Here is a 72,089-nt window from a genome sequence, read left to right as displayed (position 1 = left end):
TCTCTCGATCTCGATAGCAGGGAAACCTGTGGGAAGCTGAAGCCAAACCGGCAACATAGACTGTAAGAAAGTAGTCAAAGATTCACTGCCTTCCGCTTTCTCAGGAAGCCCAACAATCCTAATGTTTTTACGGCGACCCCGGTTTTCCAGATCATCCACTTTAGCCTGCAGTTGCTCCACGGTAGCACGCAAATTAGCCATCTGATTGCTATGTGCACTCCCCGCGTCCTCCACTACAGAGATCCGCTGCTCGGCTGCAGTTACACGGGTCTCGGTGTCAGCGACTCGTACAGTGAGTGCAGCGAATGCATTCTCGAGGACTGCAACAGAGGAAGCAATTTTTCCTAACTGTCCCTCAATACCGTCCAGCCGCATGCCCACAGCCCTAATTTCACTCAAAATAAGTGAAGTGTCCGATTGTAGGCCAGCACTAGCCTCTTCCCCTTCTCCATCACGTGCGGACGTGTTTTTCTTCTTCTCCTTACTTTTCTGTGACCTTGTAGATGAGAAAATAGGAAAATCCTTATCCCCACCACCTTCCATCTCCTTCCACGCTATCGAAATAGCACAAATTATGCAGGGCTTAATTAAAAAAATACGGAGTTCTAAAGCGGAGCAAAACTCTTAAGCTGCCATCTTGCTCAGGGTCACATGACCACCCCCGATAAAACTTTTTTTAATAAATTGACAGCCCTTTAAATGTATATATATATATAAATACACATACACAGTGGGGCAAAAAAAGTATTTAGTCAGCCACTAATTGTGCAAGTTCTCCCAATTAAAAAGATTAGAGAGGCCTGTAATTTTGATCATAGGTACACTTCAACTATTAGAGACAAAATGAGAAAAAAAATCCTGAGAATCACATTTTCTGATTTTTAAAGAATTTATTCGCAAATTATGGTGGAAAATAAGTATTTGGTCACCTAAAAAAAAAGCCAGATTTCAGGCTCTCACTGACCTGTAACTTCTTTAAGAGGCTCTTCTGTCCTCCACTTGTTACCTGTATTAATGGCACCTGTTTGAACTTGTTATCAGTATAAAAGACACTTGTCCAAAACCTCAAACAGTCAGACTCCAAACTCCACTATGGCCAAGACCAAAGAGCTGTCAAAGGACACCAGAAACAAATTTGTAGACCTTCACCAGGCTGGGAAGTCTGAATCTGCAATAGGTAAGAAGCTTGGTGTGAAGAAATCAACTATGGGAGCAATTATTATAAAATGGAAGACATAGAAGACCACTGATAATCTCCCTCAATCTGGGGCTCCACGCATGATCTCACACCGTGGGTTCAAAATAATCACAAAAACGGTGAGCAAAATTCCCAGAACCACACGGGGGGACCTAGTGAATGACCTGCAGAGAGCTGGGACCAAAGTAACAAAGGCTACCATCAGTAACACACTACGCTGCCAGGTCCTCAAATCCTGCAGTGCCAGTCGTGTCCCCCTGCTTAAGCCAGTACATGTCCGGGCCCGTCTGAAGTTTGCTAGAAAGACATTTGGATGATCCAGAAGAGGATTAGGAGAATGTCATACGGTCAGATGAAACCAAAATACTTTTGTTAAAAACTTAACTTGTCGTGTTTGGAGGAGAAAGAATGCTGAGTTGCATCCAAAGAACACTATACCTACTGTAAAGCATGGGGGTGGAAACATCATGATTTGATGATGTTTTTCTGCAAAGCGACCAGGACGATTGATCCGAAAACCTCCTTCCATCAGCAAGGGCATTGAAGATGAAACGTGGCTGGGTCTTTCAGCATGACAATGATCCCAAACACACTGCCTGGGCAATGAAGAAGTGGCTTCATAAGAAGCATTTCAATGTCCTGGAGTGGCCAAGCCAGTCTCCAGCTCTCAACCCCATAGAAATCTTTGGAGGGAGTTGAAAATCCGTGTTGCCCAGCGACAGCCCCAAAACATCACTGCTCACAGAAAACGTTTGATCTCTGTCATTGCAAACAAAGGGTATATAACAAAGTATTGAGATGAACTTTTGTTATTTTGTTATTTCCATCATATTTGCTAATAAATTCTTTAAATCTATTCTAAAAATCAGACAATTTGATTTTCTGGATTTTCTTTTCTCATTTTGTCTCTAATAGTTGTAGTGTACCTATAATGAAAAGTCTCTCTCATCTTTTTTAGTGGAAGAACTTGCACAATTGGTGGCTGACTAAAAACTTTTTTGCCCCACTGTATTTAAGGGTCACATTGTATGTAAGGGTTGTATAGGCATTTGGTGCATGTTGACTCTTGAAATTACTTTTTGTGTTTCATGTTACAGTTCTCCCTAATACAGTACAATGGAAGCATAGGCGATTTAGAAGCATAGGCTGGTCTTCCAACCCTCACAACAAGTTATGAGGGTTATGAGGGTTATGAGGGTTATGAGGGTTGGGAGACCAGCCTATGCTTCTAAATCGGCAACTACAGGACTGGACTGACCAGGGCTGACATAAATTATGTGGCTGTAAAAGTAGAAAAGTGAAGCAGGACAAATCCAGAAGGTTTAGCATCCAGGGCCAACATCAAATGACCCAGAAGAGGAAAGATCAATTTCCTTCCCAATTATCCCTGTGGACAGGCTAAGGACATTTTGGAAACCAAGAGGCTTAAGATGGTGGACTAGTTCAAGAAGGCTGTAGAAGGAGGAGACATGACTCTCATTAATCAGCATATGCAGCACACCTTTCTCTCAGGCATGAAGAAAGTTTTGCTGAACTAAAAGATAGATGGCCTGCACACTTTTGTGAAGCTCAGCTAAGTAAAAGAAAAAGTCTTAGTTTAATATGGATTGTTTATTTGTCTGTCCTTTTGTTCCCAATGCAACTTTACAGCGAATTTTACAGGAAAAAAAATTTAAATCTGCCATTTTCTTTCTATGCTGCTCTTGACAAATATACATCTCAATTTCTGAAACTGTACAAAAAGAGGAAAATAGGATATTCTGGTGAGAAGATGGAAGACTTTTTGATGGCATATGAAGAACATGTAAATACATTTTAAGTGCATTGCATTACATAATAGTAAATGTGAACACTCAACCCTGAGATCTTTGTGCAATGTATTTGTGTTTCTGCAAAAGGACAAGAATGACACCAATGTATCCAGAACAGGAGCCCTGGCAGGCCTTTCACTTTACTTAAAGAAGGACTCCTCACAGATCTTCAACATTTGCAAGGTATTGTTATTGTCTTTTCACTTCTGCCCTTCCTAATGCAACCCTCCCCATTTATCTGGGCTTGGGGCCGGCACTAAGAGTGGCTGGGGATGGTTCCCTGACCTGGGATCGAACCCGGGCCGCAGTGGTGAGTGTGGCGCATCCTAACCACTAGACTACCAGGGACCATCTGCAAGTACAATTACCTTATTAAATATTGTGAGGTAAACATTGCTATAAACAGTGGTAAAAACATTCAGACTACAATTGCACCCCATTATACAGAAAAACAAAGAGCAAGAATACATCCCATAATTCTCTTTATATTCATTTAAAATGTTAAAAATACTAAATTAGAGAATGCCAGTCATGACAATATGATTCAGAAATGTATCTCTAAAAAGTAACTTTTTTAAAATTATTCTATTTAAAACCATGGATGGTATAATATAAAAATATTAGTTTTACATACAGTAGAACCTCGGGTTACGAGTACCTTTAAATACGAGCAAATTGGAATCCGAGAATAAATTTTTAATACATTTTGTATTGGGTGTTGCATCGACCTGCGAGCAAAACTTTTTTGCTATATGGGCATTTTTCACAAGTACGAACGAGACTCTCGAGCGATGCGCAGAAAACAGAGTCACGCGTTGCTTTGGTCTCCGAGCAGCACACGTAGAAGCACTTTAAGATGTTGTAAGTTAAATAATTTAAGTGAAACTTTTACCACATTTTCATCCCAAGGAAACTTGCAATTACATCCATGTTTTATTTCAGGTTGAACGTAAGTAAACAGTAGAAAACTGTTTTTGGAGCTTATGACATTGAAATGTCTTGTATTCCAAAATAAAATTTTTAGATTTCAACCAAATAAACTGTTGGAGTTGTTTCAGGTTGTTGGTGTTTTATATTGTGTTACTAGCACTTATATGGTTTAAAGCAAACCATTTTCTCAAATGAATTGAGCTGAAACACCAAAGGAATAAGTTGTTGCAACTAGAATGTATTAATTGTTCGAAGTAGAAAGTAATGAGTACATTTAACTTAAGTGGTAACATTGTTATGAAAAAAATTAATTCAAGTTACTCTTACTTAATAAAAACAATACTTTAATACATCTTAATTTACTTAACATAAAACCTGTAAGATATCCTTGATCACTAATCCTAGATCAAGTTGACCCGGAACACTCAGTTCTTGTCTATATCCTCTCTTTATACGCTTACGCTGTGAGAAAAGCCAAACTGTTGCCTTTTGTTATGGCTAATCCACGTTTTGTTGCTTCTGCTAAACGAATAACATGACCAGATGTGGAGTTATTATCGTTAACTGTTTTTATGTTCTCACAGTATGTTAATATGTATCTTGTTGCCATTAGTAGTTATGATTAATTTTGTTGTATGCTTCTAGAATAACCTTTTTGTATGTTTCTGTTGACCATACCCTGAACTATCCTTTTTGTGGCATGTGTTACTTTGCTCGTACACACACAGTGGTTCCTGTATTTCTGTTTTAGGGTTATCTTTTGCAGGCTCAACATGACCTTGTGGAGTCGTCTCTCCTAACTTTCTCTTCTGTTCACACACACACACACACACACACACACACACACACACACACACACACACCTGGCAGCCCACCCCCTTTCTCTCCTTCACTTTGGAAGTATATCTTCATGTGTGAGACAATAAACTTTGGAACTTCTCTCTGAAAGCTGACTCGTGTGTTTCATTGAGACTTCCCCGTATACGTAGGAGAGCAGAGATCGAGACGGAAATGCTGAATTAAGGGGTATCCTGTCCAGGGGACAGAAGGCAATCCTGCCCAAGCAGCAGAGGATAAAACATTCCTTACAGTTCTTGGGGGATATCAGTGTTCGGGTAAGTGCTGATTTGGTATCTTGTCATACTGTTCAACGTGTAGGCACTTACCTCGTATGCTGATATCCGTGTTGTGCTGATTTGGTATGTTGTCATACCGTTCAATGTGTAGGCACGCACCTTGTATTCGTAAGCGAACTTGTTGTCGACGTTGTACCGTTGTGTAGCGCGCGCTGAACCGTCTCTGCAGTCACAGTAACTTGAGACATCGAAACTTTTATTAAACCGCCTTATCTATCTCGATCTCTGGCCTCCAACCTTTGTATCTAACATTGTTAGACAGTTGTACCTACATTAAATCATGGGTAATTCTGGAACGAAATATCCTAAACCAGATCCTGAGGAAGCCCCTCGGGACTGGATGAATCATTGTGGTCTCACGTTTTATAGTACCCCCTGGCTAGACAATGTAGCAGGGTGGACTGAACCACAACCTCAATTTCTGACTTATCCTCGTGGTGGTACCTTTAAGTCTGAATACCTGAAATCTGCACATTCCCAAATTTATGAAGGTTTTGCGATCCTCACTGGGGTTATTCTTACATGGGTGATAGTTATCAAAAATGGGTCAAAATGAAACCAATCTGGGATAAATATCACTCTATACCGAACTCAAAAAGAGAACCTAAGTCTCTGCCCAAAAAAAAAAAATCGAAGCCAAGCCAAAACTATCTTTATGCGCCAAATGCTCCACCCCCACCCTATCAGGATAGCGGGTTTGTGTCTCCTTCGGTCCCAGAGATCGATCCTCCTCCCTGGCACAAAACCCACACTAATGCGGTATGCGTAGGGTCGGCCCGTGACCTCAAATTACATCCGCCATCGATCGGGGAACTTAGAGACATTATCAGGGTTCTTCCGTCCCCATCTAAACCTCTGCATTTCATTGACATGCTAATGAGCTCTACCCGCCATAATCAGTTGACAGGCACAGACTATAGGTTTATCCTTCATGCAGTACTAGGGGACAGTTACGACGAAGAAACGCTTATTGACACGGTGCCCAGTTTACACCCTAGGAATAATGAGATTAAAATGGAAACAAAAACGGAGGTGGAAGACGAGGGGAAGGGTCGAAAACCACCTTCTATTATTATCATATAAACCACTTCAAATTCTTTGACCCGATTTAAGGACACTTGGACTTTATTAGGAGGGATGGAGTTAGAAGACGCAGAACCTCTGTCCCTCTCGACTTTTATGCATAACTGTTGTCCAGAGGTACAGAAAGTACTGAATTATCAGCTCACTGATCGTAGTAACCTGTCCTTCCGACACAAATGTTTTTTTGCAACATCGTTTTGTTTTCATGCCTGATTGTCTGTTTAATCTTTTGGGCCGAGATCTCATGAGTAGGCTGCACATTTCTCTCGCCTTCTCCGGCTCTAAACTCACGGTTTCAGTTCCTGACTGTGCTTCTCTGTCATATCTTTCTAACATGAACATTAATGACTGTTTTCTCTCTACCACACAGAAATTACCACTCCCTTCCTCACTGAAAGAATTGCCATCTCTCCTCTGGGCGGAGCATAAGGAAGATGTGGGCTTGGTTCATTTCCTCCTTATGAAGCTTAACTAAAACATTTGCATCCTGTATTTTTCAAACAGTATCCTCTCTCTGAAACATAGTTGCAGGGAATAGACAGAATCTTGACCTCTCTGTTACAAAAGGGTGTTATCAAGCCGTGTGTGAGTTCCTACAACACACCCGTTAATCCGGTTCCTAAGCCGGACGGCACTTGGTGCTTCACTCAGGATTTGGGAAAAATAAATGATGTTGTGGTTCCTGTTGCACCTATTGTGCCTGATGTGGCCTCTATTATCACTTCAATTTTATGCAATCATACACACTTCTCGGTGATTGACTTGTGTTCTGCCTGTGTTGTATCCTCAAGCTATTGATTTAGACAAAGGAACGCCATTTACTGCGAAGGTAACACAGGACTTATGTAAATACCTATCCTTGTCATGGCGTTTCCATATTCCCTATCACCCTCAGTCCTCCGGTATCGTAGAGAGAAATAACCAGACGATTAAGGACAAACTGACTACGGCCATGTCAGCTACAGGTAACAAAAAATTGGGTAGACTTATTACCCGCAGTCCTTGCCGAAATGAGAATGACTCCACGAAAAGATGTCCACCTATCACCACACGAAATTATTTTTGGGCGACCATTTCCAACGCCCTGGAAAAAGGTAAACCAGCAATAGGTACAGCTGATCTGGATGTGCACATCGCCGAGTATTCTGCTGCCCTGATTGACACATTGTCAAAACATTATGAACAGATTTCTAAATCTATACCTGTCATTTCTGTGACACCATCCCATCCCTTCCGGGTGGAAGATGCTGTTCTGATTAAATCTCTAAAACCTAGGCGATTGGGTAAATGCAAATATGAGGGGCCAGCAGAAATAGTCGCGATCACACGCACAGGTGTATTAACTGACCTTTTTCCACAAAGGATTCATGCTACCAGAATTAAGAAATGTCCCACTGGAAGTCATCCCTCTTAATTGTGTAAAAGCGGCAGAGGATAAAACATTCCTTACAAAACCACAAATAGCTGTATATTACTTAATACATTCAATGTTATTTAACCTATTGCAATTAATACTTCTAACTTCAATTAATTAAGTTATAAGAAAGTATATATACCAAGTTACTTGTAATCAAATATAGTGATTGTTTATATGTAAATTATTAAGTTATTTAACTGAAATTATTTCAAGCAATACACTTGCTCAAATAGTTTGAGTTGAACTTACTTATCAGGTTTAAGAGTGCATATACAGGCGATAATCAGTTCCCAAACATATCAACATTCACTGTTTTTAGTTCAATAACAGAACAAATAGCATTCGTACAGTTCAGAGTCTGATTTGAGGTTTTATTTTAGCAATATGTTTGATTGAGTTCTTGCATGTAGATGATACTTTTAATACATTGAGTACTAACTTCATGCAGAATTAATTATAAATGGTACATTTGAAAAATTAGTACCACCTTCATGCAGGATCTCAGCATGAATAGTGAATTTTATAAAAGCTTTTTTGACAAAATAAATGTTATTAAACTGTATTAGTCTTTTCTAAATTATTTAATTGATGACATTAATATTAATCAGCTTTATTAAACTTTAATTTCATTTATTTATATTGCACCTTTTATACACAAACATGCAGCTAAAAATGAAATTAATATGAACCCCATGTATGTTAAACAGTAAACAACTAATAAAAACATAAAGCATTGAGTTGACAGACCACATTCTTTCTTTAGACTGTTTATTATTATTATGAAAATAATTAAAACTGAAAAATGTACATTATCTTAGAGATTTTTCTAAAGTTTCACTGCATCATCTGTGCAGTACAGAAATAGATCCATGATAGTGATAGAAGTGTTCGAGCTCCTGACACTGTAAAATACTCTTCTCCCTGTTTTTCTTCTCATTACAAACACAATATCAGACTTGCTGATCTGAAACAGAGTTTTAACCTTGTGTAAGTGTAACAACTGCTCTCTAACTTCTACAGCTTCACCACTACATCACTCAAATACTACTGCCGTGTGCAATCTTCTAATAAACCCTAATAGTGAAATGGTGTTGTATTAATGAATAGTTCATTTGAATATTCCTTTCAGATAAAAGTCATAAATAAATAGATTGAAGTGGAGCTGTTCGTGTGTTATTGGTCTATTAAACTGAGTTGGAGAAGTTCTGTTAGATACGAGACTCTCCATTAACAATTTTTGCTACCTGAATTAAATACTGGTATAATATGGAACTAAATGCTCAGTTTAATTTGAATTCATTTCCTTTTACATGAAATAAACTGTAAAACTTAATACGGTCACCATCTACCATCAGTCTAGTGTAATCTCTCACCAAAGATACCTGAGATCCGGTCTCTATTTTTATAAAATTCATTAAAAAATAAATGAAAATAATCAGGCTGTAATACTGCACTGTATTTAAATGCCTCTTTTTTTCTTCGCTTTGATGTATTTGGTGTTATAGGTTTTGTTTCAGTAAATTCAGACTTTTTGTTTGTATTTAATTTTAGTATCTGTTTAATTCCTAATTTCTAATATACAGTAAAAGCCAAACTGCTGTGTGTCTTGTCCTCACTATTAATGAGCTCATTAGAGCTCCACTACTTCTTATTGCATGCTGTGACAGTGAGCTCTAATACACATCACACTGCCACCTACTGGTCATTTATGATTCTGCAACATTCATGGAGTGACTCCGGTAAACTTCCGGTTCTCAATTCAGACACAGTTTACTGTCAAATACCGCGTACTAACTGCTTTCTCTATTGAGCTCTATGTAATAAGTGTAGTTTAAACACTCATCGATTAAATATAATTATCAACAGAATGTGAATCAATGACAGTTTGGACTTTAAAAACATATATGTATTATGTAACAGAGATATCTACTGCAGTTAGCATGCTAAGCTAGCCCGGTCCGTCCTCAGAGAGCGTGGAGTCCCGCTGACCTTCACTCTCTTTATACACGGTTTACAGCCGTTTTTATCTTATTTATGACTGAAATATCGCTCTTCTCTCAGGAACAACAGAAAAAAAGTTGTGAAGACATGATATTTTATCCGCTCTTTCCCTCCGTAATGTGCGCATGCGCATAGTGAGTGCGCGTGAGAGAGAGAGAGAGAGAGAGAGAGAGAGAGAGAGCGGCCGGAGGGCGGAGCATCTCGGTGTGACGTCACAGTAGGGCAACACCTACGTAAGTCCGAACGTGTCTCTGTTTCTCTCATTTCCAAGGTTTGTGTGTGTGAGTAAAGATACGTAAACATGGGGCTCTTCAGAAGGTTTAGAGAGATTTTTCAAAGCAGAAGAATGAAGAAAACAAAGCAGATTGCTGAAAAGAAGGAGAAGCTGGAACACATGGAGAAAGTAGTAAAAGACTTGGATGCATTTTCTAAACTGATGATAGAGAAGATAACAGAAGAGAGAGAAGAGAAAGCCATTCTGCTACAGATGGTGCAAAAGCTGGAGGCTACTTTGGCTATTGAGCAAAAGCAGCGGGAACAGGACATAACTGAGAAAAGCCAGAGCTGGGCGAGAGAACAAAAACAACTGGAGGAACATGTTGCTCAGCTTGAGTTTATTTTGGATCAGACCACCATGAAGCTCCAGTCATCCCTGAAAATCCATGAGGAACTGGAGAAAACTGTAGAATGTGAGAGAGAGAGCTGGACGAGAGAACAAAAACAACTGAAGGAACATGTTGCTCAGCTCGAAGTCACTTTGGAACAGACCACCATGAAGCTCCAGTCTTCCCTGAAAATCCATGAGGAACTGGAAAAAACTGTAGAATGTGAGAGAGAGAGCTGGACGAGAGAACAAAAGAAAGTGGAGGAACATGTTGCTCGGCTTGAGTTTATTTTGGATCAGAACAGCACGAAGCTCCAGTCTTCCCTGAAAATCCATGAGGAACTGGAGAAAACTGAAAAATGTGAGAGAGAGAGATGGGCAAAAGAACAAAAGAACATGGAGGAACATGCTGCTCAGCTCGAGGTCACTTTGGAACAGACCACCATGGAGCTCCAGTCTTCCCTGAAAATCCATGAGGAACTGGAGAAAACTGTAGAATGTGAGAGAGAGAGCTGGACGAGAGAACAAAAACAACTGAAGGAACATGTTGCTCAGCTCAAGGTCACTTTGGAACAGACCACCATGGAGCTCCAGTCTTCCCTGAAAATCCATGAGGAACTGGAGAAAACTGTAGAATGTGAGAGAGAGAGCTGGACGAGAGAACAAAAGAAAGTGGAGGAACATGTTGCTCGGCTTGAGTTTATTTTGGATCAGACCACCATGAAGCTCCAGTCTTCCCTGAAAATCCATGAGGAACTGGAGAAAACTGACAAATGTGAGAGAGAGAGATGGGCAAAAGAACAAAAGAAAATGGAGGAACATGTTGCTCAGCTCGAGGTCACTTTGGAACAGACCATCATGGAGCTCCAGTCTTCCCTGAAAATCCATGAGGAACTGGAAAAAACTGTAGAATGTGAGAGAGAGAGCTGGACGAGAGAACAAAAACAACTGAAGGAACATGTTGCTCAGCTCAAGGTCACTTTGGAACAGACCACCATGGAGCTCCAGGATACCCAGAATCACTGTGAGAAAGTAATAAATAGTGCAGAGCATGAGAGAGATCACTTGATGAGAGACAGAGAGCGACTGGAGGAACGTGTTGCTCAGTTGGAGGCCGCTTTGGATTTTAAAGAAAAACAAGAGGACGAAAGAGAGAAAACTAAACTTGACATAGAGGAGAGGAACAACTTACAGCTTCAGACCAACAGGGGGCGCCAGGATACCCAGAATCTCTGTGAGAAAGAAAAAGACTTCAGAGAATAAAACAGATCGTTATATGAGAGTCCGAGAGCGATGGGAGGAAAGTGTTGCTCAGCTAAGACAAGAAAACATTCAAAAGAAAACGAGAAATAGAAGAAGAAGACAAGAGAAACAGAGAGTCTGAACATGCCTCTTTCCTCTTTCTGTTTCTCTTAAGGCTATTTATGATAGTCATAGTCAATAGTATAAAGCTGAGTGTAAAGCTATTGTATCTTGTAGATAGTCTCGTCTTTTGATTATTTTTTATTTCTGTCTTGTAAAATATACTGATTTTAATTTTTTACTACAGCGAGACACAATAAACGCTATTAACATCATTTCAAATGAGCTTCTGCAGATGAGAGAAGTGATGCAAGAAATTGCATAATTATTAAAAGATGTAGTTGATTTATGATTTTTGTCTTCCTTACAAATGCTGTATGACCTCCTCATGGATTCTTCCACCTCTTGTGGGGCAGAGGGCTGTGGCTCGGGGTCATAATGCTGAGGGGGAGGGAGGTCAGGAGGGAGAGGGAAACTGGTCCTCAGTGCCACATTGTGCAAAACACCACACACCCTGATAATCTTGCACACTTTTTCCGACTCATTACTTTAGTTTTCATCCATTAATTTGGTGAAATATGTTTTTTATTTTCACTGTGCGCCGATTTCAGCCGAACAACCAATTTCCTTTTACTACGTGTCTTTTTCAATCCGCTGGTGTATAAATTCCTGACTCTCACTCTTTACGAAGATAAGAATCAGCAGGCAGAAGGCAGTAAGAAGTTTGGGGTTAATGTGGATGAGACAGAGGGAGTCAATGATGTAAACATGACTGAGAACAGACACATTCCTGATCATCATCATCTTTTCTCTGCTTGTGTTCTATATGTGGATGTTCAGCCTGGACACATTCATTAGGTAACAACATGTTTAATTCGTTTTGTATTAATATATATATATATATATATATATATATATATATATATATATATATATATATATATATATATATATTTATTTATATTTGGCTGTCAAAATTAAAATTATTGTAAACGGCACTAGATGTCATTAACATGCTATCAATTCAGCGCACATTTCTGTTTTTATCATTTTTAAAACGGTGATCACGTTTTTGGTGATTTTGTGAGCGATCTTTGTGTTTATAATGTTGGAGAATATAATAAAGGTTTGTATCGAGAATCGACGGTGGTTTGTATTGTATACTGGTGAATCTCTGCTGTTAGTTGGTGCACATATGCCTTTTGTTGTTAAATGTTATGCGATGAACGGGAGGCGAAAGCCGAAGTGAAAGCAAAACAGTTTATTGCAACACAGGGCAAAGCCAAACACAAACACTCGCCTTGGAAGTGAATATTGCGGTGGTGCGCTCTGGAAGCGCGGTCCACTAAGTCTGAAACTGAAAAGAGGCAGTCTGTATATATAATCCACGGGTGCGCTTGGTAGACGCGGGTGCTGAACAGCACACGGGAGAATGTGGGAGGAGCAGCAAAAGCATAGAATTAACAACGGCAGGATCGGGGGGAATCCGGGATGCGCTTTGGGAAGAAAAGCGCAGCCGGTGAGAGAGTGTGGAGTCCGAGTGGGAAGGCACGTACCGGGATACGCATGACCGATAACAACGACTGCCGTGAACCAACATATACCAACAATAACGGACGGTGAGAGTGTGTGTGTGTGTGTGTGTGTGTGGAGGGGGGGTAGAGGCGATAAGCGGAGGGGGATGGAAAACTAGTTTTTTACTATCACTCCTGTACACTACGTATCCCTAAACTTTAAAAATTTTAACTTTTTCTACTTTGCTTATCTTCATTTTCATCACAGTCTTCGCTTTCTGGCTTCGCCATCTAGCAGCTGCGTCTCGACCTTGTGCCTCAATTTTCTGCTTGCGTAACAAAGCAAAAAATTCGACAGAGTGACGCTCGTACCTCGGAAAACATTAATGCACTCGTAGGTCAAGGTACCACTGTAGTTGTGAAAGGAAGGAGGAAGACAGTGAACAATAACTTACTTGGTCGGCTACTGTTTAGATACAAGCCATTGTAGCGCGTTGAGTCTGGGTGAAGAGGAGCTCGGTAACTCCAGTTGCAACAGAAATCATATAAGCACAGACAGGTTTCCAAAACTGGTGCTGTTTTATTTTTCTTGGCAACAGCGTTATGGGTTAGTCAAAAAAAAAACGGAATACCAGAAGAATGCAGTGACATGCTATTCCCAAAATACCGCTATGCTCCTAATAGAAGCGCAACATATTGCATTTAGTGTCTTTCGTTAAAGCCTGGGTAAAGACGTGTGGCTTATTTATGTTAAAAATAAAAATCTTTGTCAAATTCAGTGGGTGCAGTTTGTATATGGGTGCGCTTTATAGTCCGGAAATTATGGTATAATTATAATAAATGAAAATCTATGTATTTTAAAGAAAATAAAATCCATAAAGCTAGGAAACTCGACCGTTTCAGGGGTCATACAGTTCACTTCATCCTGGCAGAGGGTCTTCATTTTCCACCTCGAACACGGCGTCCAAATCCAAAAAGAAAAATTCCAAACAAATAATATCAAATATATAATATAAAATATTTCTTATAATAAAAATTTTAAGTAACATTTCAGAGTTGAATCCCAGTGGAAACGTGACTGATCTGAAGCTGCTGCTTTTTAGCTGATACACACTGTGTGGTCAAAAGTATATATATATATTTTCTTTTCAGCCAGATGTGGTTCAGTGTTCGGGACTCAGACACTTTCTCAGTGTTCAAGTCGAGGTTGAAATCGTATTTATTCAGTCAAACCGTTTATCAGTAGATATTTCTAAGGTAAAGGAGCAGATCTGGAGGGATCATGGTTATCGAGTGTTTGGTGATCTGGGATATTTGTATACTGTTTTCCCCTCACTTTTACACGTTCACTCAGGTTTGTTGACGGTGGTGTGGTGGGTCGTCTTTTATACCAGAGATCCCTCATGTCTGTGTTACCTTCTGGTTGTCCCTTTTAGCTATGCTGCCATAGCGAGTCTTGCCGGAGTCCCAACTGCACAGTGACATTAACTTTCATACAACAATAAGGACACATAATAATCCATATCCTTCTGTTCCTGTCACCCCACTTCTCTCTCTCTCTCTCTCTCTCTCTCTCTCTCTCTCTCTCTCTCTCTCTCTCTCTCTCTCTCTCTCTCTCTCTCTCTCTCTCTTTCTCTTGGTAGAGATAAACATGCTCCTGAGGTTCCAGTGACCACTGTTCCTGCCCCTCTTCCCTCCATGGATCTTCTTACTTCGTCCAGGCCTGCCTCTGGATAGTGTTCACTTCATTTGGAGGTCACTATGCTCTATATCTGGAATAAATAGACATAGGTGCAACCCAGACGAGGACGGGTTCCCTCTTGCATCTGGTTTCCTCTCAAGGTTTCTAGCTTTGCCATCTCTAGGAGTTTTTCCTTACCACAGTCGCCACCAGCTTGTTCATCAGGGACAAACATACTTATTAAGAACATATTAAATTTTTATCACCACATAATCTGTAAAAAGCTGCTTTGAGACAATGTTCATTGTTAAAAGCGCAATACAAATAAAAATTTATTGAATCGAACTAAATTGAATTAAATTTAATTCAATTGAATGATGGTAAGTGGGGGGAGTGCAGGGGATTTTTTTCTAAGATCTGCCACATTGTGGAACCTGTTGCTGACAAGGTTGATGTCCAGTGTGCATAAACATAAACATTTTCATGATTTTTCTTTAACAAAAATAAAAATACAAGTAAATGCTGCTAGTAGGAAATGAAAATCAGAGGCTCAAGAACTGGGGGTCGAACCTAAGACCTTCTGCATGTAAAACAGACGTTATGACCACTACACTTCGGAACCTGTTACTCGGAAGGCTGATGTCCAATCTGCAAAAATAGGAAAATCTGAACAATGTGAATTAAACTTAGAAAACTCACTGACTCAAATGTCGCCAGGTTTTGCCCAATAATAATTTTAGCCATTCAAATTAGTTTATTTTTCTAACATCGCTCTGTGTTTCACTACGGGAATCGCCTTTGGGCGTGACCAACTATGGAAGCTTCTATGACACCACATCTGTCTTGACAGGTCAACCTGTCTGTCCCACCCTTACAATGTCATTCATGCTTTCTTCCCATTAGGGACTACATTAAGCAATCTCAGCATATCCAGTTTTTAATGAGTTTAGGGAGGTTGCATCTCACCCGTGTCCTTCATTATATGGAGGAACCATCTTGAGCAGGGATCCTCACCTGATGTTCATCGCGTGCATGGGCCCCATAACTGCAATGGATGAAAAGCATTCCAAAATTAGAATCAGAGACTCAAGAGCATGGCTCCACTGGGGCTCGAACCCAGGACCTTCTGCGTGTAAAGCAGACGTGATGACCGCTATACTATGGAACCTGCTGCTGCAAAGGTTACATAAATAGAAACATATCTCTCAAAATCTATCTGAAAAAATATTAATTAAACTTGGAAAACTCACTGACTCAAATGTCACAATCATCACTGTTTTCAGTGTGTTAAGCTTCAGGTTTTTATGACTGCACTATGTCTCTCAGGCCTTTCTTCACTGAAGCAGCGTCATTAGCTGAAAACTGATTTTTAAGATTTTTTGAGTAGCTCCTCTTAGCCACTCTATGAGGATCAATGGTGAGGATTAATCTTCCTCATATTAATGAATGAATCATATACTACAGTATTTTTACTGAATCGATATTTCTGCTCATTTATGCTGTAGTTGACTGTCATCACATCTGCTTAACATGCAGAAGGTCCTTGGGTTAACCCCCAGTGGGAACAAACTAATACATACTCAGAGAAGAGATCCCCCTCTCTCTCTCTCTCTCTTTTACACACACACACACACACACACACACACACACACACACACACACACACACACAAATCTTTGTTCAAACCCCTGTACACAAAGCCATAGTTTTATTGTAGTTTATTGTAAGGTTTGAGTCATGATTGTTCAGATGGCACAGTGTAACAGCAATGACACAAACTTTACTTCACTACAAGAGCAAAAAAAGAAAAGAAATAAAAATAGTTTTGATTCTCTTATTCTTGTTTACGTCTTAAATGAAATAATATGGGGGTAATATGGGGTTTATGGGTTTTTTTTCCCCGAGGAGGGAAAAAAAACCCCATAAACCTCATCAAGACTTTATTGAGCGCCATAACCACCACGTGACCACTAGGCTGCGTGGCCTGGTGATGACGCTACATTCTCCGTATAAGTCCCGCCCCTTCTCTCAGATGATTGGCTAACACGATAAGAAAACCCTTCGTTGATTGGTTACATAAATAATGGGCGTGGTCAACAAACAGCACTGCATTTCGTCACTCTGGAGGTTTTTTTCTGTGTAACATAGCAACTATAGTAAACAAACCAGCGACTAATAAGTTTCTCTCTCTTCACGCCTTGCAGCTCGTTGAAAGGTACATGTCTCTCTCTCAGATAGATAGATAGATAGATAGATAGATAGATAGATAGATAGATAGATAGATAGATAGATAGATAGATAGATAGATAGATAGATAGATAGATGATAGATAGATAGATAGATAGATAGATAGATAGATAGATAGATAGATAGATAGATAGATAGATAGATAGATAGATAGATAGATAGATAGATAGATAGATAGATAGATAGATAGATAGATAGATGATGTTTAGTGTTAGATTTCAGTAACTATAATGAAAACTTCTCGTGTTTTTGTATTTTTGCAGTAATAAACCCACAAATGGCCACAGTTAATCAAGGTGGTGATGGACCATGGAATACTACAGTAGAAAGGTGTGTGTGTGTGTGTGTGTGTGTGTTTTGAGTACATGTGTTTTATCTTAGCAAAAAAAGTTCTCATCGTCTGTCTGTCTGTTCTCTCTCTCTCTCTCTCTCTCTCTCTCTCTCTCTCTCTCTCTCTCTCTCTCTCTCTCGCTCTTTCTCTCTCTCAGGATAGTCATAAGGACACACATGGAAATGGGAGATGCTCCTCCTAGAATCAATGCAACTGATGTTACTGCCAACAGGCTCAATAATGTAATCAGATTTCAGCTCAATCCAGACGTATGTAAGTATCTCCTCAAAGTGGATGCTGTTACAGAACTACTGTGAATGAGTGTGTGAACAAATGTAATTTAATCATGTCTCATTTCATCATGTTGGAATTTATGTTTTATTCTTTTATGTTAGATGCATTTTTTTCTTCTTTCTCAGATGATGTTATAGCCAACAGGCAGAATCCCAACATCACACCCAGATGCATGTAAGTATCTCCTCAAAGCAGATGCTGTTACAGAACCACCGTAAACGAGTGTGTAAACGAGTGTGTTAGATATTATTCAGCTAATGAAAATGTGATCGTGTATCATTTCATCATGTGTGAATTTGTATGTTTGATTTTTTTATGTGAAATGCTGCTTTTGTCTAGTTTTATATTGTAAGGAACAGAAACACAGAGTTCTGCAGTTACAGAGAAATAATCAGTTACAGAGTGATGCCATGTGGCCTCAATGTGGATTCTTTCATCCCGTTGTACTTCACCTTCATGGTACCGTAAACATCCTGGTACTTCTCCCACTCCTAAATCACAGCCATGGAACAGAAGAGCTTTAAACTTTACATCCATTTAATACAAAATAATCTCAGCATCTACAACTACAAATTAAATTTGAGATAGAATAAAAGTCCTTACGGCATGTGGAGGAACTCATCATGTACTGCTTAATGATTAATAAATTTCCCTCTTACTGCCATTAACCTGTTGCACTTCCTGTTAGTCTGAAGAAGTTCTGCCTCTTTCAGCTCAGCTGAGGCCTACACTTAGTCCATGTCTGATACCAGTTTGTAGATCTCACCGGTACTCTGGACACCACGTCCTTCCTCTTCTTCTCCTCTGCCTGGCTCAAAGAATTCTGAAAGTGCACCGACCAAATGCTGTCAGAATTTTTGTCTTTTACACACACATTCACATATTCCTTAAGACTGAGCAAAATCCAGAGAGACAAAAACATACTAAAGAAGAAGAACAAATACATCAGTTCTGCACAGAGCCTGAGAATTTGATTAAAGTGTTAACTGATCCATTTATTACACTTTTGTAAAGGTTTATTTCTCATATTACAAAATCATTGAATGCTACAATGTTCTTAAAAGATCTCATGACATCCTAACATTCGAGGGAAACCTCTGTTGAGAACATTGGAGGAGCATTGCTATAGTTTCTCAAACACATTTAGCAATTTATTGATTATTTTAAAAGCAAAAGGAAACCTGCAATAAAGATTTACAATCCTATAATAATCTATACGTCTATACATTATTTATTAATATATTTTATACTACAGCAAATGTATTGTGGGATTGTATATATTTTATTTTTACATTTAGGTAATATTGTTTAACGAGTTATTCCCTAATCTTATCTAAATCTAATTAATTTTAACAATGTACCATTAATACATTTTTTTATGTATGTGGATGACTGGGGATGGGCGGATTGTTCCAAAAGTATCGAATATTTTAGATGCTGGCATTGTATAAAAAGGATTGATTCTCTAATAGAAGTATCGATTCCATCTGTTTGTTTCAAACAAGTGAGTTAAGAATATTTTATTTTTGATATGCCATATAGTATATAAATATTTATAATGCTTAAATAGAGATGTAGTCAATGTCAATAGGAACTATATCTTCTTCCGCTGTACCACCCCTTATAATGACAGCATTCAGTCATTTGGTCTAGGCCAGGGGTGTCAAACTCAAATTCACAGTGGGCCATAATTAAAAACTGGGACGAAGTTGTAGGGCCAAACTCAATATTTATTGAAAAATGACTGCAATTGTGCATGTTTTCCGTCTCTCCATATGTGTAATGTTGGACCTTTTTATATTTCAAACTTTAGTTTTGCATAAACATTGAATCTGGAACAACCAAAGTTTAATATTATAAACACATAAGAAATTAAATTTGAAATAAAACACACATCAGTGCTATTCGTTTCTTATTATCTCTCTCTCGCTCTCTCTCTCTCTCTCTCTCTCTCTCTCTCTCTCTCTCTCTTTATAGCCTTTCAAATTCCTTTTTAATGAAAAAGTTTTTTTTACAGGGCAACAACACAACCTAAAATAATAATTTCCTTCAATTAAAAAAAAAAATCAATCTTTTAACCATTAACAGTTCATGCCTTGGAGTAGAAAAAATCCATAAAGACTTCATTCATTCAAGCTCAATTTGCTACACTCTGACTTACTCTGATTGGATGAAGTCAGATACCTGCATCTCTTCTTAGATGCAATGTGCATCATGTCTGGGTTTAGGCTCTGAGTTGAGGAAATCCTCAGGATTGAGTGAAGATGTTCATCAGTGAGACTCCTGAGTGGTGTTTTGTTCACAGTTACACACACAGATATGTGCTGGTGAACACAGAGAGCATTTGAGCAGCTTGGGCACAGAGTTGGAGCAATGTGTCGGGAAGGAAACATGAAAACTGTGCAGCACACACAGAGTCGTACTTTGACTTGAGCGTGTCTTTACACTGGAGTTTAATCAGCTTCATTTGGAGATTGGCTGGTGCGCTTTCCACGTCAACCCCAAACGGATTTCTGAGCAGATCAAATCTGCATTTCTGGGATTCAAAGTCGGCAAATCTCCGGGTAAATTCAGTGCTGAGTACGCAGAGTTTTTCAGCGCGGAGTTTTTTAGCGGTCTACGCACTAACAAAGCATTCTGGGATTTGTAGTATTAGCGGTATATGCGCTATATATTGGCGGGCAACTCTAATACACATTTGATATGATCTCGCGGGCCTGAGTTTGACACCCCTGGTCTAGGCAGACACAGTGCAGGTTTAAAAAGGGATTCGAGTGCATTGCTAAGATCATGACTGAAAGAAAAATAATAATAATCTAAAGTTATTACACACCAGTTAACAATTATGAAGCTTCATGTGACATGTCAAGAATAATACACCACTGTGGCAATACCACAAATATAACAAAGCATCTAAAAGTAAAACACCCTATAGAGCATGTCTGAGTACAGCTGAGGAGAGCAGAGGAGGAACACAGACACGACCCCCATCTTCTGGATTGATTCAGTTCTTGAGCAGAATCTTTTCAGAGAGTTTTACTTTATACCATACAGATTGTTTCAGATATGAAGATATTTCAACTGGACATTTTTCTTAAGTTATTTAAAAAAAACATTTTATACATATTAAGTATCGTATCGGTGATACTGGTCTTGAAAGTACTCTGTATCGGATTGAAAAGAAAATAATTGGTATCGCTCATCACTATCGACGACACCAGTTGAAATACTTGACTCTGTGTGGTGTGATGTGAAATCAGACACGGGACTGCAGACTGAAGCTCACTGGAAGTATTTAATGTTTCTTCTGATGAACACACAACAAATCAGCAGCCCCTGTGGTGATATTTCACTTATTGTTCTCTAAATATTAATGTGTGGTAGACTTATCACTATGTGCCATCACATTCATAAAAATATGAAAAATATGTGTAAAATATTCACACAGATAGATAAAGAAACCTCACACAAAAACTTCAGTGAGAAAAAATAAAAAATATATATATTTCGGCTCCTCCCTTTAGGGGGCGCCACAGCAGATCATCCTCCTCCACACTACCCTGTCCTCTATTTCTGCTTCTTTCAATCTATATATATATATATATATATATATATATATATATATATATATATATATATATATATACAACACCTTGTATCTGTGTTGTGCTGATTTGGTATCTTGCCGTACCGTTGAAAGTGTAGGCACGCACCTCGTGTTGTAAGCGAAGGTGCGTGCCTACACTTTCAACAGTTTACCTATCTTGATCTCTGGCCTCCAACCTTCTAACTGTCTAACCTTGTCAGACAGTTGTACCTATATTGGATCGTAGGTAATTCTCGGACAAAATATCCTAAACCAGATCCTGAGGAAGCCCCTTGGGACTTGATGAATCGTTGTGGTCTCACCTTTTATAGACAATTTAGCAGGGTGGACTGAATAACAACCTCAATTTATGACTTATCCCCGTGGTGGTACCTTTAAGTCTGAATACCTGAAGTCTGCACATTCCCAAATTTATGAAGGTTTGGGCGATCCTAACTGGGGTTATTCTTACATGGGTGATAGTTATCAAAAATGGGTAGAAATGAAACCAATCTGGGATAAATATCACTCTATACCAAACTCAAAAAGAGAACTTAAGTCTCTGCCCAGAATCGAAGCCAAGCCAAAACCATCTTTATCGCCAAATGTTCCACCCCCACCCTATCGGGATGGAGCGTCAGTGTCTCCTTCGGTCCCAAAGATCGATCCTCCTCCATGGCCCAAAACTCACACTAATGCGGTATGCGTATGGTCAAAGTCGGCCCGCGGCCCCAAAATTACATCCGCCCTCAATTGGGGACCCTAAAGACATTATCAGGGTTCTTCCATCCCCATCTAAACCTCTGCATTTCGTTGACATGCTAATGAGCTCTACCCGCCGTAATCAGTTTACAGGCGCAGACTATAGGTTTATCCTTCATGCAGTACTAGGAGACAGTTACGATGAAGAAACACTTCGACGAGGTGGAAGGGTCGAAACAAGTAGGAGCAAAACCACTTCTATTATTATCACTGGGCTGAGCAAGATGCTCTTTCAGAGTTAAAAAAGGAGTTGACCAAATTCCTACTCCAGCAGCAGCAGGCCAATAGAGATTTCTCTCAAGTAACTGACTCTAAACATGAGAAGGGTGAAACTTCTTCCAAATTTTTAACCCGATTTAAGGAGACTTGGACTTTATTGGGAGGGATGGAGTTAGAAGACGCAGACAGTAACCCTCTGTTCCTCACGACTTTTATGCATAACTGTCGTCCAGAGGTACAGAAAGTCCTGAAGTATCAGCTCACCAATCGTAGTAACCTGTCCTTCCAACACACACATTTTTCTGCATCATCGTTTTGTTTTTTTTGCCTGATTGTCCATTTAATATCTTGGGCCGAGATCTCATGAGTAGGCTGCACATTTCTCTCACCTTTTCCGGCTCTAAACTCACGGTTTTAGTTCCTGATTCTGCTCCTCTGTCATTTATTTCTAACATGAGCATTAACGACTGTTTTCTCTGTAACACACAGAAATTACCACTCCCTTCTTAACTGGAAGAATTGCCATCTCTCCTCTGGGCAGAGCATAAGGACGATGTGGGCTTGGTTTATTGTCCTCCTTATGAAGCTAAACTAAAACTTTTGCATCCTGTATTTTTTAAACAATATCCTCTCTCTGAAACAAAGTTGCAGGGAATAGACTAGATCTTGACCTCTCTGTGACAACAGGGTGTGATCAAGCCGTGTGCGAGTTCCTACAACACACCCGTTAACCCGGTTCCTAAACATCTGTCATATAGAGATCATCAAAATTCTAATCACAGTCAATCACAATCTATCTATCTATCTATTATTGAATATTTTCCATGAAGTGAATACAGGGAGAAGAAGAAACAAAAAGAACATCAAATCAACATTAAATATAACTAAAGCAAATAAAGATTAATAATATTTATACAGAACTAAGCAAAAAAGCATGCCTGTCCCTGCCACTAGAGGGCAGTGTGAGTCAAGTCAAGTGGCTTTTATTGTCATTTTTTACTATACACAGTGGTACACAGTACACAGTAAAAACGAAACAAAGTTCCTCCGAAACCCTGGTGCTACACTAAACAACAAAACAACATAAAGTGCATCGAGTGCAGCCTGGTGCAAACAGTGCAAACAAAAGAACAGTACAGACAGACAGAGTGCAGACAGACAACACAAGACAAGACAAAAGAAAAAACCAAGTATAGCGCCGACTAGTAAACCTACTGTATACTTAAATATACAGTACTGTGTGAGGAGAAATGTAAAAACTATACCCAGGAGAAAGTACAGACAGAACAGAGCAATGTAGTGCAAAAAAACAGCAGCAAGGAGGTGCAAAGACAGCATGTAAACATTTACTGAATACAAGGTACAATAATAATAAATATATAAATGGTGGTGGAGTGGATCGAGATGAGTGATGATTGTGTTTAGTCCAGGTTGTACAGTTCAGTAACAGTAACACACAGTGAGTGTGTGTGTGTGTGTGTGTGTGTGTGTGTGTGTGTGTGTGTGTGTGTAAGTGAGTGTGTGTGAGTTCTGTTCAGTTCTTTGTGTTTAGAAGCCTGATGGCTTGTGGAAAGAAACTGTTACACAGTCTTGTTGTGACGGCCCGAATGCTTCGAAGCCGTTTTCCTGATGGTAGGAGGGTGAAGTATGTGTGTGAGGGGTGTGTGTGATCATCCACAATGCTGTGTGCTTTGGATGCAGCGTGTGGTGTAAATGTCCATGATAGAGGGAGAGAGACTCCGATGATCTTCTCAGCTGTCCTCACTATCCTCTGTAGGGTCTTGCGATCCGAGACGGTGCAATTCCCAAGCCAGGCAGTGATGCAGCTGCTCAGGATACTCTCAATGGCCCCTCTGTAGAACATGGACAGGATGGGGGGAGGGAGATGGGCTTTCCTCAGCCTTCTCAGGAAGTAGAGACGCTGCTGGGCTTTCTTGGTGATGGAGCTGGTGTTAAGTGACCAGGTGAGGTTGTCCGCCAGATGAACACCAAGGAATCTGGTGCTCTTGACGATCTCCACATAGGATCCATCGATAATCAGTGGAGATTGGTCACTCTGTGCTCGTCTGAAGTCCACAACCATCTCTTTCGTTTTGTCCACGTTCAGAGACAGGTTGTTTGCTCCACACCAGGCAGTTAACCGTTGCACCTCTTCTCTATATGCTGACTCATCATTCCTGCTGATTAGACCCACCACGGTCGTGTCATTAGCAAACTTGATGATATGATTCGAGCTGTGCGTTGGTGCACAGTCGTGAGTCAGCAGAGTGAACAGCAGTGGACTGAGCACACAGCCTGAGGGGCTCCAGTGCTCAGTGTGGTGGTGCTGGAGATGCTGTTCCCGATCCGGACTGCCTGAGGTCTCCCAGTCAGGAAATCCAGGATACAGTTGCAGAGAGAGGTGTTCAGGCCCAGAAGGTTCACACAGCCCTGAGGGGCTCCAGTGCTCAGTGTGGTGGTGCTGGAGATGCTGTTCCCGATCCGGACTGCCTGAGGTCTCCCAGTCAGGAAATCCAGGATACAGTTGCAGAGAGAGGTGTTCAGGCCCAGAAGGTTCAGCTTCTCGATCAGGTGCTGAGGAATGATTGTGTTGAATGCTGAGCTGAAATCAATGAACAGCATTCGTACATACGAGTCCTTGTTATCCAGGTGGGTGAGGGCCAGGTGGAGGGTTGTGGAGATGGCATCGTCCGTGGAACGGTTTGGACGATACGCAAACTGCATGGAGTCCAGGGAGGGTGGAAGCTGTGTCTTGATGTGCCTCATGACGAGCCTCTCGAAGCACTTCATGACGATGGGAGTGAGCGCGACGGGACGATAGTCATTGAGGCAGGAGACAGTTGATTTCTTTGGCACAGGAACGATGGTCGTTGTCTTGAGGCACGTGGGAACAACGTTACTGCTCAGGGAGATGTTGAAGATGTCAGTGAAGACATCTGCTAGTTGTTCTGCACATTCCCTGAGCACTCTGCCAGGAATGTTGTCAGGTCCAGCAGACTTCCGTGGGTTAACTCTGCATAGAGTTTTCCTCACTTCAGCTGTGGTTAGACAGAGCACCTGGTCAGTGGGAGGAGGGATGGTCTTCCTCGCCACCACATTGTTCTGTACCTCAAACCAGGCGTAGAAGTCGTTCAGCGCATCTGGGAGGGAGGCGTCACGGTCACAAGCAGGTGATGTGGTCTTGTAATTCGGGATCACCTGGATACCCTGCCACATGTGCCGGGTGTCTCCACTGTCCTGGAAGTGGGCGTGGATTTTCTTCGCGTGCGCGCGCTTTGCCTCTCTGATAGCACGAGACAGTTTGGCCCTTGCTGTTTTTAAGGCCGCCTTGTCCCCTGTTCTGAAGGCAGAGTCTCTTTGTTTTAACAGCGCACGCACGTTTGCAGTCATCCACGGTTTCTGGTTGGAGCGTGTAGTGATGGTCTTGGAGATGGTCACATCATCAACGCACTTGCTGATGTAGCAGGTCACTGATGACGTGTACTCCTCCAAGTTGATGGAATCGCCGTTGGTTGCAGCCTCTCTAAACATGTCCCAGTCAGTGCACTCAAAACAGTCCAGAAGAGCAGAAGTGGCTCCTTCAGGCCAGGTTTTCACCTGTTTCAGAACTGGTTTAGAGCGTCTGATGAGCGGTCTGTATGCTGGAATAAGCATAACAGAGCAGTGGTCTGAGTATCCGAGATAGGGGCGGGGCTCCGCACGATACGCGCCGGGGATGTTTGTGTAAACAAGATCCAGCGTGTTTGCTCCTCTCGTTGCAAAGTCCACATGCTGATGGAGTTTAGGAAGCACAGTCTTGAGATTCGCATGGTTGAAATCTCCGGCGATAATAAACAATCCGTCGGGGTGAGCATTCTGCAGGTCGCTAATAGCGCCGTAGAGTTCACACAGTGCCTCCTTAGCATTAGCACTGGGAGGAATGTACACTCCGACAATGTAAACAGTGGTGAATTCCCGTGGTAAATAAAAAGGTCTGCATCTAACAGTCACAAACTCCACTAGCGATGAGCAGTAGCATGAAACGAGCACAGAGTTCTTACACCATTCCGTGTTGATATAAACACACACGCCACCACCGCGAGTCTTACCGCACAGAGCTGCATTTCTGTCGGCTCGAAACACGGTTAGCCCGTCTAGCTGGATGGCGGCGTCTGGAACTCTGTCGCTGAGCCACGTCTCCGTGAAAACAAAGACGCAACAGTCTTTAAACTCTCGCTGTGTGGTTTGCTGGAGTCGGATGTAGTCCAGTTTATTATCCAGGGAGCAGACGTTGGAAAGAAAAATGGACGGGATAGCCGGCCGGCTAGGGTTAGCATTTAGCCTAGCACGGACACCCGCCCGCTTGCCGCTTCCGCTTCCTCGGACAGCGCTGAGGTCTCTCTCCGCCACCGGCATCAGGTAACACTGAGGGCTGGGGGCCTGGTCTTTGTGGCCGAGGTCGCAGCAATCCGAGGTCGCGAAGGTTGTTAATAAGATCATCATGCAGATTGTTGGTTGCATGATGCCTGTACTGTAACAGTGTCTGGTGGTCGTACACATGAACACAGCTGACTCTGGTGTCCATGTATTGTGGAAGGTCTATCTGATTGATTAAGGATCAATCAGAGACTGATTAAGGATGTGACCTGTGTGTTACAATTCATCTGTTTCTATAACCAACCACAGTTATGATGATGATACTTATAATTATTATAATTCTTATTATTTTTATTATTATAATTTTGGGGGGCTGATGTAGTGGTTCGCATCATGGTCGCATCATGGTCTTTGATGCATGTCTTTTTGGGTTCAAATCTACCCTCTACCTCTCCTTTATTAGTGTAATTACTGATAGAAAAAGTGAAAAAAATTTTAAAACAACTTTCATGCAAAAGATCTTGTGGCTAAACCATGTCACAAGAGCACCTCAGCAAACTCGCTGTCATAAATATCAACCATGCAATTGCTGGTCAGATTTGCAACAATGATGTAATTGATGACTTTGCATCAAACAAAGCAAGAAAGGTCTGTTTTTAGGGAAATTCTTTTGTAGTGAAAATAACTTTCTTTCGGCTTCTCTCATTAGGGGTCGCCACAGCGGATCATCCGTATTCGTGATCCGCATGTTCGATTTGGCACGTTTTTACGCTGGATGCCCTTCCTAACGCAACCCTCCCTATTTATCCGGGCTTGGGACCGGCACTAAGAATGAACTGGCTTGTGCAACCCTAATGGCTGGGGATGGTTCCCTGACTGGGAAGACCACTAGACCACCAGGGAACCCACTTTGTAGTGAAAAATTTATTTAATTACTTTTTTGTGTGAATTGCAAATTTATTATTGTTTATTTTTACATTTTATTTATTTGTGTATTTAATTTTTTTTATGTATTTACTGTAAAGTCTTAATAAAGATAAAGTAAATGCAGATTGTTATTAGTTATTTATCTTTTTAGGTGGCAGCAGGATGGGGGCAGGTCATGACGTGGTTCACCCATTCAAGCTAAAAGCACCTCTGCTGCCAATTACCATTTTTATCTCTATTTTTGTCTGCCCCTCTCGAGTGATGGCATGGGAGTAAACATGAATAACCTTCTACCTTTCCCCAAATCATCCCCTCATTCCATCATGTGTAAGTAGCACACACTTGCAGTAGGATAGATTCTGTATATCAGAAATTTAAAATGATCATGATACAAAGTCTACTGATAATTTAACAATCAATGGCTGTTTCTTCCAATGTTATAAATCACTATATACTGCTCCTTTATCTGCTGACACTTCAACATTAGAGGACTTTTTTTAAATGTATGTATTCCTACAATAAGTGTAGGTACGGCATTACAATTGGATGAGTCTATATCTGATACAGAAATAGCCTTAGCAAGTATGCCCTCTGGTAAATCACCTGGACCAGGAAATGAAAATCTTAGCAAAAACTCTGGCCTGCTGTCCGGAGAAAGTTCTGCCTTGTGTTATTTCACCTAACCAAACAGGCTTCATCAAGAACAGATACTCTTCTTGTAATATTGGGCACATGTTAAATGTTATATACATATAACCCATCTCTATCTGACACTTCTTTGGAGGTGGTGGAGCAGAAGGTGGAGGAGCAGCTGGAGGAGGAGCAGAAGGTGGAGAAGCAGATGGAGGAGGAGCCAATGATGGTGGATCAAAAAGAACAGGCTGAATTCCTTTGGACTTTTGGAGACTTTAGAGAATGTGAGAAAATGTATAACTGAGTGTAGATAATCAGGTAGATTATTATTTATGAGTATGACTTTGTTGAAGGTGTTTGTCTCACCATAAATCTGATTATCATGAATCACACAGCACAACTTTCTCAAAAGTCCAATGCTGAATGTTCATTTTGTACACCTGTGTTTTTTTTCTGTTTTTTTAAGCCAAAGAAATGTAAATGAAGTCATAATTACGCTGGATTTTGTTGTTCTGTAGACAGTCACACTGCTCCTGAGAAATCTGGACTGTACTGTGGATGACGGACCTGTACGAAGCGTTCCTGAGATTTGGGACTGTCCTCACTGCACAGGTCATTTATAACTACTGATCCTTACATTTTATTTATTTCCCAGTAACTTAGGGTTTCCTCCCCGTACTCAGCTGGAGTATTTTCTGAATGTGGAGAGCTCTGATATTGCAAACCCCTAACCGATTGATGTGCATTCTTTGCTTTGTGTTTCTGCTCGCTGTCCCGTACAGGTCATGATGGAAAATGGACGCTCAAAAGTCATCGGGTATGTGACGTTTTCATCTGCTGATGAGGCTGGAGTAGCTATCTTGGAGATGAACGGCAGGGTGCTGGGCAGTAGGACTGTGTACTTAAGTCCCTCTCAGACCACCCAGGGACAAAGTCACGGCATGAAGGTAGAAACCATCTCGCCTTCAAAACCCTGCCCAGACCCAAGACCCAACGCCAACAAGAACATTCATCCACAGAGTGATTTGTTCTTGCCTTATAGAAACATCACCAGCGCAAAGGTTACTTACAATCACTAATCCCTATAGTTTATTTCTTTCTCAATAAAGTGTTTACTTAGGATTAGATCCTCTATTATACCAGAACCAGTGTACACTTGCAGCAAGTTTCTGCTCTCAGAAAATGACCTTTCAAATAAAAGTGCTTCATTGTTCATTCACCAGTGAGAGCAGAACGTTGATAATAAAAGAACACAGATGTTCTGTTTATATTATGGGATACAGACAGTGCTTGTTATTTCTCATGGTTTTCTACATGAAAGTGATGTAATGCTCATGTTTTTGCTTTCTGTATCTCCTCACTCACTCCTACAGGTGGTACTGCACAATGGACGGTCCAAAGGCTTTGGATTTGTCCGATATTCCTCTCTGAATGAAGACACTAATTAAATTAACTCATGAAGTCATACTGTCCTCATAATGTCCTACAAAACTTTACTAAACACACACTGTGTACCGGTCAAACACACACATTATGTAAAGTAACACATCGCTGTTTTTCTCTTTCAGGTCATCATGCTGTCGGTCTGTTCCACTGGATTAATTATTTTATTTTCATAATTTTACTTTTAATTAAATCTTTAATTTTTTTGATAAAAAATTGTCTTTTAGTACTGTAAATAAATATGTAAATAACTAACAGTAGGAGGTGCTTCATTATTGATCATTCTAAAAATTCCTCTTAATACATGAGAACTTTCATTAGAAATGAAAGAGAAAGAGAGATAAAAGCGATGGCATTGGGTAGAAAGCTGGAGTTTCACTAATTGTTCTGAAAATAGTAGAAAAAAGAACAGAATAAAATAACAGATGCAACCCGGTGGAATTAGAAAGAACACACACCGGCAACAGAATATGAATTTTCTCATCTTTGGGTTTTATTCTGATGACTGTTTTTGTAAGAATTGACAGAAAAATATTAGTTATGTAAGGATGGCCAGATCTGTTCATGGCACCAGACCCCGAGAACTGCCATGCAACTTCATGAGGCCAGACCCCGAGAACTACCATGCAACAAAACAATAAACCTTCTAATCTGATGAGAGGATCTCTTTAATCTGAGGGGAGAAAGCCATTTGTTCAGCTGCCCAGTCACCCATCCTTGAGCCCCCTCTTTCGCTCTTGGGGAGATGGCCGGATCATGGAAAGGTGACTGAGAGGGTCCCGGAATTTAAGCTACTTTACTTACATAATGCAGTAATTACATTTTAGAAATGTATACATTTTACCTTCACATGTTTAGTATCATTTTAAAGGTATCAGTGTGATTGGAAATATGATCTCATCAACATAGATCTATCCATCTATCAATCTCTACCCATCTGCCTGCTTGTGGCAAAAGTACACACATCCTTCCCTTAAGTATAAGTACAGATATTCAGGTTTTAAAAGACTCTGGTAAAAGTTGAAGTTCTGACTATACTTTTTTACTCAAGTTAAAGTGAAGAAGTTTGCGCTTTGACATGTACTTAATTAGTAGTAAAGGCTACTTTTTTACTTGTTTTAGTGTCACACTGGTAACTGGACCTCACATATTATTATTAGGGCTGTCAATCGATTCAAATATTTAATCACGCTGTTCTAAATGTGAAGAGAGATGACAGAGACGGCAGAAAGCGCCCTCTATATGTTTTCTTTACTTTACAAAAGCACAGCATTTTGTTGTTATGATTGGGTACAAAAAAAAAGATATTCAAATGATGTGTTTCTCTGATCTGTACGATGTTGAGTTAAAATTTTTTTCAGCCGACGTCTGTCATTTTATGTATGGATTCGGACACCTAGCCCTAGACCAACAAGCCGTGCTGTAAAGTAACCAAAAACTTTAAGGTCTCCAGTCAAAGCCGCCCTCTGTACTGCAGGAAACAAAAAGGCTCATTAGAGATTTGAACTTCATTTTTGTAATAAAATGTCACTGTACACTGTTACATGGTGCTACCTGAAATGTAAGATCGGAGAAGAGCTAGACTATTCAGTCCAACACTTGCCATTGATTTACCACTGGATTGACACTACACCCTGCACAAGGTGAAGGGAAGGTGAGATCCAAACAGCCAGAGGTCCAAGATTCTTTTTGTTTCTTGGTAATTAATTTACAGACTGTTCAGCATAAAACCAGAGTAATTTCAATGTGTTTAGGCAATTTTGGGCTCAGTAGCTTCAGGAGAAGAAATCGCCCTTGAAGGATTTCAATCTCTTCGGTGGTGTGAGGAAACGTACAGCAAGCGAGAACCAAGTTATCAGCCATACAGCGTTATTACAGCTTGTGTTTGCTCACAAAAGTTTATTCAGTGTAAATCTAAGACTCATCCCAGAGTTGAACTCTGGACCTTTCGCACCCAAAGAACCATACCCCTAGACTAACGAGCCAGGTGATGGGAGTTAAGCTCATGGCAAAGGCCAGGGTAACCTCATAAAATGCAAGGTCTCGTAGAGAATTTGGTTGTTTCTGGACCACTAATGTAACAAAGAACCTAACAAGAACCAAGTAGCCACATTTCAAATTGATTTGCCACTGGAATGATACTATAGCCTGCACATGTAGGTGAAGGGAAGGCGAGATCCAAACAGCCAGAGGCCCAAGATTTGTTTTGTTTCCTTTTAATCTATTTACAGACTGTTAAGCATAAAACCAGAGTAGTAGCTTTGGGAGAAGAAGCAACTTTTTCGGGATTTCAACCTCAGAAAGGTTCATTATTGATTTGAACTTGATTTAAACTTTTGTAATAAAATGTAACTGTACATTGCAAATACATGTCTCCTGTTCTCCATGCTAACATTTTATAACAGTTACTGTTGCTTTTGCTTTTAGAGTGCAGAGCAATGTCAGGGAGAATTGGTCCTATTTCAAACCATTAGTTATGTAGTGAATTGTTTTCAAGGTTCTCATTGAAGAAAGTGCAATGCCATTGTGCTACCTAAAATGTAAGATAGAACTGAAAGGGAGATTTCAATAACAAAAACAGAGTAATTTAAAGTGTCCAGCCAATATTGCCCTCTATTACTATAAGAGATGAAAGAGCTCTGCAGGAGAAGAGCTAGACTATTTAGTCTAACACTTGGCATTAATTTACCACTGAAATGACACTACACCCTGCACATGTAGGTGAAGGGAAGGCGAGCTCCAAACAGCCAGAGGTTGAAGATTCCTTTTGTTTCTTTGTAATCTATTTACAGACTGTTCACCATAAAACCAGAGTAATTGAAAGGTCGACAGGCAAGTGTGCCGCTACCTTTAGAGGAATTTCCGAAGCTGTTTTTGTTGCTGTCTTTTTTGCAAAGGTTGTCTGTGTTTCCATGATGGATCATCGCAGCTGTGGAAAAACGACAGTGGCAAAAAAATTTGCATCCTGTTTTTATATGTGCATGACTGTTGACAGTCAGAGGGCAATGCAATGGACTGCCAATTCTGCACAGCCTGTTGTGTGTTTTTGTATCACTTTGTTCTCGAGCAAAAGTCTTTTGTTAAATGTGTTTCGTGCATGCCGCTGACATTATGGCCGGCTGCGACAGCATCTCCTCCACAATCTGGCAGTCCTATCTCCCAGCTTAGCTACTAGTAGCGTGGCCGAGCGATCTAAGGTGCCGGATTAAGGCTCCAGTGTCTTCCGAGGCAGGGGTTCAAATCGCATTTGCTTTTGGTCAAATACAGTAGATTTCCTTCCGTAAATACTGCAGCTGGTCCAAAGCCTAGACCCGTCGAGAACAGCACACAGTTTTTCTTTCAGTTTTTCAAGTTTAGCCTTTTTTAGTCAAAAAATAATGATTTCTGTTTATTTATCCAAACAACCAAAACACACATATTAAGCTTTTTTTCAGAAAACAATAAAGGACTGGATTATGCAGATCAGTGTACTCTGTACAGCATTGTTGTGAAATCGGTTCTGTTCACTTGTTCACATTATGCAATACACTGATTTATTTTTAGGTTACACTTTTCTTTCACAAACGCTGTAAATAAGAGCGTGTCATGGTTCATCAAAGATCCATCTTCTAATTGAATTATGAAGATAAAATGGCACTATAGAAACAAAAAAATACGGAATCTACATGACTGGGGGTCTAAGAAACACATGCTTTTTTTGGCAGGCTGGCCGAGCGGTCTAAGGCACCAGCCTCAAGGTTCTATACCTTCTAGGAAACTAAGTGTTCTGGTCTCCACATCGAGGCATGGGTTCAAATCCCACTTCTGACAGTGACTTTATTTTTATTAGAAATCAAAACAATAATAAAATAATTATTCTCCTTTGTCTTTCAAACACAGACATACGGAATAAACAAGTAGATGGTTACCTAATAGTCGGAAAGACAGACAGAAAAACAGTCAGAAAAAAACTGTTAATACAGACAAGCAGGCATATGGATAAATGAATTAGACAGATCAATAGATCGATAGGAAAAACTCAGCCATTAGGGTTGCACAAGCCAGTGCACTCTTAGTGCCGGCCCCAAGCCCAGGTAAATGGGAAGGGTTGCATTAGGAAGGGCATCCAGTGTAAAACATGTGCCAAATCAAATATTAATCAAAATTTCATACTGGATTGGTTGAGACCCGGGTTACCAACGACTGCCACAGGTATTGTTAGCCAACAGGGGTCAGGGGGGAAATGGGCTTCTTTTGGCCAAAGGAGGAGAAGAAGTGGAGGAAGACGTCTACAGAGACAGCAGGGAAAGGAGAAGTGGAGGAAAGTGGAGGTTAGGGTTGGTACTATGACTGGTAAAGCTAAAGAGTTAGCTAATATGATGGAGAGGAAAAGGGTAGATTTGTTATGTGTTAAGGAGACCAAGTGAAACAGCCTTGAATTATACACTAATTGATTGTTCTTCCTTGGAAAGTGTTCACCTGTTTGGGGAGGGGGCGCTCCAGCGCTGCTCACAAAATACAGAGACTCTGTACTACATTTTCTGTATACCTTGTAACATAAAGACCACTGATTCAATTCAATTCAATTCATTTTTTTTTGTATAGCGCTTTTAACAATGAACATTGTCTCAAAGCAGCTTTACACAGATAATGTGGTAAATAAAAGTAAATATGTTCTTAGTAAGTAAGTTTGTCCCTGATGAGCAACTGTGGCAAGGAAAAACTCCCCGAGATGGCATAAGGAAGAAACCTTGAGAGGAACCAGACTCAAGAGTGATGTCTCTTTCCCTTGGTCCTTCTTCTCCACCGCGTCCAAAGTGTTTTTCAAACTTTCAGGTAGTGCTATTTGGGTTCAGATTTCCCGTCCTGCTGTAAGTGGATCCTCCTGGTTGTTGTGCTTCTTTCCTTCTTGTTCCACGCCCTTGTCCATTGTTGTTTCTTCCTTTTGTGTTGTGATTTCCTTTTCTCGCTGCTCACCGTCTCGTTCATGCAACTGCCCATTCCACTCCTCACACTCAGTCCATTGTCCGGGTGCATTTCCTGCACCATAGCTATGCCCATCACCGTAGATCCGTACATTTATAAACAAAAAAAAAAACATGAAAACAAAAAAACAGAGAAAAAAACAAAAGAAAATAAGGTTAACCCAAAATCCCTCCTAAACAGCAAAAGCTGCTGGGAGGATGAAATGAAACAAATAGTACGAAACACTGAAAAAAAAAGACAAGAAAAAAAAAAAAACGCTACAAACAAACAAGGTGTGGTGAGCCTCTATCACCTACTGAAGCCAGAAAACTTTCTCTAACAAGCAGCTCTCTAGCACCTCTCAGTACGAGAAGCACAGACATGACACATAGCTTTTCAATATACCTGGTGTACAATGAAAGCTACTAGCAAGACGAGTAAAAAAGCACAACAATATATAGCTCTACCACTAGTCAAGAAGTCCAATGCTCTATCCATTGCACCACAGAGACCTACGTTACACAGGGCTGTATTTTACTATCTCAGAAATGTTCATCTTAATGGACGGCTCATAGTTTGATTAAAAACAAGTTTTTTTTCCATTGCTAACAAATACTAGCAAGCTTTTAAAAGAGTCAGAGCAAAGCTTGCAATTCACCATTTAGTTCCCCAGAGAAACCATATAATCCACTTGCAATGTTATATGTCAAGCAATAAAGAAAAAGCTGGAAGGCACTCAACTGGAAGCAGGAAAGGACAACTGCATTAGGCACTGCTGGGATTCGAACCGAGGATCTCCTATTTACAAGACAGGTACTTTAACCAACTAAGCCACAGCACCTCAATGCAACTTGTTGAATACTCAGCCAGCTGTTGTATGGAAATTCTTTGCTATTAGATTTAGGAAAATAATATTTCATGGAAATATGCACTCGAGCTAAAAGATAATAAGGCAGAAGCATTAATTAGATTTTTGTCTTAATGCTGTCCTACCATTAATTTAAGACTTGCTAAGGTGCTCAACATAACTAGATTTGTATTTTATCATATTTTAAGATACATATTGAGAAACAATAGCTATGTCAGGAACAGTTTTAGGTCATGTTTTTTCAGTGTGTATATATACTTCTGTTATCTGCATTAAACTGAAGAAGAACATTTGTGCCATTCTGTGTGCTGTGTGATTCTTCCCTGATCAGAAAAGGCACCACGGGCATCGTAGATCGCATGGGAAACCTCTCCAAGAATTAAGTTTTTGTTTGATATGTTAAAAATTTGTTTCATTAGCAAATGATGGTTTAGTCTCACAGTGGTAAGCATCCTTTATAGTGTTAATTATGACCAACCAATAGCTCTGACAATAGTCATCTTTGTTTTCAATAACCCAAAAGATATTCCCATGATCCTCCCATGCAAATATCATTGGTTCAAACATACTTTAATTGTAACATTATTTGACGTGTCACTGAAACTTGAATTGTGAATACATCTTAGTCACTATTTGTAGAGTTATCTTTTTTTGTCAGCTAGAGCAAATTGACAAAGTTTGGGAACATGTTGTAGGAGGGTTATAATGTACTAACGTTAATTTGATGAGACAGACTCCACTTTGGACAAATTCAGTCTCCACATTAGACAATCAAAGATAGAGCAGCTGCTAAAAGAGGCCAAAAAGCAAGAGCCCTGCAACCATGACCTCGACGTGATTTGAACACGCAACCTTTTGATCTGGAGTCAGACGTGCTCCCCACATAGCACAGAGTTGGCTTTGCATGTTTCTCATCACGGTTGCAATGACAAATTGAGTCTGATAATCACATTGCAGGCTCTGACATTTTCCCCTTTTGAAGTCCCTGATTGTTGGTGTAATTAAGATTCAGGAGTTAGTTTTCATATCTACAGGAAACAATCTGTTACACCATACAGTGAAATAATGAACTCAGTGTCAGTCATGTGGTCTGTGATGAAATGTCAAGTTTGTTTTCAAAAAGCTGATGCTATGTGTTAGACTATGGACAAAGATTGACAAATTAGTTTCTTGAATACTGCTGATGAACATGAAATAGGGGATAACCTTCATGGTGGGCTTCTTTCAAGAAAGGCACATTAAACAATTGGAGAAATATTTAAGAAACTCCTGAGATTCACCCTCTCTGAGCAAGCGCAGAGACAAGTATTTTACTGAGGCCAGGTGTCTCAACAGCAGACATGTGCGCAGAGCCTGGATAGCTCAGTCGGTAGAGCATCAGACTTTTAATCTGAGGTTCCCGGGTTCAAGTCCTTGTTTGGGTGTTTGAAAGCTAACAGTTGTTGGTTCTTATTGGTGGGAAAATCAAAGCTTCTCTGAATCTTCCCTAAATGCCTTGACCCTTCCTCTTGCACAGAGTACCAGCTCTGACCTTCCAGATATTTTCCAAGTCTTACCCATACTTGAGTAAATAATGGTTTAGACACACTGTGGTAAGCATCTTTTATGGTGGTAATGTTGACCAACAAATGGCTGTGACTATAGTCATCATTTTTTGAACCCAAAATATATTCCCATGATCCTCCCATGCAAATAACATTGGTTTAAACATACTTTAACTGTGACATTATTTGACGTGTCACTAAAACTTGTTTTGTTTACTACAGTTTCTAAGATACACAACAAAAGTCCAGAGTGAGTTGGATTGCTGTGCTGTTTGTTGACCATGCCCATTATGTCTGTAAACTAAACAATCAATGCAGGGTTTGTTTAAAGTTCTAGCCAATCATTGGACTTGTACAGAGTCTGTAGGGGCCTACTGAGTGACGTCATCACCCGTTTACTGCGCTCAACAAGGTCCTGTAAAGTTGGTGTTTTATTTATTTATTTATTTGTTTGTTTGTTTGTTTGTTTGTTTATCTATTCATTCATTTTTTGCATCCACGCCCAAATTTATTTATTATTTGTGTATTGTTATGTAATGATTAATTTGTGACGTAAACAACACGAAAAATTACAGAAAATATTTGACAAATTTTTTCTGTAAAGTTTAAATAACATTACATTACATACATACATAATAAAGCATTTATTTTCCTTTTTTTGAATATGAACTGTTATTTTTTTTCTTTTCACAAATCTTTTGCTCAGCAGCTCTCAGTGTCTCTCTGTTTTTAGTTTCATCAATACGTCTGGTAATTGTGTAATCTGAGAGGAACTTTAGCTATTTCTTTAACTGCGTCAGGGCCGAGCATCTTGTTGACAGCGGCTTTGCAGGCAGGTAGCATTAATGTCTCTGCCACAGTGTGGGGCTTTTTTTAATTAGGCTACGAGTTCAGCTACTAGGTAGCTCACTTTGAGATCTCTCTCATTCACCTTTGTGTTTGTTTTTCATTAAAGTTGGCATCATTAATTCTATTGTCATAATTAAACAAGGTCATTATTGCGCCACCTACTGTCACCCAATTACTGTATATGGTGGAGTATTTTCATTACTCTGCCAGTCACTACTTTAGAGGAACAGCCACTAAACAATGCAAATGATTTTCAGTAACTCAATAATAATTTTTAGAGCAATATAAGACCAGCTCTCTCATCCACACTGCCAAATACATCAGTTGTTTGTACAGGATGAAGGCACTATAAAATTCTCATTACAGTTTTAAATGAAACCTGACACACTGCTCACATCCTCACACATCTCCTTAATAGGCCAGATGTGTGAGCTTTTCTACTGCACTCTGGTCTGAGAGAGAGAGAGAGAGAGAGAGAGAGAGAGAGAGAGAGAGAGAGAGCATAAACATATAAAACAAACAAAAGGTTATTAATATTTACACAGAATTAAGCAACAATCGAGTACTGACAGTGCCACTAGAGGGCACTGTTTTTGGTCCTGTGTATTTGGGTGTGTTATAATTTTTAATTTTAGAGCATATTGGATTAAATAACTTTTGCATGTTTTTAAGTGCTTTTCTTTTTCATGTTTTCTCCCTGAAGCATTTACTAAGAGCTTACGAGCATCTGGGCTGAAGCAGAACAAGATCACATTCAAGCTCGTTCCCTCAGCCGTCACCAAGTGCCTTAGATCAGCTTCCTCCATCATCAGATAAAGCCTGAAAATGTGATCTCATTATAAATATTTTTTATAGATTACATTTATAACATTGTATATTTTTGTAGATAAAGAAATAAAATACACAGTAGATCTGCACAGCGTTACTCATTGTCTTTAATAGTTTATACAGTGGCAGGTCTTCAGTCCCAATCCCCCTCTTAATAACATCATTATGATGCCACAGCTATAGAATTATACAGATATGCAGTATAACAGAGCGCTGCATCACAGACATTTCATACAGCGTGAATGAATGCCGTTAACTAAAGCAGGAAACCCAGTGAATGTGGCGGTGCAGCTGTGGCTGCAGTGAAAAGCAGACTTGTTGAATTGTATATTCAACAAGTCTGCTTTTCACTGCAGCCACAGCTGCACCGCCACATTCATCATCTCTAGCAGAAGCTTGAATATTAACCTAAATATTAAATATCCCAGAGTTTCCATGCGCTCTTATGCATTTTTTCCTTCCTTTGCTTTTCCGGCTCCTCCCTCCATTCACAAACCAGCATCCAACCATCACAAACCAGCGTCCAACCATCGCAAACCAGCATCCAACCATCATAAACCAGCATCCAACCATCATAAACCAGGATCCAACCATCACAAAACAGCATCCAACCATCACAAACCAGCTTCCAACACTCAATTTCCTGGAGGTATTGAACCCTGAGTCTTGTACCTTTTAAATATTAGGCTGTCTGTCTGTCTGTCTGTCTGTTTGTCTGTCTATCTATCTGGCCATCTTTTTGTCTGCTTTTTTGTTTTTATCTATATGTCTGTCAGTCTTATATTTTTTTCTGACTGCTTGTCTTTTCTATTTACAATGCTGTCTGTCTGTCTGTCTGTCTGTCTGTCTGTCTGTCTGTCTGTCTATCCATCCATCCATGCATCCATCCATCAATCCATCCATCCATCCATCCATCTGCCTGCTTGTCTGTATCAACTGTTTTTTTCCTCTCTGTCTCGGGCTCATTGATGGATGTGCAGACTTCAGGCAGAACCTTGCGTAGTCATGGCTGCGTGGATAAGGTGACGGACCTAAAATCCGTTGGGGTCTCCCCGCGCTGTGTTAAAATCTTGCCTACACTGTTTGTGATCTTAGTTTCTTACAAATTCCCTGCAGATTGTTAAACCAGAACACAGCTCTTTAACACTGCAGCAGCACTTTTATAAGTCAAACCCGTATATTATTAAACAGCGAACATAATATGTCCAACTAAGAGTGGGGAATCGACTAGAAGGCGAGATCCAAACAGCCAGAGGTCCAAGATTCTTTTTGTTTCTTTGTCATTTTTTTACAGACTGTTCAGCATAAAACCAGAGTAATTTCAAGGTGTTCAGGCAATTTTGGGCTCAGTAGCTTCAGAAGAAGAAATCGCCCTTGAAGGATTGCAATCTCTTTGTTGGTGTGAGGAAACGTGTAGCAAGCGAGAATGAAGGTATCAGCGATACAGCGTTTTTACAGCTCTTGTTTACCCACACAAAGTTTATTTAGTGTAAAACTAAGACTCGTCCCAGAGTTGAACTCGGGACCTTTTGCTCCCAAAGCAAGAGCCATACCCCTAGACCAACGAGCCAGGTGATGGGAGCTCAGGTCTAATGGCAAAGTTTGGTACACCAGGGTAACCTCATAAAATGTCCACACACGAGCAAGGTCTCGAGAATTTGGTTGTTTCTGGATCACTAACAAGAACCAAGTAGCCACATTTAAATTGATTTGCCACTGAAATGATACTATACCCTGCACATGTAGGTGAAGGAACGGCTAGATCCAAACAGCCAGAGGCCCAAGGTTCGTTTTGTTTACTTTTAACTTTTACTTTTTAGCTTTGGGAGATGTAACAACCTTTCCTGAATTTCAACCTCTTTGGTGCTGTGAGAGAACAAGCAGCGAGCGAGATCTACGTTTTCATTGATGCAGTGTTTTTGATAGCTCTTGTTCACAGTTTAGTCAATGTAAATCTTGGGCTCGTCCGGGATTTGAACCCAGGACCTCTCGCACCCTAAGTGAGAATCATACCCCTAGACCAACGAGCCAAGCAAATGCAACTGAGATTGATTTGCAACTGGAAGGGCTTTGCACACAAAGTTGAAGGGCAGGCAAGAACCCAACAGCTGGAGGTCCATGGATCTTTATGGTACCTTTTATGCAAAGTAAAATCCTGGATCGAAAACCCTGAAAAAAAAAAAAAAAAAAAGCCTCCTTGTGGAAGAAGTGTCTACTCATATGTCACTGCATATGACTGCATCAGCTGCCTCTGTAACTGCAGGAAACAGAAAGGTTCATTAGTGATTTGAACTTGATTTAAACTTTTGTAATAAAATGTCACTGTATATTGCAAATACATGTCTCCTGTTCTCTATGCTAAAATTTTGAAATTTTGAGTTACTGTTGCTTTTGCTTTGAGAGTGCAGAGCAATGTCAGGGAGAATTAGTCCTATTTCAAAGCATCAGTTATGTGGTGAATTGTTTTCTGGGTTCTCATTGAAGAAAGTGCAATGCCATTGTGCTACCTAAAATATAAGATAGTGAAGAGAATTTAGCTCGCAAAAAAGGAAATATTTATGAGTAATTATACAGGTAGTCGTCGACTTACGACCTATGCAACTTACGACCGTTCAACTTTACGACCACAATCGCTGGCCGCAGCATGTGGCGGTGCGTGCCAGCTTCCAGCATAATTTCACAGTGCTGTACATAAAGCCTTCTCTACTTACGACCATATCGTGTTACGACCGATCTGTCAGTCTCAGTTGTGGTTGTAAGTCGACGGCTACCTGTAACGGGTTATAAGTACTCCTAAATATTGAAATTAAGTTAAATTGACTGTAATGGAATTAACGTTATAATTATTTGGTCTGTTCTTCAAATATTATATACGAATAGACAGTATAATATTTTATTAATTCTATAAAGAGGTATCTCCCTGGCCAAGAAAGACAAACAAGAAAAACTTTATACCATACAATTAATAGAGCATGTAGTTCAGATTGAATGTTGCAGGAACTTTGGAATGTGAGTGGCACTCAGAGACAATCACTTATTAAAAATACGCTGTTTAATAAATTAGACAAACACAACATAGAGGTAACTACACAAACATACAAAAATAAATAATAAAAATAAAAAATTTAAATTAAAATAAACAAAAGTTAAAAATAATAAAAAGGAGGAAGAGGAGGGAAAAGAAGAAAAGAGGGAAAGAAAGGAAAGGCAAGCCTAATCTTCAAAATTAACCACAACCTCCGGGATAAGGAAGACAAAGTAATCTTTGAAGAGTCAGGTAGGAGGGAGTTAGATGTTCTTCCAGCTTCTCCCTAAGATCAGAGTAGTTGTTGTTCTTGAAGGTAAAACTTGCCGGAAGATCTCGCATTGAAGAGTCGCTGCTGAGCTGTTCTGAGCATCCGAGCCTTTCCGTTCGAGCCGAGCAAGTGAGCGAGCTAAGCCAGCTAAACTATTGATTAGTTGGGTTCAAGATATTTTAAAGGTCCCGAACCCCACCCATCTTTGGGGAAATGGCCAATGCTATGGCCTGACATTTTGGAGGGAGAAACTCCCATTGTTCATGCGTTTGTGAGCATGGTTTCCGGGTTATACTTGCTTTGGAGAACTTAAAGTTTTATCCAAAGTGTATTAAGACAGTATGGTGCATTTCATGATCGGATAAAGGGCACCATTGTTTGCAAAATAAGGGTGTATGACACTGTGGTATACAAACTCCCAATAAAAGTGTAAGCCGTGGTGCTCATCCTTTGATTGAAATGCAGATGTCAAGAGTTAAACGAAAGCCTGAGACATAAAGTCTAAATGACCTGTGCCAGATGTTACAAGTTATACTAATTGGCCAAAACTAAAGCACTGACATTTGACCCTTGAAAAGATTACAATTGTGAATTTACCTCAAATATCTGGGTCACAAGGTATAGAATCAGTGATCTGAAAAAGTTAAATAAATTAAATTACTTTTAAGATGGACTATCTTACAACTGTGTGTGTGTGTGTGTGTGTGTGTGTGTGTGTGTGTGTGTGTGTGTGTGCAGACCTTTTGTATAATTCTGACATAATTTATATAATATTTTTGAGCAGTAGATCTTAGAGCTGAAACTGTACACCTCTGCACATTCTACAGTTTTGTCGTAGCACAAAGAGGCAGACATGCTTTGATCTATGGACTGTTTAGACACTGTTTTGATTGGACGGAATAAAAAAATGCTTTGGTGCGTGCACACTTTTTTTACACAGAGAAAATTTTACAAAACAAACCACAAAAAGGGACACATATTTATATAAAGAAAATAAGTATAATGTTATTTGAATGCATTTTACCACAAAATGGTGGTAACTTTAATTTAGATGAGGCATATGACTCGTTAGCTAGTTAGCATCTGAACGCTAACAGCTGTAGCTATCACCAATCATAATTCAAATACCAACAAAAACAGAAATTGTATATGTCATTTTAATGTTTTCAAGAAATTATACAGCAAGCAAAGATCACATAAATGAATATAAAGATCCTACAAGGATCTTATAAAAAGTTACTGTTTACTTACGACTCAAAATCTGAATTTAAAGTAAAAGTCTATAAATAATATTCATATAGAACTTTATCAAAATAGATACAAGCAATTAACACTCCATTGACAAAAACACTTCTTTACTCATTAAAAAAAGGTCCTGTCCTTAATGATAGGAGTCGAGCCAGCCAATCAATGAATGCTCTGATGATCATGACTCAAAATGGTCCAATCACAGTGTCGCCTGAAAACTCGTAGAGCAGCGCTTACATTCACAAGTCAGACACTTGAAATTTTTTTTGATTATTGACAGTGGATTTTTTTAAACACACATATAAACACATACAAATTACTATCCATTTTAAATGCTTATGTGACCACAAATAAAGTTCATAATACATTTCAACTAAACCGACTCAGAGAATGCAGTGATTTCACATTGATCAGAGATGAGTGACAGCACAGAAAAGACAATGGTCCATGAACCAATCAGATTTCACCTGGTCTCGCCAGGAATTACTATAAATACACGCATTTTGGATTGTAAGAGACAGATTTCCACCATGAATGACATCAGTACACCACAAGTCTGGATCATTGGAAGCTCAATAATCGTAAGACTGCAAGCGTATTTGTCAGCACATGGGCTAGACGAGAATCTGGGCCTGGACTGTGACATCACCTGGGATGGAAAAGGAGGAAGAAGATGGGAGGACCTGTTGTCACTTCTCCATCAGAAATGAGCCACCACTTGCTATGACCCAGATCTAATTATTATTCACCTCAGCAGGAACTGCATTGGACTTCTGGGCATGAACAGGCTTGATCTAATGTGGCGGATGAAATCAGACATCGGAGAGGCCCACGTGTTATTTCTCAGAAACAAAAATCTTTTTCGGACATGCTTCCTCATGACGTCTCCTGGAGATACCAGACCTCTACTAGCGAATATGGTGTTTAAAGCACATGACGTTGGCTAAACGGCGCGATTTCTGGATACATGGGAGAATTAGGCATGGGGTGCATTTGGCACTGGAAAATTGGTCTCCATCACTTACATTACTTATGATGGAGTGCCCCTAATTATCGAGGGAAACATGGTGTTTGGAATTTTTTCTCTTGTGTTCGAGTTGAAAAATTAAGTGTGTTCTTCCACAATATTTTATTTTATGAGTTTCTTAGTAGCTTCTGGGTCCATAATCTCAAATTACTGTATAAGACTGTAGAAAGGACATTACTTATAATCTTACATTCTGGTGCTCATGTTAGTTCTCAATCTCCAGTGTGCTGGATTGTTTAAAGACTAATCACACTCTTGACATTACCCAAAACCCTTTTGAGTCTGGCTCCTCTCAAGGTTTCTTCCTCATATCCTTGCCACAGTCACCATGGCTGCTCATCAGGGATAAATACATATCATTAACCTAACTGTTAAATAGTGTAAAGCTGCTTTGAGACAATGTCCGTTGTGAAAAGTGCTATAGAAATAAACTTGACTTGACTTGACAATAACCTCCAGGCCCCCAATGGCTCTTTTAAGAGCCATCAACTTTTCCCATACAGATGTTTTCAGATGAGGCTGCACAACAGCTTTCACACAGCCTGTCCCTTGCTTCTGCAATTAGAATAATCTCTCAATTCAGAAGTTTTATTGCTTGACAAAACACTTCCACAATGCTTTACTATGCAAGTTGGTGGTTGATAAAGAAGAGCTGCTGCTTCTCTTAGGATGTCCTGCACTTCAGTAGGTGTGACTGATCGCTGGTCATGAAGGTGGAGATGAAACTTGTGGGGAAGTTTCTCGCCTTGCTGGCTTTTCCACGCTCATGTACAGCAGTTGGTAATTCTACTCACTGCATGTGTTGTGCAGCAGTAGTGGGTAACCGACTCCCTGCTCAACTTCACCTGGGTAGTTATGAGCGCCAGTGGGAATCTCTACTCTCTGCCCAATCGATGATTAGGTGACGGCTATCTGAGCTCTGGAACACACTTGTACTGACTGGCATGTCTCTGTAGCCTTCATTACCGACTCTGTGATCAGAAGAATTTGGAATGGTCTCAACCACCTCTTCTCTCTCCCGCTCTTCCTTCTTATATCTCTCACCACCACACAGTCCCCTGTTTCAAATTATCCAGCTGTCTGCTGAAAAAACAAGTGTTTCTCTCACCTGCTTCTGTAGTTGAGATAAAGCACAGGACATGTTTGCACTGTAACACAAAATGATCACATTTGGAGTTAGTAATTCTTGCTTGTGGTTATTGACCCACTCTGATTTTAGGTCATCTGCAAGTAAGATGAGGTTTACCATAAAGTGCATTGTGTGATACCTGGTGCAAACAGTGCAAAGACAACACGAGACAGTTAAAGACAACACAGGACAGTGCAAGACAACACAAAACAGTGTAAGACAAATACACAAGACACAAAATAGTGATTAACGAAAGGTGTGCATTTCTTACTGCTATTTTCTTCTGGAAAACCCTATCTAGAAATTATTTCTTAATTTTAAGTGTTGATATTCAGACTGCATATAACCATTATGGTGTGTGAGTGTTTGTTTGTATTACCCCCCATATTGCCAGATAACAACATTTAAATCACACAATAAACGCTACAAATCCACAAATCTAGGAGACAGTAACATGAGAAGTGATGCAGTATCATGATATATATACCGTATTTTCCGGACTATAAGCCGCTACTTTTTTCCCACGCTTTCAACCCCACGGCTTAAACAATGCAGCGGCCAATTTATGGATTTTTCCTGGGTTTTTCTCCGTTTCACAAGCTTCAAGCCAAAAAACTGAGCCACATAACATTAGACCATTGAAATTGCCGAACGGGTTCAGGTGAACAAATAAAATGAAAACAAATGAACAAATCCAAAAACAAATGAACAAATCTGAAAACACATTAACAAATCCAAATCAAATAAACAAATCTGAAAACAAATTAACAAATCCGAAAACACATTAACAAATCCGAAAACACAACGACAAGTCAGACAAACTGAAAAAGGTAGGTATAGTTTGTGAATGTAAACCTACCGATCAGTGGACAAGACACCTGTCAGTCAAGATATACAGGTGAATGACAGGTGTCTCGTCCAATGATCGGTAAGTCTCCATTGTCTGACTTGACGTTGTGTTTTCGGATTTGTTAATTTGTTTCGCAACGATTCAGACTCAACGGAAATCAAAATGTATCATAGTTTAGGAATCATTAAAATGTTAAGAACTAACAATATTTCTTTTGCTGTCTTTGCTGAAATGCCGCCCTTCTGAATCTCATGTATACCGTTTTATCATAATTTATTTTGGCTCCTGATCCCCTACAGAACTTTTGTACCGTATGTATTGCTTTTTTCACTCCCTCCAGATTTTTGACCAATAGCGTTGTGTCATCCGCATATTTAAATATTTTATTCTCTTCTCCCTTGATGCCTAATCCTTTTATTCCTTGCTCTTGTTTTTTAGTTAGTCCAAAAGTAACCACAATTAGATGTACAATTAATGTATGGGTTATATACAAATACAACATGAATGGGTCCAAGACCAAACAATCAAGATGAATTGCTACTGTGGACAGTGGTGCCTAATGTTTGTTAGTTGCAGCACTGCTTTGTTATTGCTGTAAGAGTAGTACCCTCAGAGCAATTGTGTTAGATTTTTATCATGCCCAAACGAAACTTAATTCTTGGAGAGGTTTTCCATACGATCTGCGATGCCCGTAGGCCTTTCTGAATTCAGGGAAGAATCACACCGCACACAGCAAATGCTTCCTTTTCTGTTTATTGCAGGTAGCAGAGCGTATTTATACACATACAGAAAAAAGAAACCTGACCTAGTTGTTTCCTGTTTAGACAAGAGGATATACTAGCTGGCGATGTGTGAGTCCAGATAAGACTCCCTGTTTACCTTACAGACTAACATCGTAAATATTCTATAGACACTGAGCAGACAAAGGAATGTGTGTGAAACAGTGTGAAAACCATCTTAACACTAACAATGGCCACTTTAAATCATTTATGATTTAGCATCACACACCAAAACATAGGATGTTCATCCGGGGAACAGAACCGGTGACACAAACTGCAAATGAAAAGATAAAGACAAACAAAAACATACAGAGTCCATTTCATTCTTTCCCTACATACATATAATCCTTCATCATCACCACTCCAATCGAGGCCTTTATGGCCTGTCTTACCATCGTCATCAAACATGGCAACATACAAAGTATAATTCCAACAATCAATAAAAGAATCATTCCTAAAACAAAATAGTGTTCAACACTTGTAAACAAACTCTTAATCTTCTCCAAAAAACTTTGTTCAGCAGTTGTTTCACGTTCTCCAAGACATCATGAGACATTTATTTCTCAGTGCTTGTTCAGTATGTCTATTAGCATCATTATCAGGTATATAGGTACAGTCTCTTCTCACTGAATAATGTGTTCAAAGAGAATAAGAAAAATTCGGAGTCTAGTTACAACTATGCACATATAGTTATAGAATTTAGACCTAGAGCAGGTATCAGGGTAAGCTAAACTAAACAGTCAAGTGAGTCAGATCTTCACCCCGGAGGTGGCCCCCTTTCTACTATAAAGAAAAGATCTTTCCGTGGGCTCTCAACTGTTTCAGCCCTGAATACTCATTTAGGTAGGCCTCTTAGGCCAACAGACCAATTAGTGCACAGATTAAGTGGGTGCTGTTTCGATCCTGCTTGCATGTATCCACTGTGGCTGATAATCAGTCAGAACTCCAGTTCTGGTTACAGCTAGAACAGTCGCTGGACCCAGATACTTCGGCTCACCGACCTTGGTAGGCTTCAGACTTCGTATCAGGACCTGCTGATTAGGCACAAAAGGGTGTGTTGGCTTATCTGTGGGCAGAGGAAGAGTTAGTGAGACATCAGCACTGATAGAATTCAATTTCTCAACCAGGGCAGAAATGTAGTCGTCCACCATCACTTCCAGGTTACCTAAGGAAGAAATGCCAGTGCGTCCCCTGACCCATGGGGTCGGAAAAGGCCGGCCCATTAGAATTTCAAAAGGTGACAGTTTGGTAGTTGAAGATGGGGTCATTCTCATTTCTGTGAGCACTGCCGGGAGAACAACAGTCCAATTTCGGCCTGTTTCAATGCAGGCTTTAGTAATACGTTCCTTAATGGTTCTGTTTGTTCTCTCTACCACTCCAGCTGACTGTGGGTGATAGGGAATATTAAAATGCCAGTCAATTGCTAAGCTTTTAGCCAAAAGTTGTGTTACCTTTGAAGCAAAAGGTGTGCCGTTATCACTTTCAATCACACTAGGAATACCAAACCTAGAGATGATCTCTTTTGTTAATATTTTGACAACCGTTTTAGCATTCTCTGTCACGCATGCAAATGCTTCTGGCCACTTACTGAATCTGTCAACTATAACCAACAGATATCTCAAATTTCCTACAGCTGGCATATGTGTAAAATCTATCTGTAGGTGTTGGAAAGGGGCTTCAGGAAAAGTAAGCGCAGTATGTTGTACAGGTCGATGTACGTTAGTTTTGGCACAAGTCAAACATGAATCCAACACTAGCTTGGTTGTTTTAGCTACATCAGCAATACAGTATAATGCATTTATAGCCTGTATGACTTTAGCTATGCTAATGTGTGACATCCCATGGTAATGCTTCACCAACACTATTAAAGCTAGTTTAGGCAGAGCAATTTTGCCATCTACATCTCTAATGATACCAGCAGAATCTGATTTACATTGTTTGGAAACCCAATATTTGATGTCCTCCTCAGTAGGCTGACTCTGAAGTATTTTTAGGTCAATGTCTGGTATATTGGAGATATGTGACATCATCGAGATCTCAGGATTTGTATGTACTGTGTCCAAATCTACTGGTTGTTTTGCTGCTTCCTTAGGTACTTTATCCGCTAACGTATTTCCCTGAATTTCCTCTGAATCACCTACGGCATGTCCTTTAACCTTCACTATGGCCACTTTGGCAGGGAGTTGAACAGCTTTTAAAAAGTCACCTATGAGATTAAAATGTGCTATGGGCTTTCCATCAGCTGTTTTAAAGTCTCTTTGCTTCCATGTTTCGGCAAAATCATGCACAACACCATAAGCATACTTAGAATCAGTGTATATAGTCACTACTTTACCTTCAGACAACTGACATGCTCTTGTGAGTGCGACCAACTCTGCAGCTTGTGCAGATGTGTATGGTAATGATTTAGCTTCAACTATTACATCAGGTAATCTTACAACCGCATATCCACATAAATACACACCATCAGAAGGTTTTGAACATGAACCATCTACATATAGACAATCCCCCTCTTCCAGGGCCTTATCTAAAAGATCGGGCCTACAAGAGGTCTCTTGTTCAATGTGTTTAAGGCAATCATGTGTGTCGTCAAAGCCATCTAAGTCAATATCGTCTAGCAGATCACGCAGAGCTACTACAGCTGAATGCGGCTGAGAAGAAGGCTTAATAGTTTCTGGTGTGAAGCTTTAAATCCAGCCTGAGCCAGGACATTGCAGACAATCACTGATGCTTTGTGGCAGTCCTGCTCAGTCAGTCCTGTGACAAGGATGTCATCTGCGTATTGAAGAATGCAGGTTGTTTCTGGAAGGTGTATATCAGCCAAAGTTCTGTGCACTACAGCGGAGAATACGGCTGGCGAGTCAACAAAACCCTGAGGAAGACGGGTCCAGGTGAATTGATGTCCCCTATAGGTAAATGCGAAAAGCGGCTGCGTCTCTGAGGCCACTGAAAAAAAAGGGACACTGAAAAAAGCAGAACAAAGATCAATCACAGTAAAAAATCTGTGAGTCGCTGGTATAGAGTTAACAATGGTAGCTACATCGGGCACCAAAGGAGCTAACGGAATAACTAATTTATTAATCTCACGTAAATCTTGTGTTAGCCTCCAGCATTTTTTATCTGCCTTCAAGACGGGATTAATCGGTGTGTTATACGGTGAATGTGTCTCGATCAAAACACCTTGTGACAATAAATTGTCAATAACTGGAGCAATGCCAACATTCTTCTCTTTCGACAATGGACATTGTTTAACAAAAATCGGATGGTGTGTTTTCATGAGTGCATGATACGGTTTTACCTGGATTAAACCTGCCTCATCTTTGTGAGAGGCCCATAATTTAGGGTTAACTTCACCTAAATTCGGTTCATCAGCCAGGACCTCTGTACTATCTTGGAAAAAATCTTCCGGATGTGGCTGTGGCTCGGTTGAGAGCATGAGGACAGAAGGAAAAGACAGTGAGACATTGCTTTCAAAAAACAGAATCTCCATTCCCATTTTGTGCATCATATCTCTTCCTAAAAGGTTTAAAGGCGAGTTTGGAATTATTGTAAAGCTATGGTAAAAATTAGTACCAGTCGGTGTCACTACAGGCAAAAGGTGATTTACAGGACATGAAATTGGAACCCCATCTATTCCCACGGAGCGGATACTTTTTCCTGAAATGGGACCAGAATATTCACCCCCAGCAATTGAAGAACAGGTAGCGCCAGTATCAACAAGAAATCAATAGTCTTTATTGTCTATGTGCAACGTGACATTAGGCAAGGTCGAAGGGTGATTACTGTAGGATAAAGTTATCATCGAAAAATCATGGGGTTCGTCGCTCCGTAGGCTGCCCTATGCAGAAGTCCATTGAGTTGGATATTGCTGCTGTGTGGGCCTCTGCATAACTGCATGCTGGTTTGCATTCTCTACTCGCTGAGTGGCTACGCCCCTTCTCTCATCTTACATTCTCTTTCTACAAGTTTTAACCCAATGACCAGACTTCCCACAATAATTGCACCTCCCCTTTTTCCTAAAACCTCCTCCTTGAGTTTTGTACTGTGGCTGGGATGCACCACTTCCTGTTGCAGCAAAGAACATAGTGGGTTCAGACTTAACTAAACCAGAAGCGGACTGAAAACCTCCAGCGGCATCTAAATCTCTAATTCTAGCACAGAACTGATCTACCGACTTCTCGAGTAATCTGTCTGTCGTGATGCGAATCAGTTGAGCCTGAGAAGCTTTCATGGTATTCAAACAAGTATTTATAAACAACACATTGTGTGTATCATCAGTTGGCAGTTTAGAATCATTCTCCCATGCTGCTTTAAAACGAACCACAAAGGCAGACGGCGTTTCTTTAAAACCCTGCTTAGTGTTAGCTGCATGTGAAATGTCACGCTTGGATGCTATTCTGTTATCCAGAAAATCCTTTAGCTCATTATACATTTGCATTACATTGGCGTCGTTTCCCCAAAAAATCTGGTGACGATTCGCGGCCGTGCCCTCGCCTGTAATGGCATCATTAACTCGCGCGAAGGTCGGACATTTTTCTATGATCAACTCCTCTGTAACATCGTCTCCCAAAGTACGCAAAAGAATAGTTCTAAAATCAGGGCCCGTTAACTGTGCATACCGAGTGTGGCTTTTCAAGATCTGTACATATTTTGTGGGGTTAGTTGGAATAGGAAGACTCCTACATATAGTTTCAATATCACTAGCTTTCGCTGGTTTAACATGTATTTCATTTCGCTCTCGTACAAATGCAAAAGCGGGCTGTAAAGATGTAGCAACTGGCAGCGCAGGATAAAGACCAGGGCTAGTAGACGGTGTCGAATTGTATGGTGGAGGCGATTGTTTCTTATTCAAAGAGCATTTAGAAGCATTGACTCTTTCTGGACCTTTGTCCCAGTACTTCTTCATATTTACCCATTTATCATAGGACTCACGCATATAAGTGTAGTCCCAATTCGGATCGCCCCATCCACCGTTCACCATGGAATACGCATTTTCCATATCGCGGGTCTTAAATGACCCATGTCTAGGAAAATTATCTACCTGCGACATGCATTCACTCCATCCTGCCAAATTATCTAAATAAGGATTAGTCTAGTAACCGGCACTATTCCTATACATCCAATCTTTGGGATTTTCTTCCGGCAATGGGCGAGAAACGTTATGACCCATCTCCTTAACACAGAACAAAGAACAGACACACAACACTTAATACACAGACAATACACAGAACACTAGGCACCAGGGGGATCGCAGTCATCAAACAAAAAAAGTAATCCAATCTCTCCAATTGAATCACAAATTTTGTAAGTTAGGAGAAAAAAATAGACTATAGAGCCAAAACAAGATTAAAGTCTTTTCAAAATGTCTGTTTTTCTTTACTTCCTTTTCACTTTTCTCTCACTTTTTTTTTTTTTTTTTTAACAATTAATTTTTCATTTATCTATTTTTTTCGGGCATATAAATTATCGTGGATTCTTTTGGATACTTCAGACAATATCGCCTATATTAGACAGACCGTAAAAAACGTCTTCTAATCTTGCATCTTACATCTAAGGTGAGGAAACCAATGTCGCGACGAAATCATCCCACCAAAGGAAATTATCATTAATTAAACAATTAATGCATAACCAAGACACGAACACATATGCAGCCCCTATTGGCTGGCATACGGGACAATCCCCGCAAACAAGTAAGTATCTTAAAAAACGTACCTTGATGCGTGATTTCCCTTTTTGGATATTGCTGAAAGTATCTCGCTTCTGACACCAAAACTGTATGAACAAAAAACTGAGATCCTCCAGCAATCCTCGACTGGTACCACCTTCTCTTAGAATGAGAGGTAAGTACACTTCAATGCTCTTCTCTGTTCTGGCACCGAGGTGGTGGAATGAACTTCCCTAGATGTCGTACAGCAGAGTCCCTGATTATCTTTAAGCGACGACTGAAGACCTACCTCTTCCCGAAATACCTAAATTAGCACTTTCCAAGTTTTTAGAATTCGAGTTATATTTATATCGAGTTTGTAATCTTGCGTACCAGTGTAGATTTATTCATTACTAGAGATTTAAAGCACTTTTGTACGTTGCTCTGGATAAGGGCGTCTGCTAAATGCCGCAAATGTAAATGTAAATGTAAATCAAGACAAAAATCAAATCTATGCTTCTGCCTTATTAGCTGTTAGCTCGAAAGCATATGTCCATGCAATATTTTTTTTCTAGATCTAATAGCAAAGAATTTCCACTCAACAGCTGGCTGAGTATGTGCCAAGTGGCATTGAGGCGCTGTGGCTTAGTTGGTTAAAGTGCCTTTCTTGTAAACAGGAGATCCTGGGTTTGAATCCCAGCAGTGCCTGGTGCAGTTGTCCTTTGCTGCTTCAGCTTGAGTGCTTTCCAGCTTTTTCTTTATGGCTTGATATTTATCATTGCAAGTGGATAAGATGGTTTCTCTGGGGCACTGAATGGTGAATTGCAGGCTTTGCTCTGACCCTTTAAAAGCTTGATAGTATTTGTTAGCAATGGAAAAAACTGTGCTTTTATACAAACTACGAGCCAGCCATTAAGATGAACAGTTACGAGATATAAAATAAAAGCCCTGTGCAACATAGGGCTCTGTGGCACAATGGCTAGCGCTTTGGACTTCTAGATTCAGTGGTAGAGCTATTCATAGGTTGTGTTTCGAGACCCACCAGAGTTGTTGTGCTTTTCCACTTGTCTCTCTAGTAACTTTAATTGTACACCAGGTAGACTGAAGAGCCAATTTGCATGTGGCATGTCCGTGCTTCTCGTACTAAACCGAAATGCTTTGTTGGATGCGGTTTTCAAAAAAATCTCCTCTTGTTCCACATGGTTCTACTCGTTTGACCAAAACTTTGCTGTACCCTAATCGGATGTTCCAACAAATATTCCTGACACAAAATCATTCCATACTTTGTGTTTACACATCCAAAGCCCACACTAATCTTCTGATTAGCAAAGATTAGGAACATGGGCACAACTGTTTTGTTTATCGGCACAACCATTTATAGACTGCTTGTGTTGATTTAACTGGCAGGCAATGGTACATTTACATTTACATTTGTGGCATTTAGCAGACGCCCTTATCCAGAGCGACAAACAAAAGTGCTTTAAGTCTCTAGTAATGAATAAATCTACACTGGTATTCAAGATTACAAACTTAATATAAATATAACCCTAGAATTCTACAAACTTGGAAAGTGCTAATTTAAGTGTTTCAGGAAGAGGTAGGTCTTCAGTCGTTGCAATGGTAGATTCTGAGGTGTTAGTTACATGATTATGTCTTAAATCCAAAGTGATCAGTCCAATGGTACATTAATTGTTCTAAATGCTTAATGTTGGTTAGTTGCAGCTCCCCTTCGTTATTGCTGTGACCGTGGTACCATGGCTATACAAATTGCAATGAATATCAGCTAAATTGGGTACAACTGCACTGTGATTTCAACACAAAACATTATAGGCCTTTTTGTCAATGAGCCACTGTTGTGGTGGTACAACTCCCTAGCAAGCTAATTTTCTGAGGTTTGTAATAACATGGATATATCTTACAGATTGGACAGTACATTGGTACAGCAGTTGGTCTAAATCAAGTAAAAAATCTTCTTACACTAAAGAAAAACAACAGGCAACAGGGCCTTAATACATTTACAGACAATTCTAAAAAAGAGAAGGCTTTGCTGGCCATGACCACCCGCCACTGCCAAATACCACTGATCAAACAGATGAAACCAGCTGTGAGGACAGTAAAGGTATGGCCAGAGGAGCCATTTCTCCTCTACAGCAACATTTTCAGGATACTGACTGGAACATGTTTGCCTCACACTGGACTTTCACACAGACATGGACATTTACACATTGTCTGTTTTGGACCATATCAACACGTGCATTGACAATGTCACTACTGTCAAACACGTAAAATGCTTTCCTAATAAGAAGCCCTGGATGAACCCTGGGGTCCATCTCCTGTTGAAAGCAAAAGATGCTGCTTTAAAATCTGACAATGCAGAGGACTACAACAGAGTCATGGCCAACCTAAAAAAGTGGTATTACTAGAATCAAACATACATATAAAATCCACATAGAAGAGCACTTCCACAACTCTGTCTCCAGACGCATGTGAAAAGGCATTCAGACCATGACAGACAACAAATCGACACCACAATCTCAACCAACCAGCAGTACCTTCCTGCCGAATGAACTCACCTTTTGGCTCTTTTTGATCAAGGCATAGGACATTTCCTATGCTCACAGTTCACTTTCACTCTTATCATCGGACATCTATTCAGCATTTAGCAGAGTGGATGCACGCAAGGCAGCTGGTCCGGGACGGCATACCGGGACGTGTTCTAAAAGCATGCACTGAACAACTGGCACAGGTTTTCACTGATATTTTCAACCTGTTACTGACCAAAGCCACGGTTCCTCATGCCTAAAGACTACAACCATCACACCAGTGCGTAAGCACTCAGCTGCTGAATGCCTTAATGACTTTCGCCAAGTTGCACTCCCGCCTACTCACCCACCTGAATAAAAACAACACCTACCGTAATTTCCGGACTATAAAGTGCACCCATATATAAGCCACACCCACTGAATTTGACAAAGATTTTTATTTGTAACATAAATAAGTCGCACCTGTCTATAAGCTGCAGGTGTCTAAACTGAAACTGAAACTAATGAACTTTACACAGGCTTTAACAAAAGACACTAAATGCAATATGTTGCGCTTCTATTAGAAGCATAGCGGTATTTTGGGAGTACAGCATGCCACTGCATTCTTCCGGTATTACTGCGTGTGTGGAGACCGAAGATTATGTCCTTATTATTTTCTGATGCTCATTTCTAAGTTTCTTTGACTAACCACTGTTGTCAAGAAAAATAAAAAAGCACGAGTTTTGGAAACCTGTCTGTGCTTATATGATTTCTGTTGCAACTGGAGTTTTAATGAGCTCTCCCTTCACCCAGACTCAACGCGTTACAACGGCTTGTATCTAAACAGTAGCCGACCAAGTAAGTCATTGTTCGCTGTCTTCCTCTTCCTTTCACAACTACAGTGGTACGTTGACCTACGAGTGCATTAATGTACAAGTTTTCCGAGATACAAGCGGTCATTCGGTCGATTTTTTTAGCTTTGTTACGCAATTTAAGATAAGCAAAGAAGAAAAAGTACAAATTTTAAAGTTTAGGGATACAGGAGTGATAGTAAAAACAAGTTTACCCTCCGCCTCCGCTTATCACCTCTAACCCCCCTCCACACACACACACACACACACACACACACACACACACACACACACACACACACACACACCCCACCGGTGTTTTCGTTAGCTCAAGTCGTCTCATCTCCAAGGAAAATACACTATAAAACCTTATTATATCTCTACATACTCTTTCTATTATGTTTTTATACAAGATTTGTTATTTAGAAATGTATTTTCCAATTTATTAACATGAAACATAAAAACGGGGTGTCATTTTGAGGGTTGGAACGGATTAATGCCATTTTAAGTATTTTCAATATGTAAAACTGATTTGATGTGCGAGCAAATTGAGATACGAGCTAGTCCATGGAACAAATTAAACTCGTAGGTCAAGGTACCACAGTATTTCTCTGGGGAGTTTATCTTTTGTCATCGTCATGCGCCACCGGTGGAAGTTTTTCTCCTGGAGCCGTGCAGCTCAGAACACAGGTGAAGTGCGTTTTTTCATTTCCGTTCGGAAATTTAATTGGTCTAATGTTATGTCACTTAGTTTTTTCGCTTGAAGTTTGTGAAACCGGGAAAAACCCAGGAAAAATCCATATATTAGCCGCTTCGTTGTTTAAGCCACCTGGTTCAAAACATGGGAAAAAAGTAGCAGCTTATATTCTGAAAAATACGGTACATCAGAATGCCGTTCATTGACTTTAGCTCTGCGTTTAATACAGTCCTTCCTACTATACTGATCACTAAGCTCAGTGACCTGGTTTTCTGCACCTCCACTTGCAGATGGATTCTGGACTTTCTCACCAACAGACCTCAATCTGTTAGGATGGGCAAACAGATATCCTCAACCCTCATTTTGAACACTGGCATCCCACAGGGCTGTGTTCTGAGCCTACTCCTCTACTCCCTGGATGCCCTTCCGAACGCAACCCTTCCCATTTATCCGGGCTTGGGACCGGCACTAAGGCTTGTGCAACCCTAATGGCTGGGGTTGGTTCCCTGACCAGGGATCGAACCCGGGGTTTTCTAAATTCCATTAATGCCTCACATATCACTATGTCTGGGAAATTTGCAAAGACGGTAGGATTCTCTGGACAGAAGCAGCTAATTCCTATGACTGCTCCAGTTTGACTACAAGTAATACAAAAGTGTGACTATACCTGTTCTAGTCTCAAATCAGATGCCTGTTAATTTGTTAGGAAGAGATGCATTGTGTAAATTAGGGTTACAAATATGGTGCTCACCAGAAGGTGTGTAGGTAGACATAAAAGGTATAAGAAATCAGATAATGATCACTGAGCCAAAAATTTATATCTATTGGTTAGGTCAGATAGGAAGTGATAAGCTTAGAATACCATCTTAGAAAAGACATGGTATGGAGAAATGACAAAACAGAAAGTTGAATTGATCACACAATACATCATCATAGGTAAGACTACCTAGCTGATTGCAAGAAAACTAACTGCAATACATAAAGCAATCTATATGCAGGAAAAAAAAGGCAAGGAGCCTGAAAAGGAGGACTGTTCCAGGAGACCGGGTCTATCTGAGGGTGTTCCGTAGGAGTGTAACAAAACCAGCAGGAAGTGGCCCTACAACGTCATAGCGGCTATTCCAACAGCGATCCTGGTGGAAGACAGGTCTATGTGGTATAATTTGAATCATTGCAAAAGAGTCACTGAAGTATGTACAGGAAAACAAGTGGGGGGACTGCAAGCAGACACAAGTAACTTAAGGAGGAGAATCCAGCATCTGTCTTATTATTAAGGTACAAGGGCTTGAAAGTCTAGCAGGAAAGTGTTGGGTAAAGGAGGCAAGAAAAAATTTAATAAAATACAAAATAGCATGGACATTTACTGCTCTGATTGTGTTTCACAGATATTAGAGTGGAATTCGAGCACTTCAGAGAAGGATAAAGTAGATGATTAAAGAGAGCACTGGCCTAACCTCTCGCCAAAAGTTGGCTCTCTGCGATGTGCAAAGTATCTGAGAGTCAATGTGTGTGCTGGACCAAGAATGTTCAAGATGATGTTATCTTTTAATGCATTTTCATTTAAAGATCACTTTGAATCACATAACTGGATTAGTCATAGGGAAGTGTTGTAGCAAGTATAATATTTTAACATTTACAGAGGTTGAGTCTTTTAATCCTTTCAAGAGTGGAGAGAGAGGTTTGGCCTTGGCCTCCGCTAGAGTGCAGATGCATATTTGGTTGTTGTTTAATGCTCAGTGATTTAATTTGATCACTGGACAATGGTGAAGGGCTGAGGTGTGGATCTGCGGTGCCACATCAGCACCTGTGTTGTGGAGAGCCTTGGCGCACATGGCAAAAGGCACTCGCTCTCTTCCATGGCTCCTTTTATTTATGCTTTAAGCCTAGAGTAATCTCTCACCATAATGACCTGAGACCTGATCAAAAGGTTCAACTGTGTAAGTCACATTTGCTATAAAAAGCATCAGTTCACAGCTGCAGCCGTGCCTCGTTGGGATGCTCCGCCCTTTTGCCATGTGCACCGAATGAGGAGAGCGGCATAAATAAAAGAAGCCATGGAAGACATTGAGTTGGAGAAGGACTAGCGAGTAATGGAAGTGGTCGCTTGCAGTTTCTTTGCAGGAAGCACACCAGCAGTTACAGCGGAGAGTACTATAGCAGTGACAACGGCAGCTCGTACCACGCTCCCCCAGCCCACTAGAGCTCCTACGTACCGAGGCTATACAGACAGGATGGACAACTACCCTCGACACGGTTGTGGCACCGAACGACTCTGATCCAGAGCAGCGCCACTCTTATTCACCTCCGTGGTCAAACCAGTGACAACTAACAGACTGTAAAGCGCACTTTTCCATGTCTTCACTTCTCCCTTTCCCCAATCACTCATGTGCACTGTAAATAAAATACCACAAAACCACTAAAAAACACTCTCCTCATTTATACATAGCTATAGTGTGTGTGTGTGTGTGTGTGTGTGTGTGTGTGTGTGTGTGTGTGTGTATATATATATATATATATATATATATATATATATATATATATATATATATATATATATAGAGAGAGAGAGAGAGAGAGAGAGAGAGAGAGAGAGACGCATTAAAGCATTAAGTATGCCGTTTAGGAAATCATCCTTGAGAGAACTTAATGAAAACTCCAAATATTTTTAATGGATTCTGAATATATTATATGAAATGTAAGAATGTTGAATTAATTCTCAAGATATTGAATGAAACGTGAGAATATTAATTGAATTTTGAATATATTGAATGGTTTCTGAATGTATATACAGTGGTATGAAAAAGTGTTTGCCCCCTTCCTTATTTTTCTTTTTTCTTTTTTTGCATGTTTGACACACTTTAATGTTTCAGATCATCAAACTAATTTAAATATTAGTAAAAGATAACACAAGTAAACACAACATGCAATTTTTAAATGAAGGTTTTTATTATTGAGGGAAAACAAAATCCAAAACTACATGGCCTTGTGTGAAAAAGCGTTTGCCCCCCCGTTAAAACTTTGGTTTATCACACCCGAGTTCGATTTCTCTAGCCAGGCCTGATTACTGCCACACCTGTTGCAATCAAGAAATATCTTACATAGGACCTGCCTGACAAAGTAGACCAAAAGATTCTCAAAAGCTAGACAGCATGCTGAGATCCAAAGAATTCTAAAAACAAATGAGAAAGAAAGTACTTGAGATTTATCAGTCTGGAAAAGGTTATAAAGCCATTTATAAAGCTCTGAGACTCCAGAGAACCACAGTGAGAGCCATTATTTTACAAATTGCAAAAACATGGTGGAGAACCTTCCCAGGAGTGGCCGGCTGACCAAAATTACCCCAAGAGCACTGCGACAACTTATCCAAGAGGTCACAAAAGACCCCACAACAACATCCAAAGAACTGCAGGCATCACTTGCCTCAGTTAAGGTCAGTGTTTATGACTCGGCAAAAATGATCTGCATGGCAGAGTACCAAGACGAAAACCACTGTTGAGCAAAAAGAACATAAAGGCTCATCTCAGTTTTGACAGAAAACATCTCGATGATCTTTAAAACTATTGGGAAAATACTCTGTAGACTGACGAGACAAAAGTTTAACTTTTGTGCTCTGCATGTTGTGTTCACTTCTGTTATCTTTTACTAATATTTAAATTATTTTGATGATCTGAAACATTAAAGTGTGACAAACGTGAAAAAATAAGAAATCAGGGCAAACACTTTATCACACCACTGTATATTTATATATAACAAAATTCGGGAGATTCAGATTCTCGAGTTTTGTGATAAAATGGTAGGAGCTCATTTGCATACACGACTGTTGCATCACAGTATCTTGTACGCATCACACATCTGCTCACATACTAAGTCCCAAGGCACTCAAAGTACAAACACACTACAAAATACATGAGCATGTGAGTTTTTATATACAGTGACTTTATTTTGTGAATTTCAACAAAAAATCATGGCATGTATAAAATGTACCTACAAAGTCAAATATCTGATAAGTTTAAAGTGTTCCATGTTGCTCATAGCTAACACACACACACACACACACACACACACACACACACACACACACACACACTGCTCATGTAACTGTTTCTACTTAGTGCTAGAGTCTACTACTCATAGAACTGTACATGCTCAGTGTTATAGTCTACTGCTCATGTAACAGCACATACTTAGTGTTATGATCTACTGCACATGTAACTGTACATACTCAGTGTTACAATCATGTGCACATGTAACTGTGCATTGTGTTACAGTCTATTGCTCATGTACTGTAACTGTACAAACACATTGTTGTACCAGTTTTACTGTCAGAATAGTTCCAAGTAGTTTTGGCATGTTATGGTTAACCCTATCATTAGGGGCGCTCATAAATGCTTGTGTGCTCAAAAGGGGGGCAGAGAGGAAGTAGTGTGCTGTTAACCTTTTTTGCCTAAACAGAAGATAAACCAACTTCATCCCTGATAAACAGATGATGACTAATTTTTTAACAGAACTGCAGCTGTTTAACATATTTTAAGACATTTATTGTTTGTGATTATCCTCTGAGTATCAGGGAAGAATTTAACTTTTCCCTCTGTTTAGGTGGGGAAGGTTAACTAAAATGTTTTGCAGTAATGCTAGATTGATCCTCGCAACTGAGAACTGAGACCCTCTGTGGTCTGATTGTGAATTCATATCAATGTTGTGTAAACACATGAGTTCAATAATAACAGAATTGGTCAGGAAAGATTGGACATGGAAATATAGAATTAATCCAGACAAAGTGTCGTCTATTGAAAAATGTCAAAATGTGCTTGATGTATGTATCAGGAAGAAAAATGTAAAAGAAAGTATCTGTTGCCACAGAGAATTTTGCCTAACATATGCGCAAGAACACACTCTGAGTATTACCAAACTAGAAGAGCAAAACAAGAAAATGCATGCTAGAGCAGGGGTGGGCAAACTTTTTGACTCACTAAAATTTGAAGGAGGGGCCTGGCCAGGATATATATATATATATATATATATATATATATATATATATATATATATATATATATATATATATATATATATATATTACATTAGAGATTTGGCCTGTAACATGTAGCAAAGCATGAATATGCATGGCTCATTGTACAAATTGTTTTCCAAATGCATTAGTTAAATTAATAATACGTTTTTATTAAATTTCAGTTGAATAAACACAGCAGAAAAACACAAATTCAGTTTCATCAAGTGCCAAAAGGTCAACAACTTGTTGATTCTTTTTTTTTTTTGCCAGTGCATCAATAAACACAGCATAAAAACTCAAGTTCAGTTTCAGTGGGAACAGTGTTGTTGAACTCCTTATTTTGCCAGTTCATCAAAGTCTGGAGTAAGTTTTGTTGTGGCAATTCTCAGGAAAGATCCGAGGTGTTGGTCAGTTAACCTGGATCTGTGAGGGGCTTTTTGATCGGACCTCAGTGAAAAAATATTTTGTTGTCCACTCCGTATTAAACACTTGGCGCTCACTATCCACTTTTCTTTTCTTTGATAAGATAATTTTTTGCAGAAGGGCTCATAAGAGAAGAAGAGAGTAATACACGCGAACAAGGTCAATGTAGCTGAAGTGCGCCATCTTTTGGGTAAACGTGGGCATTACAGGGGAAAGGTAAATTGAACAAGGTTTACCCGTACCTATTTAAATATAATTTAGTCACATTCGGCGGGCCGGATTAATAAAACCAGTTTGCCCATGTCTGTGCTAGAGTATAATCTTTCACTAAGGAGTTAGACCACAAAAAAGCATCAAACAAAGTTGACTTGAAAAACACCACAGTGTCAGATAGCCTATATCCTGGGTTACAGTCATTGTTTTATGCTGAATGAGATTGTGTCGTTTGATGACACTAATAAAGTATAAATTGATCTGACAGATAAGGCAGATGGTGCATGGGGAAAAAAGGTCAGAGTGGAGTAGAATAGGTTGAAGTTCTTCCTTCTGAACCTCCCTTAGTGCAAGTTCAAACAGTCATTAAACCTCATTAAAACTAGCTCAGAGTTTGCCATCAGCACATGTTAATTTTTTGTAATTGAGAAGAGCATTGGCAAAAAAAAATGTCTCTATGACATGTCTCTAATTAAAATCTCTCATCTTAGAATTATAGTCTACTGCTATTTGAACTGTACAAACTCAGTGTTAGTCTATTACACAGTAAATTCATTGGTTGTACTCCAATTATCTGTAACTGTACATACTATTCTATACCTTTTTTATACCTAGAGTACAAGTAAATACTGCATTCCATCACTGTATACTATTTGTTCTACTGGGCGGAGTATCCGACTTCACACATCGCACAATTGACGCAAAATTCACGTCTTTGTGACGCCACAATATGCTTAAAAAGCCCGAACGCAGAGCAGCAGCCCGCAGACTACACCGAACAATTCAAGCAACCAGCCGCGATTTCATCTTTCAACTTCAGAAGAAATGCACCATCGGTACATCACTTTACACTTTACTTTTTTATCTATTTCGACAACAATACAAGTTTAAATTCACGAATCTGATCTTGAGTTGAATTAATTTCATTAATGAGCGCGCGCTTGTCACGTGTTCACCCAGAACATCCGGGAAGCATGAAAATGAACATCTAGAACATCTAGCATAAAAATGTTTAGCTTAAAAAAAAACGACCTAAATCTTAATGTCATTTAAACTCGGTAATTACGAATTAAAATTACCTTTAATGGCTGTAAGCAAAAGGATCACTCCAGTGAGTCTTACAGGCAAAATCCAAACGTCACAGAGGAGCTAAGCTGCGTGCGCCACGAACCCAAAGCCACGCCCCCTTTGTCATGGCAACGTGTACACAAATCCTCTTTTTTCTGCCAATAGTCACCTTGAGCAGAATCTTAAACAGACAAAACAATTGGAGAAAACACGTATTGTTATAAAAAAATAATAAAACAACCATTTTAATAAATTGTGATTAAAACTGTTCTCCCTTTCCGCAGATTCAAAAAATTCCCTAAAAGGAAAAACCAGAAAAGACAGACAAAAATGCACAAGTCAAGCTTGAGCCAGCAGGCTCTTCAGGAAACTTCTTGTGATTTCCCGAAAACACTGCATTTTGATATTATCAACGTACACAGAGAATTGTATGATAGATGCTCTACATAACTACATATATACGTATATATATATATATATATATATATATATATATATATATATATATATATATATATATATATATATACAAACACTCACACACACACACACCACACACACATTTATGAAAACTGTATTTACCTCAATTCATGTTGAGTATGAACTGTAATTAACTTGCTGCATGAGCTTTAGAATATCCTCATTATGTCCCCCATAATGAGTGTCCCCACTTTTTGTATTATGTCATAATTTATGCATCTACATATGGAAGACATAATTGCAAATACCTAATAATTGCAAATTACAGTTCCTTTTGAATATTGTCTGGAATATCCTTTATTTATATATACAGTGGAACCTCGGGTTACGAACGCCCCGGCATACGTATAATTCAGGTTACGAATCGCAGTTCATCAAAATTTTTGCCCCTGGTTACGAACAATATATCGGGATACGAACGTCGCTCACCAAAAAATCGCAGGCAGGTTGGTTGTTTTTGCTCTATCCACGCAGCTCGTCACATCAGTTAGCGTCCTGTGTCCCTAGCGAGAGCATCGTGTTACTTATCCGCTTGAACTTTTCCCGGCAGCAGCGTAACAACTCGTTAGTTGATGCTCGTGGAATGATGAGATGGACAACATTAGCCGATGCATAACCACTTTACTTGTTTTTATGAAGATAGATTAGCAGGGTTACAGTCTTTTCCGAAGTACAATACCCATAATGAATTTCACTCTGGACTTCAATACCAACTGATAGTAGCCTTAAAGAAACAGCTCTCATTTTCCTCTAATGCAACAATTGTCTCAGCGTTCGTGTTAATAACACTGTCTTTAATATTCTATAATATAATATATAATAATATATAATAATATAATATAATAAGATTCTCCTTCAAACAATAACTCTCCCTCCTCCCCCTTCTACGAACGTCGTCTCCTGCAGCGAGTCTTCTCAAAGGGAAAGTACCCGGTAAAGATGTTTTCCTCTTTGTGTGTTTTTATGTGGTATGATTTTAATATAACATGTTAAAAGTAAATAATATTAGTGAATATTGGCTTTATTTTTATTTAAGTAATATTTTGGTTGTCCAGAACGAATTACCAAGTTTCTGTTCATTATTATGGGGAAATTTGTCTCGGGATACGAACTTTTCAGGTTACGAATAAAGTACCGAACGAATTAAATTCGTAACCCGAGGTTCCACTGTATATATATATATATATATATATATATATATATATATATATATATATATATATATATATATATATATATGACATGTTAATATTGTGGGGGCTGGTTTTAATGTTCTATCTAAATATTTCTTTTCTTTTCCGCAGAAATGGTGAAAACCAGCTATTGGAACTTAAAGGTGTGTTTTAGTTTTGATGTTTCTGCCTTCAGTGTGTAAAACAATACAAGTGCATTATGGCTGCATGATACAGTTCTATCAAATAAACATAAAATGTGATTGGTGTGATCTGAGCACCATTTCATTTTATTTTGTTAATTATTTTTTAGAAACAGACACCAGACAGAACCTAGAAATCCGAGGCATGGAGGGCAAAGTCAGTAGCCTCGAGAAACGCATGCGCTTAATTGAGGTACTTTTTTACTTATTAAAAATGCAGACATTATGCAGACTAAATAAATCTAAATGCACTTGTGCTGGATTTGTCAGTTGATCTTTGTATATGTACCTCAACAGGAAGAATTCTTCAAACGGGAGAAACAAATAAGCAAAGGTAATACTGAAATCTCTTTCAGTTTCTCTATACAGGTTTCAAAACCGCCCACGATAGACGAAAAACCGCGATAAACCCCCAAAATGCTATTTTATGTATACAGTACTGTACTGTATTAACATTGTACTACATTTTATAATTAATAATTATATTTTTAGTAATAAATTTCATTATTTTAACATGGAACTCCATAAAAACAATTCCCTATAAGGTTTTTGGTCTATTGTGCTATCCACCAGAGACCGGGAAAATCAGTGAAACAAATTAGTTATATAGCAAATACAATTCCACGATAAACCGGGAGCATGAGATTTGAACCGCGGTAAAGCGGGGGATTAGTGTATTTTGATTTGTAAAAAATTAGTTATTATCATTACAGAGAAAAGTGTTTCTCCATGCAGACAAAATGAGTGTTTCTGTGACCATTTTTATAAAAAAATATATAAATAAATATAAAAGAGACAAAGTTAAAACATTTAATGCAACACACATTTATTCACGACGTCCTTTATTCACTCAGATATAAAAAATAAATAAATAAACTCCACCGAATACTGATGCGGCAAGTTTTAAATCCAGAATCAATATCCGCTATGATGCACACACCTGGCAATTAAAACCGTCCGTGTGAAAACATTTCTGTTCTGTTTAGTGTCCTGATGACTTGATGGTGTTATTTAAAACATAATAATTACTTTTTAAATATTTACAAGAATATTTAGTCTTCATGTTCTATGTTCAGTAGTTTCACAAATAAAAAACGCATAAAGCATTCAAATATATGCCCATGTTGATTAGAGTATTAAAAAGTTGAAAATGTGCGATTAAGTTAAATATTTTAACTGATTGACAGCCATAATCAAAATTTACCTCAAATACAAACACACACAAAAAAAAAATTATTATTAGATCTAAAAATATAACTCAAGATGAACAGAAATGATAAGATTATAGGCTATATTCATTATGCAGAAATAAAACATGCAGCAATGCAAAATATTTTTTTTTATTGTACTTGTTTTCTTTATATTCATGCAGGCCTTCAAAATAAAGCAAATACTCTGTCTCATCTGACGACCAACACTTCAGCATCACAAGGGGTAGCCTTTGTTATTTTGAAGTCTGTTCCAGAAACCCTGCCCTCCATACAGGAAAGCTCTGATCAGAGGCCCAAAAATCTCATCTCAGAAAATCAAACCATCAAAACCTCTGCCCCAGCTTTCACCAAGACAAGCCTGACAAAAAAGAGAACTGGATCAGACATGCCACCACCCACAAATGCCAAAAGGCTTCAACTTGATGCTGCTTCATCTGCTTCATCTGAGTGTTGTGTTTGTTGTGCAAACACAACAATCAGACCCAGAGCCCAAATCTCCAGTGCATTAGAAACACTGCAAAAGTCCTGTTCTGATGTGTTACCTACAAACAGGATTGATGCACTTTGTAAAGGAGCATGTGAACTTCCTGTTCTGACAGATGAAGAGAATTCTGTCATTTCTGAGTTTTGTGTGAACAAGGTAAGTTATTATTTTCTGTTCAATTTATTTTGCATGCAGTTCAAACCTCTTTATTCATTAGCTGTGGATTGTGGAGTTTTTTCATTTTTAAAAGTCAATCCATAATGCATTGGTCCTGATGTTTTTAAATTGAACAGTAGATATGATGTGCCATGTAAAATGTTTACTCCAGGTTTTGGTTTATGCAATGTCTGGTAGTTTTCCCAAACCTAATCTACAGTCAAGTTTTAGATTCCTAATATTTGCTTTGAATACATGATTTGAATACATGTTTGATTTAGTTGGATTTTGGATGATCATTTTTTTCCGTCTCATTTAGTCTTCAGCAGAGATGTTTCTCTCTTTAATTTTGGACTTGATCAAGGCAGAGAAAGAGTCTACAGTACATGACCTCCTGCAGTCTTACTGTAGGGTTTATGTGGGCTTGTGTCAGCAGAGGGCAGACTCTCATAAAGCACATGCCCTCGCCTACAGACTTCTTAAAGAAGGTGAGATTATATTGCCATTTCATTACATAGCTACTAAAAATGATTCGGACAATGATACAAAGAATCCAACTGTGTCTTGTTTTTGGTTATGTTCAATAGATATAAAAAGTGTACATACCCTTATGAAATTGTAGGTTTTTGAAAGATTAAGACTAAAATAAGAACATAAATGTCAGATTGTTACATTAACAAAAATCCAGCAGAGAAAAATTAATATGTCATGATTTGGAACATTTTAAATAAAAACAACTACCCAGAAATCCGCACACTGCTCCCAACTAACACTTCGTGGAAGCACCTTTTGCCTTTATTACAGCTTTAAGTCTTTTTGAATACATCACACATAAATATGAATAACTTCACACATCTAGACCGTGGAATTGTATCACACTCTTCTTTGCAAAAAAGTTCAAGCTGCTTTAAATTGTGAGGTGATCTCCTGTGTATGGCTCTTTTTAGGTCATTTTATTGATTTTGATGGGATTGAGGTCTAAGCTCTGGTTGTGCCATTCCATGACTTTGATTATCCTTGTCTGAAGCCTTGAATCTGTTGATTTTGATGTGTGCTTTGGGTCATTGTCATGTTTAAATGTAAAATTGTTAGAAGCTTTATCTCAGAGGACAGAATGTTATGTTGTTGTTACTGTCCTATATTTGAAAAACCTGCAACTTCATAATGGTGTGTCAACTTTTTATATCCACTGTATTTCTTTCCATCCAGTGTATGTATGTTCTAATATTTTGTTGCTTTGCAGACTTTCCTGAAGCCCCCAAACTGATTATGGTCATGGTGACAGCATGGCCATGTATTTTCTCCCATGACAGCGCTTTATGCAGAGCTATTCATATAGTGAGCAAAATGAAGGCAGATGGAAACATATTAGACTTGCTCAGCAAGTATATGTACTGGGATGAGGTAAGTAGCTGATTCTCAGTGTTCCTCTTAGTTTCATTGTTTATCACTATCAGGCCAGAACAGTTATGGTAATCGTCATAATTATTGATTTTCAATTGTCAGTGTAATATAGTGGGACAATTTCCATCATCCATTCATGTTGATTATTAGTTATTAGTTATTTCTTTATAGTTCAAGCAAAAAGTGTTAAAGGACATCACTATTTTAGGCTTTTTATTAGTGGAAGTAAACATTGTACCTAAAATTGTCACCTTTCAGTTATCACCACATTATTGTAAACATCATTTTACTGAACTGGTTATTAAAGAAAATATCTATTTTCTGCCAGGACCCTCCAGGAAACATCTACAATATGATTGTTTGCACACTGAAGGATCTTTTTGAAGACCACAGTCTAAGGTTCCAGAAGAGCAGCTGGTATGGTTATGATCTCTGTGATGCTGCCTGGAACTACATCTTCAGCGTAGATCTTCTGTGTGCACAACTGGGCTGGCCATGGACTCTTAACAATATTATACGGTATTGAACGCATATTTAATTCTCAGCTTTCTAGTTTTCAAACTACTTGAATCTAAAAGGTCATACATTATTTATTATTTTTCTATAACATCAACACTGAGAGTATTTCAGTTGCAAAGTTTATATTTAGGCAGACATTTTTGTATTAAATATTTTATGCAATAAGAACTCTTGGGGTAAAATTGGGTAAATGTTGATATAGTGATGGCTTCTGTGAGGAAATGTTTATTTAGCATTTTTTAAAGAAGTTTCCGGGATTAATGCTCAGACAGTCAGAGCTACTGAAAGTGTGTAAATTTAGCTATACGTTTTTCACTATCGGTGTGACTTTATGACTAAATTCTTATGCCTGAGGTTTTACATTATGGGGCCAATAATCTAGTGGTTGTATAAAATATTGCAAATTTTCCAGTCTTTGTTGCATAAACTTACAATATATCATAAAACCACAATGGCTGGTCTATCACCATTACAAAGACACTCCAACATATCCAATTCCTCTCTTTTTTATTTACTAGAATGGACCTTTGGCTGATCCTGAACACTTGGCTAAGGAAAACAAGATCTGGGCAAACACCATTCCGAGGCATCTGTTTAGGAGCAGTGTTCAGGCTACTTGGTAAGTTTACTTTAAATCCTGTATCTCACATAATTTCCAGATTCTTCAGTTTTTCACTCATGTTCTTTTTCCAACTAAAACAGGGCGACTTGGAAAACAAGGACTTAAGGAGAACATGTTAGTTGAAAATCTTGCAAAAAACATGATTGAGTTTGGAAATCAAAACCTCTCAAAAGGTATCATTAAAACAAATAAACATGTTCTTTATCTAGCTTTATTTTTGGTTCTTTATTAACCACATCAAGGAAAGTCCTAATATTTTATGTATTTTGTATGCAGGTATGTCCTGGGAAGTGCAGCTCTCTGTGATCTATGCCATTCATGATCTGTCAGCCAGCAACCCTGAAGAAGCACTGAAGGCTTTGATATCATGGCAGCAAAAAATCAGGCAGCCCGTTCCCCCAGCTGTCACTATGTGCCTTAAGAAAATCGGCCTTCTTTGTCATCAGATAAGGCCAAAAATCTAAAATCACTATAGTGGTTTATCTTTTAAACTACTTAAATAAATAAAATTCACCTGTGGAGAACCTCACCTGGACTTGCAAAGCTACCAGCATTGTGGACCCTTTACATACACTTTCACCATTTTTATCTTGCAAATGATACCAAAGCATTAGGGCACTCATGGCCAGACTGTGTAATAATAATCCCCACCCCAAAGTACATAGCGACTGTCAGATGAGGAATATTGTTCCCTTTTTCTGTGTACTGTTCCAACTGTATATAGTTAAAATGAAAATAAATCCATTTGACTTTAATGACTATTTTTTTCTGGTACATCTTCACCTAAATGTATTAGATATTGTTGCATGACATAGAGCAAAGCAGTCAACATCTATTTCTGCATATGTGTGGTAAGGTTGTTGTCAGGGATCCACCTGCCATGCCCCCTTTTGTGGCTCTCATGCCCCCCGCTCTCCCTAGAGCTCCAGGCTTAACCACGCACACCTGGGGCTCGTTGTCTCTCATGCCTCCACTCTCTCTGGAGCCCCAGGCTTAACTATTCACACCTGGGACTCATCATCACTCCACCCCACTCCTACATAAACCCCTCATTCCCACTCACTCCCCGTTCGTTATTGTATGTGTTGGACCTGACGTGCGGTCTATGTTTTCGTGTTTCGGTTTTTACACAGGACTCTATTTATCCGTTCCATTCGGACTCCACAACTTCTCCCAAAGCGCACCTTGGACTCTCTCAACCGAAGGACTGCCGTGTGCGTGTGCGCGTGCGCGCGTGTGTGTGTGCGTGTGTGTGTGCGTGCGTGTGTGCTCATGTGTATCTCTGTCCCTCACACTTGTAATTAAAACCCGAGTGAGCTGTACTCCGGCTTCCGCCTTCTGTTTCGCTCGCACCCTGACAGTTGTGATGTAATAATTAGAAAGCTGGTATGCTCTGAACACACAGTTAATCATTGAACTTTAATAGTTACACTTTTACCCATACAAAAACACTGCATGTCTCTTGGACAGCTAGCATGAACCGAAAAGCGTTATTTGCATAACATATTGACAGGTAATTATGACCAATTAGAGCAAGCATACATAGACTCATCACAGTTTGTGTGTGACCTTAATTGTGCAAAGGGGATTGTCCTTCCGAGAGAACCCTTGGGCTCTGAGCCACCACTTAAGGGGTTTTATATACAGGAGGCCAAATGGAATGACATTGGACGTTGCTGCCATGAACCCAAGCAGTCTCTGGAACTGCCTGACAGTGAGTGACTGCCATTCTCTGACCTTCCTGACCATCGTAAGGATGGATGCAATGTTGGTGCTGGACAACGCATAGTTGTCAAATCCCATATGACGCCATGCTAGGTGGTTCTCCGTGATGGAAAAGCACACTCTTCCGAGCATTTAGCCGAAACCCCAACTCCTTCATGTGAGAGAGACATCTCAATGCCAGACCGCTAACTGCTCCGATTGAGCTAATATCAACCAATCGTTGATATAATTAAGGATACGGATGTCTTTGTGAAGGTGCGGGTTGACAAGGCAAGGCCGAACCGAAGGACCTGATATTAGTACGCTTTGACCTCAAAAGCCAACCTCAGTGGGAGAGAGCTTGTTGAACCGGGGCGGGGCGAGACCTGAACTGAATCGCATAGCCGTGCTCTACAGTGTCAGCCACTTGCTCCTGCACATACACAACCAATGTTGCCGAAGGAAGGAAGGAAGGAAGGAAGGAAAGAAGAAAGGAAGGTAGGTAGGTAGGTAGGTAGGTAGACAAAATTTTAATAAAATAAAAATTATTAAACAGCTCCTTGGTCAAGACAGGTGTTTCTAAATATTTCACATCCCCTCCGTCCCCCCTGGGATTTACGCCCATGAATTAGTGATGTCCGGTTCGTGAACGAATCGTTTATTTGAACTGGTTCTTTTTAGTGATCCGGTTCACCAAATGGGACTGAATCGTTCGAAACAGTTCGCGTTTCAAATCAGCACTAATCAACAAAATTACTCAAGTTACTCACTTTTGAATGTGTATGACCGTCTATCCGACTCAAAATAAATCAATATCCCTGAGAATGGGGTTCTTTTCTAGTTTCTCCAACAGTACACACATTAAACTGAA

General features: G+C 39.5%; 2 protein-coding genes, 1 long non-coding RNA gene and 5 other non-coding genes across 9 annotated transcripts; 5 read left to right on the top strand and 3 right to left on the bottom strand.

Annotated features, from left to right (window-relative positions):
• Positions 1 to 15,772: 15,772 nt before the first annotated feature.
• trnav-uac lies at positions 15,773 to 15,845 on the bottom strand. Its single transcript has one exon. It is a non-coding gene; the product is annotated as a tRNA-Val (tRNA).
• A 959-nt stretch (positions 15,846 to 16,804) lies between these two features.
• LOC124382970 lies at positions 16,805 to 18,762 on the top strand. The gene is made up of 5 exons (XR_006925147.1): positions 16,805 to 16,892; positions 17,188 to 17,254; positions 17,413 to 17,528; positions 17,675 to 17,723; positions 17,889 to 18,762. It is a non-coding gene; the product is annotated as an uncharacterized LOC124382970 (long non-coding RNA).
• An 8,698-nt stretch (positions 18,763 to 27,460) lies between these two features.
• LOC124382969 (polyadenylate-binding protein 1-like) lies at positions 27,461 to 29,620 on the top strand. Its single transcript, XM_046845350.1, has 5 exons — positions 27,461 to 27,726; positions 28,184 to 28,316; positions 28,551 to 28,644; positions 28,815 to 29,052; positions 29,406 to 29,620. The coding sequence occupies exons 3-5, from the start codon at positions 28,591 to 28,593 to the stop codon at positions 29,465 to 29,467; spliced, it is 354 nt and encodes a 117-aa protein (XP_046701306.1). The 5' UTR covers positions 27,461 to 27,726; positions 28,184 to 28,316; positions 28,551 to 28,590; the 3' UTR covers positions 29,468 to 29,620.
• A 5,566-nt stretch (positions 29,621 to 35,186) lies between these two features.
• On the bottom strand, positions 35,187 to 35,260 carry trnat-ugu. Its single transcript has one exon. It is a non-coding gene; the product is annotated as a tRNA-Thr (tRNA).
• Positions 35,261 to 36,638: 1,378 nt separating this feature from the next.
• Positions 36,639 to 36,711, top strand: trnak-uuu. Its single transcript has one exon. It is a non-coding gene; the product is annotated as a tRNA-Lys (tRNA).
• A 3,755-nt stretch (positions 36,712 to 40,466) lies between these two features.
• On the bottom strand, positions 40,467 to 40,538 carry trnap-agg. Its single transcript has one exon. It is a non-coding gene; the product is annotated as a tRNA-Pro (tRNA).
• A 12,577-nt stretch (positions 40,539 to 53,115) lies between these two features.
• trnat-ugu lies at positions 53,116 to 53,189 on the top strand. Its single transcript has one exon. It is a non-coding gene; the product is annotated as a tRNA-Thr (tRNA).
• Positions 53,190 to 60,435: 7,246 nt separating this feature from the next.
• On the top strand, positions 60,436 to 70,162 carry LOC124382962 (little elongation complex subunit 1-like). 2 transcript variants are annotated; one of them, XM_046845341.1, is made up of 13 exons: positions 60,436 to 60,465; positions 62,811 to 63,031; positions 63,548 to 63,691; positions 65,048 to 65,079; positions 65,229 to 65,311; positions 65,416 to 65,452; positions 66,491 to 66,969; positions 67,289 to 67,457; positions 68,213 to 68,373; positions 68,702 to 68,892; positions 69,411 to 69,511; positions 69,595 to 69,687; positions 69,791 to 70,162. In XM_046845341.1, the coding sequence occupies exons 2-13, from the start codon at positions 63,021 to 63,023 to the stop codon at positions 69,976 to 69,978; spliced, it is 1,689 nt and encodes a 562-aa protein (XP_046701297.1). In that variant the 5' UTR covers positions 60,436 to 60,465; positions 62,811 to 63,020; the 3' UTR covers positions 69,979 to 70,162. The 2 variants fall into 2 exon arrangements, with proteins under 2 accessions (XP_046701297.1, XP_046701298.1); XM_046845342.1 differs by lacking the exon at positions 63,548 to 63,691.
• Positions 70,163 to 72,089: the final 1,927 nt, after the last annotated feature.

This window comes from Silurus meridionalis, chromosome 3, assembly GCF_014805685.1.
Source record: "Silurus meridionalis isolate SWU-2019-XX chromosome 3, ASM1480568v1, whole genome shotgun sequence".
NCBI classification, from domain to species: Eukaryota; Metazoa; Chordata; class Actinopteri; order Siluriformes; family Siluridae; genus Silurus; species Silurus meridionalis.
This window is presented reverse-complemented; position numbering and strand designations above follow the sequence as displayed.

What these genes read in the sequence shown, in the direction of transcription:
- LOC124382962 (XM_046845341.1), top strand. An exon ending in GGAGAAACAAATAAGCAAAG is followed by an intron (nt 65,453 to 66,490) that starts GTAATACTGAAA and finishes ATATTCATGCAG; the next exon opens with GCCTTCAAAATAAAGCAAAT. An exon ending in AGCAGTGTTCAGGCTACTTG is followed by an intron (nt 69,512 to 69,594) that starts GTAAGTTTACTT and finishes CAACTAAAACAG; the next exon opens with GGCGACTTGGAAAACAAGGA.
- LOC124382969 (XM_046845350.1), top strand. Translation starts at nt 28,591, where the DNA reads ATGACGGACCTGTACGAAGCGTTCCTGAGATTTGGGACTGTCCTCACT. An exon ending in GGACTGTCCTCACTGCACAG is followed by an intron (nt 28,645 to 28,814) that starts GTCATTTATAAC and finishes TGTCCCGTACAG; the next exon opens with GTCATGATGGAAAATGGACG. An exon ending in CAAGAACATTCATCCACAGA is followed by an intron (nt 29,053 to 29,405) that starts GTGATTTGTTCT and finishes TCACTCCTACAG; the next exon opens with GTGGTACTGCACAATGGACG.